This window comes from Gymnogyps californianus, chromosome 1 (genome assembly GCF_018139145.2).
Source record: "Gymnogyps californianus isolate 813 chromosome 1, ASM1813914v2, whole genome shotgun sequence".
NCBI classification, from domain to species: domain Eukaryota; kingdom Metazoa; phylum Chordata; class Aves; order Accipitriformes; family Cathartidae; genus Gymnogyps; species Gymnogyps californianus.
Genome location: NC_059471.1, coordinates 58410601 through 58474331, shown reverse-complemented (window position 1 = coordinate 58474331; position 63731 = coordinate 58410601). Strand labels below are relative to the sequence as shown.

Genomic DNA, 63731 nt, shown 5'->3' with positions numbered 1-63731 from the left:
AAAGAGGAAAATTAATTCAGTAGTGGCAAAGAGGCACAAACTTGTTATTGTACCTGTTAAGAGTATGTTAACAGTATGTTAGTCTGAGGCTAACGTAAATCAGAGAGAAATCTAACTAACTTGATGACAAAAGGAGATATCAATGGAGGTAGCTTACACCCTCCAGAAACAGGAGCATTTTCTAAATCACACCTTTGAATGGAGATTAAATAGCAGGTAATTTACCTGTTAATGTGAAACAGCTCGAGAGTTAGTGGAATCTCCCTGAGAGCTGACATGAGGAGGCAGCAGGGGGGCTGTCTGACTTTTACAGAAGGATTTATTTTTTTATTGGTTGATTCTAGGAGTAGGAGAATAGATTCCAGGAAATCAACGTGTTTCCGAGTAGTTGTATTATAGAACTACTGAGGCTATTCAGTGAGCCATTGAACTGCCAATAATAAACACCACCCCAAGAACCACCTGAGATACTAACAATTTCTCATCTATCAGCACCAACTCAGACGGTAGTCCCCTTTGGTCTCAAACACCTCCTTATGACAAAATATATCATCTAGCCACAACTGTTTTCCTTCACAGAATAGGGCTGCAGACAATTACTTATGTACAAGCTTTGTTAGAGATATCCAGTATCAGGTGAGATGAATCCCATGACTTCTATCCAGTACTGAGCCCATACCTCTCAAGTCTCAACAGATGTTAAGCTGTCCTGAGAGATGTTCTTTCTTGAAGCAACACAAACATCTTCATGATAATCAAAAAAGGGAAAGGACCTCTACTAGACAGAAGCTTAGATCCTGTTTACTGCTTCTTGGAAGACAACAAATGCATTTCTTAGAATTTAAGACACCATCAAGCCCCATACAAGTAAGCACAATTGGCTAAGTTAGCAAAATAAGAGTGACCTGAATGATTAAACAGCAAAGGCTAAGGCTGCTCCCCAAAGATGCACAGTAAAATACTTCAAAGTTGAAAAAAATATGGGGTGGTAAATACTTGACTTTTTTATTATTTTTAATACTACCCTCATCATATTTGGAAGACTTGGTGTATGTGTGCACCCCTATAGAGACCACTAAGGCAAAAATAAAGCTCCAGTTCAAGAGCCCAAGGCAGCTGCGTACCCAGTATATACATGCATACACAGAGTCATTAGGAAATTCACCTTCCTTAATTCTTTATTTCATCAAAAATTCCAGCTGTGCAACACATCTTACTCTCACGCATGTACTCCGTACATGAGACTGAAAGATCTAGATGTGTAGAGAACAACAGACAACATTTGGCATAATAACAACTGCTCTATGCTGGGGAACACCAGCCCTTGCACTCAGCATTACTTTGAAGTCTCTGCAGAGAAAAAGCAATGACAGAATGCCACAGCAGTACACAAACCCCGTGTTGAAAACATGACGTCTACGAGTCACTTTCTTACACAGATTTTGCACAGGATTCTCAGGGAGATCTTGTAGACAAAGCCAGGCAAAGGAGACTAGACATTCATCTGCATTAGTATCTTTCACAAACAACCTAGAGCTGCAAACAAAAAGCAAGTAGTTTCATCTTCAGAACAGTAAGAACAGATGAGAGGTTAGATGGGAACTCACCTAAGCTTCAGCAGATGAGCTACTTTTGAAAGCAATGCTCATCAGTGCTAGTTACTGTTATATGCTTAAATAAGCTAAGGAAACTACAATACTGGAACGCTGTGTCCGAAGCATGGGTAGTTTTCTAGTTGTTTTTTGTTGTGGCCGAGTACAACTTTGAACACTTTTGCGTGGATGTCTAGGGTGGATTCGGTACCTCTTTGTTCTGCCAAAGCAGCACTGCTATTGTTTGCAGTGCTCTTTATGCTACATTAGGTACATCTCTTACCAAATGCAATGGCTGGGCATTTTGATAAAGCATGATTGGAGTTATACTCAGGAAAAATGGTTGAAATGACCCTTCCCGTATCAGTACCACCACCGGTTCCTTCAAATCCTTCCTAAGGATGACTTTTTATTTTTTTGATAGCTGCAGATAAAGCTACTGTTCTACTGTTTGGGCAACAGTACTTCAGTGCTGTGGAAGATCAAGAACGGTTGATTGCTTAAAAATTCTGTACTGCAAGCATCAGTTAAGGAACCTGAAAAGCTAAGATTAGTGATTCAGACAGCTTTTAAATAGGTGGAAAGGGACTGTAGAGTTTTTAAAGCTTGCATGAGTTGAGAAAAATGCTACAGCAGCTTTTGGACTAACCCTGGCAAGTTCAGTGGGGACAGGCAAGACAAGACCTCCACGTACTCCCTGGAACCGACCTACCTGTCAGGCTGGCACAATGACTCACTCAGTGCCCTTTTCTGTGATAAAATGATTGTTAACAAGGTAGAAGCAATGGCACAAAGTTGCTCTATGGTGGCTCTGGCACACAGAGCAACTCCATCTCCTGGTTCTATTTGTTCTCACTTACTTGGACTGAAAGGAAGGAAAGAAGATTCAAGTTGGTCCATTAGGAGAGCAATTCAAATGCTGCTCTCTCTTACATTACAGAGAGCCAAAGTTGATGCTGTTTCAGGGAAATACCAAATGTGCTACTATTTTCTCCATATAGTGGTAGTCCAAAGAAGGGAAAAGAAAAAAAATTCTAAGCCTGAAGCTTTGAGAAAAAGTACAAAAACCAAGCTGCAGGGAAAAACTTAAATGACTGAGGGGAAAAAACTTTAGACTGAGAGGAAATTAAAATAAAGAATACTTAAAAAAACCAGCCCACAAACAAGAAAGATGATGGACATGATCTAGCCCAATTTTTGTAGTCAGGACCAGTGCTTGAGATAACTGACCTGGACTTACTAGTTCTCTCACAGTACTGGTATCTAATCCTTAAGAGTTCATTTTCCAGGTGTATGAATGCTTGAATTTCTGTAAATACAAGATTAACAATATTTAACACAGTGGAAACTAGACCAGTAGATACTTTGTTACACTGTTTCAGGGGCCTCTAAACTACAGTGTCAACCCGTATGGTTAAGGCAGTGTGTGTCACAAACATTTGGATATAATAGTCCTGGGTTTTTTTGGAAACATTTTCAAAGGCAAAACTAAGTTTATTCTTTAGTAAGAGAGGAATTTATTACATGTAAAGTTCTACCTTCTGTTATAAAGGAAGAAAACTTACACCCTCTTTGAAAAGATGTGTATGTTTTAAGAGACTATTGAGATTGACTTGAACAAACACTTCAGTAAACAACTGAAGTTCTTAAAGATCAATGCATATACTAACATCTTCAAAGTAACAGAGTGCAAAAACTTCACTCACCTTTGTTAGAAATCAGATACTCTATGCTTATTTTTTCTGCTATGTTAGCTGGTAAATGATGTATTGCTCTTGCAGTACCAAAAAGACCTGAAAAGTTTTTTGATTCTTTCAGGTCAGGCTATCAACTATAGGATCAGACTACTATAAGAGTATCGCTGGCTGCCAGATCATGTTGCACATTTGCAGCTGGAACACCACCACATTTTATAAGTTATGAAATGCAATTGCATCTGAACATGAAAAACATTTTTAAGTCGAGATATGTAAATTTACTGTCATAAAAGGAATACCATTAAGTTTCCATTCTACACGCTCAGGTGAAAAATTTGTTAAAAAGTCAAGAAACAAAAATGCATAAAATCTGTAATAGGCAACAATATACAAAGTTTCAAATATAAAGTCATGACTTGTATAGTTTGTTACTTGCATCTTTTCACAAGAGGAAATTAAAAGAACCACACATCACTGAACTTCTACACAAGCTTCTTGTGTTTCAATGTCATTTATTGAGGAGTGAATGAGATACTGTCAGACATGCCAAAGACTTCACATTCAAGGGCTGGAAGCTGAACAGCTTTCCTCATTGAGTCACTGTACAAGTTGGTTTTGGGAATCTGAAAGTGCGATCAATGAGGTCTTCATGCTCGATGTTTGTCTTCAGTTTTTCATCTTTTGATCTACTACCTTGTTGGGCAGAAGGACACTTTCTACCCTACAAAGACTCACACTCCGATTAATACAATTAACACTAGATGTAGAGAAACGTTTATCTGTTATAACGTACATCTACTGCTGAAGGTCTTAAAGCTGTTTCTTAATTCATTATGTCTAATGAGAAAATTCAACTTGTTTCCCTTTCACCATCGTATGGATGGCTTATACCGTTAGAAAAATACTCTTCAGTGCTATTGTAGGGTTTACAGGAAACTTCTTCCGTGTTGTGGGATAGAAACCGATTTAAACACCGTTCTGAAAGAATGCTTCTTCCTGCTGCCACTGTCTGTAGGTTGCAGAATGGCCTACACGCACTACAGCTCTGGTTTTACTCAAAAAAGAAACAAAAGAAACCTAAACAATAGGGTAAACGTTTATTTGGAGTTAGTTTTCTTGCAGATGATAATTAAGGCCCTTCAAGCAGAGTTCAGGAGCTCCTGTATGGCTGCCTGTTGATCTGCATTGAGGTGTGATATGCATTCTGTCCACAGTCCTCCAGATGTCTAGAAAACAAATGAGAAGTTGTCTTTATGCAGGCTGACAAGCTTCTAATGCACATGCTAAACTTTCATATGTGTACAAAGCTCAACATTCACTGGGCTTATTTCCTGTAATGTATATGCCAAAGAGAACAGACCGAAATCTTCAGTTATACACAGTCCTACATAGGTTCAACTAGAGATGCTCTAAAATGCTCAACAGAGGCAAGCTCTGGTTAAACAGCAGCAGAGTAATTGTTTTGAAACTCCTGGGAACTCCCACTAACTAACCGTCAAATGACAATTGACACTTAAGTTAACCATAGCCTAAACCATTTGCTCCGTTTTACACTGAAGTTAAAAGATCAACATTCAGGCAAAACTGAACCACGCCTAAATGCGAGAGCATCTTTTGGGCACTGATGCACCAGTAACGCATTCAGAGGAAGGGAGTACTGTGATTACAGCATGACGTGCTACATACACTATGGGTGTATGGCAGCAGAATTTTGCGCATACACATGGCATTACTCTTTAGTAAAAGAAATGGTAAATTACTTCCCAGAGAGAAGAGAAGAGAACGTACATAGCACCTATCTGGGTAAATGTAAACCCACACCTTCCTGCCCCTCAGTATACCTCATCTGTGTTACAACAGCCCTCAGCTGAGACATTAGCTTTTAAAGTCACCATCAGTAGGGACTGGTTCTAATGGTACCAGAAAATGCTGAAAATTAAAAAAGGTTGGAAAAAAAGTATTTATTCACTTATCAATAGAAGCTGGAAGCAACGGGCACTCCGCTTTCTTTAGAAGGACAATGATAGGAAAAAAAATTGCAGGTGACTGGCTGTAGGTCTTTAGATTGGCTTTTGCAATAGCAGTATACTTGAAGTAAATTTAAAAAATTGTTTTAATTTATATTTGGTATATTTTATGTTCGGCTCTATTATAATGCCCTTTTCTCACACACTTTTAAAAAAAACAAAATAGATTCACAGAATTTGAAAGAATTTGAAAACAAAGTCCTCAAGTTGAGTTTGGGTTTGTGTTTTTAGTCTTAAATAATATTAGGCATTTTAGACTCTCAGTGTTTAATGGAATATTGCAGAATTAAGTGTGCTCTTCCAGCATTTCTGACACACATTTAAATTGATACTCTACACTGAAATATTTCTGGCCTGAGAATACGAAAGCATGAGGAAAAAAGTTTATGTTTAATTCCAACTATGACCATAATGTTGCTCATGTCAGATGCTGGCAGTGGAACAGCTTACTGAGATCATAAACAAAACAAACCAAACCAACAAAAGTCTTTCTCCTGGAATCTGGGAAGCAGCAGCAGCAGGCAGACTGTTAGCAACTACACAGCCTTTAAAGCTCCTACCATGGTATAAAACATTTACAGTGCTTTACTAAAGTCAAAGTACTATGTGTGAAGAGAGAGAGGATTGGCAACAGTATGCTAAAATTGTATTTTTAAAAAAACATGACCGTTAAGAATTTTCCCCCACAGTCTGAAGGTAAATCATTTAACCAATGCAGAAGTCTTGTTTCCGTATTAATGTTCCTATCATTCCCGGCCAAAACAAGACTTTGCTATACACAACTAATCTATACGTGTATGTGCCATTGAATTGTTAAAACAAAACAAAACAAAACAAAAAAACCCCAACTAACCTTGAGCGTTTAAGGTAAAGTGAACAAATGCATTAGCATACCCTAATATAAAGTTTCATACCCAGACTTTAAGTACTAACAGCAAGGATCCGTATCTGTCAGCCAGAATCTAGAGCAGCCACTTATACCACTTTCACTTTGAAACTTTGCTTGATTTCATTCTTTTTATGCCTTCAGAGTTTTAACAAGTCATTTTCTACCAGACATAATGGATCTCACGGGCTGATACACTCATCCAAGTGAATCCTTTCCAAAATCAAGTATTCCTAAAATTCTTGAACCTGAGTTTTGCCAAAGCATGCCAGGTAGAATGGACAATAATTGAACAGCTGCTGCTCCAAATCCTCTACACATTTTTATAAGCTATATGCTTGCCAGGCACACTACTTTCTATCATTAGGTGCTGCAACTGTCAAGTACGTCCACCTGGTAACATTTGGCCCCGGATCAGATCTGCCCTGTGAGCACTATCACTTACAACACTGTCGAGAAGTGCAGCTTAAATACTTGGACATCCCCATCATCCAGCACCATAAGTACTCATTATGGCATAAAGGAAGTGAACCTTGAGGCAGTTCCCCAAAGGTAGGGGAAACATTGAACAGCCGCCTGTATTTGCACTGGATTAAAGAGGGCAGTAGTAAAATTACTTGCGGTTTGCACTTATTCTCTAGCAAAGATCCCAAGCCTCTGCTATATTAGTAAGTCACCACAGGGTGACCTTACAGGAACCACATGTTGGATCAAATCCTGCAATACAGTTCACTGATACAGAGATAGGCAGATTTCTCTCCAGATTTTAATTTCTGGCTCGGAAAAGACCCCAACACAAACCTGCAAACAACTGATACTGGCTAGCAGGTTAACCATCCAGCTGCATCTATCTTAAAACTTTTTTTTTTTTTTTTAAATTAATAAGCTTCTCAAGTTTATCAAAAGAGACAGACTTTATCGAAGTGCAAATGTTACCAAGTTTTATCATTAACGGTTCAAGGAATGTCCAAGGATCTCCAAGATCACTGGTTGAAGCATTATTCTCTAAGGATACAAGGCTCTCAAAACTGGTTTAACAGTTTGGTTACTTCTGAAAGTAGATTCTAAACGTTCCCTTTATACCTAAGCAAGCATTTATTTACCTGCACTTGGCGAACAACATTAGCCAACCGCTTGGTACATGGATCTTCATGTTTAATAGCTTCATGAATTTCACCATCCGCAATTATACCAAATATTCTGGGAAGGTTGGAGTTGTTGGGACCGAGGACAACTGGGTTGTTGCTGTTACAATCAAAATAGATATTACAAATAAATTAATGTTTAACTAAAAAAAAAATTAATGTAAGTATTTTACATGTAAGTTGAGTGATTTTGAAATATCTTACTCTAAAGCTGCTTATTTACATCTAAGTTTCACTCAGCTGAATAAGTATGCATAGCTTTGTTGCCTGCTGACAGAATGTTCCCTCTCCTGTTAATATTTAACCAGCTGATTCTTTAATCAGCCTACACTTTACCAGGAAGAAGTTCTGAACTTTACAGAACGGTTGAGCTCCATGCAGATGGAACTGTAAAACAGTGTGACAGAAATACCCTGCCTAAAAGGGCTTATTCCTCTCTCCCAGTGCTGTAAGGGGGAGGAGGTTGTGTTACTGGCGTCAGGAGCACCAGTGACTTCAGCTCTCCGCCAGCACTCTCACTGACACAGCAAGTAAGCAGTTCTGCTCCCTCTTTCCCAGCCGAGTGTTGGAATAGAGGAGTGCTGGCAACCAGGGATCTGGGTGGAAAACATGATCTACTTCCAGCCCTGCCACCTACCACTGCTGGAACGCAGAGGCAGTGAATGTAGGACTGACACAGCTCCAGAGAAGTGTGTAGCAAGGCTGAGCCACCTGCACAGAGCTGGGTACAAAAGTGTGCTAGTACTGTAATTCCTGATTTCTATATACATGTGTACATGCATATATGTCAGTATTATTATGGTGTCTCTACACAACTGTCCTATTATCAGTCTAGGGACCTCAGTTGCCACCACCCATTCTGAGACCTTGCCTTAATAAAACACCAAGAGATACAAGGTATTCACATAGTAGAAAAGACTGTAGGAAATCTAAGTTGTTTCCTTTCTATTTTTCTGCTAAGATGTAATACAGTGTCAGCCAGAACATGGCTACTACATAATGGTTCAGAAGTTGACATTCTTCCACTCAATTATGAAGTACAACTTGCACCGACACTAGAAGAATTATCTTTTTTTTCTCCATTGACCTATGGGAGGGAACACAAGTCTAAAGAACAAGCTGTGGGACAAGATGCTTTCAATAATAACTGAAATTATTATTACAAACTTATTAAGGGAGATAGCATTGTACCATGAATTTATCTGTATTATTTCTCCACTTTATACTTCGTTTTGTTGATACTCAAGCTTTTGGAAAGCAAAAAGGTGCAAAGCTACTTTAAAAGGTTATGAAAAGAGGGCTGGAAGGGCCTGTGTTCTGCTTTTAAGTGAAAAGACCTGATCAGTTATGAATGCTGATACGTAAACAGAGTATCAAAAATTTTCCTAAAATTTTCTGTAGAAGTTCCCAGCTGGTCCTTTCCCATCATGTACATATAAAGCAGCCACAAATTTTTTTGAAGCCATACAGACAGTAGTTAGGATGAGAACACTGACTGAAAAAACAGCAATAACATCATGGAAGGCTCAGTTCTGACATTCAAAATTATCTTCTCTAAAGCACATGCAGATTAACCTGGCAGTTTCTCAGTTTTGAAAAATGAACGCAAGGAAAGAACCTGCAAACAGGCTTACTTTCTGCATTAATGCCAAGACTTTGCCTTACCTCTCAATTAAGTCACACAGATAATTGAAAGTATGAACAGCTTCTTCCTTATCTTCATGAAGTGGAAGCCATGATAACCAGTGTGGCAGGACTTCTTCAACATTTACACAGTCAGGCTTGAACTTCATTATCTTTCCTACAGCTGAAATGCAGTTCTCTGTTGCATTGACATTCTCTTTGGTTTTGGCATCTGGTGACTGAATGACTCTCACCAGCAATGGAAGCGCCTCTAATTGTTAAACAACACAAGAATAAAGTTTAATGCACAATCAAGTTATATTTTATTAACATCACAAATTCTACATGAGACTACTGCACGTATTAAAAGTGGGATTTTTTGTGGCCCAAGCACCAAAATCCAGTCATCCCAATGTCCCACTACTTCCAGGTTCTTCCCGGCTCAATAATCTTCATATGAAAACCAAACAGATAAAGCTATGCAAGGAAACACAAGAAAACAGCTACTGTAAAGGTTTGGATTTGCTTTATAAGTTCAGAAGGGAAAAAAAAAAAAATCTTCCTGTGTCCCTCAACTGGAGTTATGCAACCTACAATATACAAGACATCGTAATTTATAGTAAAAACATAGATAACAAGCATTATCTTTCTAATCTAACAGGTTCTATAAACACAGGATGATGAAAAGCACCGATACAGTGACATTCACATTAATTTGGACTGTAGTGCACGTCTACAGTGTATGCCTGTGGTAGACCTATTTCTTGTGCACACACATATATCTATAAATATACATGTACGTACACATACCTCCCACCACTAAAAGGTGCACTAGGAAAAGCCCATACAAGTAATCTCATCTGGTCAATCCACCTGGCATGGTTTAGATCTTAAAAATCAAACATCAAGGAAAAATGCCAATTTTCTTGCTAGGTTAATAGCAATTATATTTAATAGTCATGTGGGTAACCACATGCACACTTCTAAATGAACAGTAATGTCACGTTTTTAGTTACTAGCGTCCATGCAGACTTCAGAGCACTCTACATGCATGCAGGAACAATTGTCCTTGTGTTCTTCTGCTAAAAATATAATGCTAAAGCTGTGAAATTCTGTATCAGCACAGAAAACAGGTTGTGGAATTGTGCAGAAAGCATACTTCAAAATAACTCCAATTACCGAGGAAGAGCGAGATCTCACACTACTTCATTTTGATGAGTAAGTAGCAGCTTTGCAGTTAAGGAATACACAATGACACTTGCTATATTAACTTCACTGAGTTAGATTTTTGAAGAATTTAGCAGCTATGGAAAAATGATTAACCCTAAGCTAGACAAGGATACTTTTATGCGGCTGATGAACGTTACAGCAACATTGATCATCAGATCCACTAGCTTGTGTACTGAACGCAGGATAACGATGCTGGACTTTTCTGCAAAGCAGAATTTGTTTCACAGAAGTCTACAATGTCCAGGCAAACTCAGTCTGCATTTTATACCTCAGGTTTTCATGACTGCTGAAGCTAAATCTCATCTGTGTTTTCTCATACTCCTTAATACTAATGGATGACTGTAGGTATGCAGGTCCTTGCAGCCGTAAGATTAGGAGGGCATCAAAATGAATCACCAGTCTCCTCCCTACAGCTTAGCAGACAAGTTTTCTTCTTGTCTAGAAAACAGATCTATTCTCATGTAGATGATGTAGTAGATAATCCCTAAAACCCCCGTTTTACTATAAAAGACCATATTCTATAATAATGATAGTTTTTTTCCAAGGACTGACTGCTCTGACATCTTGCACCGCCAAAAGTTTTGAGGCCACTGATGTGATTTAGGAAGAAACACATGCAGTTGATTAATACAATATTCACAGAGAATAGCTCATTATATTCTTCCACCAACATAAGAAATAGAAGCAACATTGACAGTCACATAAATTGTAACCTTGTAACCCCATTTAGAAAGTTACTTGATTTGCTGTAGTTTTTCCTTCAATCTTCTTTCGTTGCTCTTTACTAATGCTATTTTTAATTCTTTTGTTTCATCATAATGTAGCTCTTGTGCCATTTACAAGTTCTCCCTGTATTCCTGTATTTTTTCAACTGACTGCCAAAAGTGGTCATGTTAATACATCTGCTTTTTCTGAACAGTCTTGGGTCTTTACATATTGCTACAAACTTGCAATAGAACAATAAGCCAGTGCTATATATTAATCAGTAAAGAAATTAAATTATAAATAAAAGCTCACAAACATGATGTTTTCAGAGAAGATAGTAAAACCTATGGGGTAGAAAGCTTCTCATGCCATGGATTTACTTTGTTTCTAATCACAGCACATGTTCATCTATTAAAATAAATCACAAAGTTCTTTCATGTACATACAAAAGAATTTAAAAATACTTTTGAGGTGCCTGCTAATAAGCTGTATACTGTAAAGTAAAAAGGTTATTTTATCTAAACATCCAACTAAAGGAGAAGCCAAGTGTCTGGGTTTAATCAAGGATTATTTGTCCAAATACAAAGAAAAGGATCAAAGTTGTTACAAAGTTTAAGTGCGCCAAGGTAAAGTCTAATGAATGAAAAATAAAATTAGATTTCAACAGATGCTAAAAACCCCTAAAACTCCAAAATCAGAACTGTCTTGACCTCAGTCTCTACTCCTCTAGTCTTGCGACAAGACATAAAAACCTTATGGAAAAGTTCAGAAAAAAAAACCTTTTAGGAAGTATTTTTCTAGACAATTTCAAATTTTAATGCTCTTAATGTTTCACTGCAAGGTTACCCCCTGCTTTTTTCTTTTTTTTTTAAGACACCTCATCTTCATTGTCACCATGTGACAGTTACATTTACATTAACAGTGAAAATTACAACCTCTATTGATGTAGGTAAGATTTGTGTTAAAGCCCTAATTTATCCCTATCACATGGTTCTTATTCTACATCATTTAATTCAGCTTTTGTTTAAGATTCATGTGAAATACATATTTGAACCAGCTGACTAAGTATTTTCTTAAAAAAGAAAAAAAAACCCCTCTGACGAGAGATGCTATTTAGCGTGCAAAATTAACTTTGTTGTCTGGCAAGAAGAGTGCCAGCAGACAACCATTTCTTTAAATTCAAGACAAATTTGAAGTTTTAGAGAAACTAGAGACACTCAGAAAGAAAGCAGACAAAGTGTTTCTGATAGGCATTATCATACTCATTTCATTTCTTAGTCACAGAAATCAGGCTCCTTCTTTTTATATAACAGGAAAGCAGAGAGCCACATTAGTTATATTCTAGGCTTCTCCTTAATACAGGTCACTTTTATAATTCCAGACATCCAAAGGGTTTTGCATTAATATGTAACCATATTAGTATTAATAAAAAGCAACTATGAGACAGGTGTATACCAGAAAGCTATTTTTTATGCAATGAACATTTGCATGTCAGACCATATTTTTTAAAAAATGCATAAATCAAGTTTGCTAAGCAGTAAGTGCTGCAACAGAAATGCTACTAAGCAGAACATCGTTAAAAGCCCAAGGAATTCAGGTACTTTACTAATCATCACCAGTCTGCCACACAGGTTATACTGGCAATCTATTTCACTGCCAAAGGGAAGAGACCTCATTAACCAAAAGGCGAGCAATTTTTAATTTCCCTCCCCACCCCAGAATCACACATTCAAATAGTTTTATCAGATGCCTGTACGTACCTGTGCAAAAAGGACGATAGCTGTCCCCACCAAACTGTGCCATAACTCCAACACCGTAGGCAGCTGCTTGCCTAACCTCTGGGCTGTTGTCACATATTGACTGTAGCATTGGCCTCAGGAAGTATTCAGCGTACTTGAACGAGGAGGGGCTGCAGTGCTCTACAATATCGTCAAAAATGCACAGCCCCCACTGCCTGTCTGGCCATGGCCTATGTGGACACTGCAGCAAAACCAGGTAACATTTAAGCCACCTTAAAATTGGTAATTTTTGTACAGTCAATGATTATATCAACAGAATAATCATAGTAACAGTAGTCTAGTATTTTTGTTAAAATCTTCCTGGATTAAATTTAATCCTACAAACACATAATTTTCTGTAGTGATACTTGCAGCAATACCATAAACAAAACAAATCCAGGTGAATATCCGAGCTAATTAAAAGAATAATGATTTTAGGCTAAATCCTTTACCTCTATTTCACACTCTGTTACCTATTTCAGTCTCAATTTTCCCCACTAGTCTGCAACACTTTTTTGGCCCTCTTCTTGAAATCCATTTTAGAGAGTATCGGGCACTCCCAGGCAAATTAAATTTCTCAAAATAGTTGTGTGTCAATGATCCTGGGTCTTGCAACACAGAAATTAGAAGTAGCACAGCCGTGCAGCTGTTCAAAAAGCATAGGGTAACAACTTCATACTTGATCCAGAATAAACCTTCAACTGCCTCTATTTTGTAAAACAATAATTGCCACATTCTGTCTACCAAGTTCTCTAAGATTCCAGCATGGAAGGCCTATTAACACATCAGAAAAAAAATAATCAAAGGCAAATTAAAAGAAAACAAGGTACTTACAATTAGGTTGACAATTAGTGGAAGTAGCCTTTCAAACCACGGCAGTACCTTCTCCTTATAACTGCTGAATATTGAGTGCAAAATGTCCGATACTTTAGTCAAAATATAAACGTCACTGTCATCCTGATAGAAAAAGGATACAACTCACATTAAGACTAACGATCTTTAAAATAGTGGAAGTCACATGAAATGCTAAGGTCTCTAAACTAATATAATAAAGTTGTTTAATGATTTGGTTTTGTACAACCAATCTTTTTAAGTCCACTATTTTTCAACTCTTGGTCTAATCACAGAATGACAGAATCATAGAACGGTTTAGCGTTGGAAGGGATCTTGAAATACCACCTAGTCCAACCTCCCTGCCATGGGCAGGGACATCTTTCACTGGACCAGGTTGCTCAAAGCCCCATCCAACCTGACCTTGAAAACTTCCAGGGATGGGGCATCCACAACTTCTCTGGGCAACCTGTTCCAGTGCCTCACCACCCTCATCATAAAAAAATTCTTCCTTACGTTCAATCTAAACCTATCCTTTTCTAGTTTAAAACTGTTGCCCCTTGTCCTGTCACTACAGGCCCTGGTAAAAGGTCTCTCTCCATCTTTCGTGTAAGCCCTCTTTATATACTGAAAGGCCGCAATGAGGTCTCCCCAGAGCCTTCTCTTCTCCAGGCTGACCAATCTCAACTTTCTCAGCCTTTCTTCATAGGAGAGGTGTTCCAGCCCTCTGATCATTTTTGTGGCCTTCCTCTGGATCTGCTCCAACAGGTCCATGTCTTTCTTGTACTGGGGACCTCAGAGCTGGATGCTCTGGTGGGGTCTCACAAGAGCAGAGTAGAGAGAGAGAATCACCTCCCTCGACCTGCTGGCCACGCTTCTTTTGATGCAGCCCAGGATACAACTGGCTTTCTGGGCTGCAAGCACACATTGGTGGCTCACATCCATCTTTTCATCCACCAGTACCCCCAAGTCCTTCTCCAGAAGGCTGCTCTCAAACCATTCATCCCCCAGGCTGTATTGATATTGGGGACTGCCCCGACCCAAGTGCAGGACCTTGCACTTGGCCTTGTTGAACTTCACGAGGCTTGCATGGGATCTCCTCTCAAGCCTGTCCAGGTGGCTCTGGATGGCATCCCTTCCCTCAAGCGCATCACCTGCACCACTCAGCTTGGTGTCATCTGCGAACTTGCTGAGGGTGCACTCAATCCCACTACCTAAGTTGTTAATAAAGATATTGAACAGTACTGGTCCCAATACAGACCCCTGAGGGACACCCCTTGTTACTGATCTCCATTTGGACATTGAGCCACTGAATGCAATTCTTTGGAGATGGCCATCCAGCCAATTCCTTATCCACCAAATAGTCCAACCATCAATCCATACCTCTCCAATTTAGTGACAAGGATGTTGTCTGGGATCATGTCAAAAGCCTCACAGAAGTCAAGACAGATGACATCAGTTGCTCTTCCTTAATCCACCAATGCAGTCACTCCATCATAGAAGACACCAGATAAGTCGGGCATGATTTGCCCTTTGTGAAGCCATGTCAGCTGTCTCTAATCACCTCCCTGTCTTCCATGTGCTTGACATAGCTTCCAGGAAAATCTGTTCCATGATCTTACCGGGCACAGAGTGAGACTGACTGGTTGGTAGTTCCCAGGGTCCTTCTTTTTACCCTTCTTAAAAATATAAGTCGATCGCTAGTACTTAATTGCCTAGGACTCGGAAGTTTGTTTCAAGGACAGAAAAATTTTATCAAGACAAACACTGTCTTGTGCAAATTTACTGCTTCAATAGATTCCTTTTACAGAAGACAGAAGGCCCTTTTCCTCTTCTGTACCTTACAGATACTGCAACAAGTTTTTATTGAAAAGTAAATGGATAACTGCCTTTGTAACAGATAATTGTGGCAAAACCACAAGGAATGTTAATCCTCTCCTCTTATTGCTTAACTTCATTTTTCACCTTGCCCAATTAATGCATCAAACTGGTGAAGTAAAGATCCTTAGCTCAGATTCAGCTATCAATTCATGTTATATCTGCAAGTGAGCATTGTTCCCTGGACACACGTGTTGGGAAAACCCTTTAACTTTGTTTTAAAGTGAGTTCTGTTGTACTTAGTAGGGTTCCTTTAATCAGTTTATACTGTAACAGGCAGGGAAAACAGAATACAGCTGGTTTCTGGTCCCTAGTGAGAAACTAATAAGTATTTCTCATGCAACAGGCAGCTTCCCACAATTGGATATTTAAACCCTCCCTCGTTAGACAACTTCTGCACTGTCAAGGCATAATTCAAGCAATAACTCTGGAACATATGCACAAATGAAAGTAGAGGTAGAAAACTGCTGCAGCACACCACAAGGTCCACCTGGCCTGGTATTGCCTGTTTACCAATAGCTGATAACAGATGCTCAGGGGGAGAGCATAACACTTGCTTAGTGTTATGCCTTCTCTCACCCTCTATCAAAACAGCAGTTTAGTTACTGCCTAAGCTAGGACTGTATCTGGATATCTTACTGAAACTACTGTTTGAATATCTTTCATGACTTCTATACTTCCTTGTATTTCTGCTGCCTTGAGGTAACGGCTACATAAACATATTCTGGGACCAAAGGTGTATATCCAAATGTTACTCATCACCATACGTTAATTCTGTCCATATGGCAAGTGACATTCTGGTCCCACTCCTACTTTCACAGGGTAATGCAGACAAGTCTTCCTTGCAGTCTTAAAAAAAAAAAAATCAGCAAGGTCAAATATAAATTAAAGCATTTTTAAAAATGCCTTGCAAATCAGTTGCAGAGTATGGATTCAGCTTTTCTGAAACTGCTGCTTGCCAGCATTTTCTCTCATCATTGGTACAGAGTGACACATAAGAAAAAAGATAGCAAACCACCTAACTCACTGTCTACAAGAATGAACAGTAAACATTGCAAATAAGAAAGGGAGAAAAATCAGGAAAGGCTCTTGGCTCAGAACTTGAGTTTTGTTATTTTTTGATCCGAAGCAGTATGTAGGCGTGCAAAAATCTATCCTTTTGAATGGTGGCCTAATGTTCCCAAAGGAAAGGGGCTCAAGAACTGCATTGTTATTTAAGAAAGTATTTACGTAGGGGTGCTTGATCTGTTAAGATATATTTTGGAGTCTGCATAGAGGTTAAACTCATGTAAACAAGCTTTACAATTCAACTTCACAAGCTTCACACCTGCATTGTGTGGCAAAAAAATTTCCTAGTTCTTCGAGTATCCTTTATGTCTCATGTTATAAGCAGCAGTGACTTACTATTATTCTTTATTACTCTCTCCATACCAACAATGATTTAAGAGAACAATAGTATCTCTTCTACAGTCACCTCCACTTCAAACTAAAAAGTCAGTTCGGTATCTTAGCGTATAAGTAGTCACTCTGGTATTCTCTCATAAGTAAACACATTATGCCAGCTATTCAACCTGCTGTCCTCCTTTGATACTATTTTAGGTCTGTTCCTTTTGAGACAGGCTCCTGACCTGACACGTCAGAGGTCTAGGTGTCAGAGGTATGCTCAAGGTTAAGAGCCACCTAGGTCATAAGGCACAAAGAAAAAGCAAGTCAGCAGGGGTAGGCCTTAGATTATCACTGATACAGCATTTGACAGCAGACTATTTAAAGTCATCTAAGAATTGTTTGAGAGGATGAAGAAAATGAAGAGCTATATCCTGAACTTCTTCCTTCAGTATATCGGACAAGGAAACCTTTTGTATTTTCTAATTCACACATGTAGTGTGACCCATTTCTTACTGGAAGATATATATCTTCTTCTACTGGAAGACATATATCTTCTTCCAGGAAGAAATAATTCTGAGGATGCACTATGCTTTAACTGAGTAGCATAGCATATCCATGTGATGTATTTCCATCCTGGTGCTTTATGAGTGGAGAAACTCCCCAAACCAACTTACTTCATCTTGTAATGACTCTTCAACTTGTTCATCATAGTCTTCATCTTGTCTTTTCACTAAATTAGAAAACAAGTATTAAACGATTACATTTCTACAAGTGCATAAGAAGCCTGTGAAAGGGAAAAAATGATGCAGAAACAAATTTAGAAAATAGGAAACAGGAATTTTATGTCTTTAAGAAGCTTCAAAGAGCTTTCACAGAAAAACAAGAGGTATAATGAGACAGCTCAGTTTAAGAATGTGTAAAAGCCCATGAAATAGAAATAGACACACCAGCCTGTCCACAAGGACAAGTGCGCAGAAATAAGGAACTACCATTGCTTTAAGAAAACTGCAAAAACTTCAGATGAAAAAAGCCACAGAAATGACACCACCATAGACATGTGCACTGTCTTCAAGTAAATCCGTCCATCAACTTTTGGTTAAACTGCAGTATTTCTGCAAATAATGCCATCTTCATCCTCCCAGAACTTACAAATGTAACTCATGGATTCTGTTGTTTCAAAGCTCAATTGCCTTACATAAATATGCAAATTAAAGAAATCTGAACTAAGCTTTTTTGTGTTCAATTAGGAATTTTTGTGTCAGAAATTATTAGGAATTCTGTTTTAAAGAACAGTCATTATCACATGTTAACAGGAATTTGTGTTAACTTACCCTGTCTTAATTCTTGATTTTTAAAGTGCTCTTCTAGTTTTCCTTTCAATATTCCTCCAAGTTCTTCAAAGTGTTCGTTGTTAAGGCATCCATCTCCCATTACCTCAATGCACTAGTGAAATAAAATGATCAGTTTTTCAGCTTTAAGTTACATGAGCAGTCTCAATGAAATCTAAGCACACAGAGAATATTAATACATGCTTTGCTTTAAGTGATCATTAGCAGAAATAATACTAATAGAACACTCATACTGTAAATCAATGCTCAAATTATACAAGTAAGGCATAGTACCATTGTACATTTCATGCACATAACTTCAGTGGTTTGCAGTTAAAATGAACAAATCTGGTAACTTTTTTTTTTTTTTTTTTTGCAAAAAAAAAAAAAAAAAAAAAAAAAAAAAAAAAAAAAAAAAAAAAAAAAAAAAAAAACAACGGTAACGCCACAAAATTTGTAAGGAAGAAAGTTACCTTTGCAAAAGAATGCATTATTTCTGAGAGAACATCTGAATCTGGTTCTGTCCCAATGGCTTTGATGAGCGCATCACACATGAAGTGCCACATCTGTGTGAGGTACTCCGGCCCACGAACTCTAGCACATTCAAGAAGGAGGGGCATCGACTCTGCTGCTGCCACTCGAACACGTTTCATTATTAAGGAAATAAAACAATCAAGGCCAACATAAAGTACTTAGAATTTAAGCACCCACCACCATAATGAAGTTATTAGTTTTCTACCTGAAATTGATTTTTTTATTACAGTCCAGTGCATTTGATTTCTTAATTAGATACAGATTAAGATCGTAGGAAAATTAAATTGTTCGCTATTTAAAAGTTGTTTCAAGCCTGCTTCAGGCCATGACAGAAAAGCTATTCAAGTTCTCCTTCGCTTTGTTGGCACAAACATCACTTTCTCTACTGTCTGCTCTTAACATTATAGACATGCTTATTTAAAAAGAAACTAGGGGGAAAAGTAGGATACATTGCCTAAAATAGTGTGTAAACCAACGTTCTCAGGAAAAAATCCTGCTATAAAGTAACAGAATATTTTAACACTAACACTTTAAATTCATTTAGTAAAATAGTACACACAACTGATTCTTCCAAACTAAGTTTCCATTTTCACAGTAGAATTTGTTAATAGGATATCATCATGGAAATAGAACTTCAACAAAGGAACCATCAGCTTTACAACTTGCTCTGTGTATTCGACAAATCCTTCTTTTAGCTCTTTTGCATAGCAAACCTGAAAAACAAAGCATGGAAATGCCACCTTTGAGGGAAAATACTGTTACTAATATTTTTCAACTATGTAATGGTGAGAAAGATTGTGAAAAGTTCAAGTTTTTTTAATTTATTTAAAAAAACGTGCAATAATCCATTTACCTACCCCCTCCACTGTGGTATTTTAAGAAACCCTGATAGCAGCATGAGTTCTCACTCTTAGTACACACATGTATTTTTCAAACCGAATTGAGAAACATCAATATTTGCAAAAAGGAACTACTCTTTAACATCTCCAATTCCTTAAAAGTTTTGCTAACAAAGGAAAACTATCTGTTCATCTTAAAAATTGAAGTTCTAAACTAAAGAAACTGTTTTTAATCAAGCAAGCCACACGCAATGAAGTGTCTGAAATCCAAACTTAACACTATTACCTGAAGAAAAACAGAACTATTTAATTTGATACTATAAAGAATATTTTCATTACAGATTTTGGCTTCAGGCTCAGTTGTCCAGCAATACACAGATCACCAAAACTGCCCTATTACTCACCAGCATCTGGCATGCAGTTGCTTTTTCTTCAAGGCCTGCAGTTTTAATTCCAAAACTTTGCTGATCTCCTAGGTTTACAAATTCCCAACCATCATCATCACTCATATTCTCCATATCTTGTGCTGTTATACAGAGCGGGGGGAAAAAATAAAATCTAGAAGTGCTACAAAATCATTTATTTCAGTATTTTTTTCAAGCAAAACATTATCTTAAACCTACTGTCTAAAAGAGCTACTTCAGGTTTAATGGATGCAGTCTTCATTAAAGGTCCCATGACAACAGGAAGGTACTGCTGAAATTCCTTTCCAAGAATTTTACACATTCTGGCCCATGCTGAGATCATGTAAGAAATCTATAAAAGAGAAGAGAGTCAGAATTTTCATGTCCCACATTTTATTTTAATGCATACTTAAAAGGAAAGCATAAAGGAAAAACATTATACAATAGGACTTTTTAAAAGAATTTGTCAGCAGTGCATAAAACTTATTTCAGAAGAGAACAACTCATCCAATATGCAATCCATATAAAAATGCATCTTCAAAAGACCTGTCCCAAGTCTTTATTTGTAACAGCACATTGACAGTACCTCTGATCAAAGTTGCTATACATGTAAAAATGTGACAGTATAAGATGTAATGCAATCATGACTGTCTTGAGAAGTAAATTTCTTTCTGAAATGAATAATTTCGTGAATTTAAATGATACTACTGAGCCACATTCCTGAAAATAGCAAATAGAGCAAAAAAGAATGCAGTACTGTGTTTTCAGAAGAGTATTTGTTTTCAGATGCACAAGTCAAAATAGCTCTCCACTCATTAGAACAGCTGTCTAACAAGTCTTGTTGAACTATTTATAAGAAGGGTAGACAGCAAGGGAATAGGTCATACAATGCCAAAGTAGTTACTAATAGACAAGGAACAACTACCCACATGCTGAAATTTCTTCAGCAAATATAGGTCCTGGAAGTCTCATTTCCTGAACGCACTTCTGTGAAAGATTCTAAGGCCATCTTAGGGCAATCAATCTCAATTTTTGTAAGACATGCTGAACAATTAGTCTGAAGGTATAATTACATGGTGGGGCAGAAACGTCACATGTACAAAGAACTTTTTTAATACTAACCAATGAGCTATGCACTATAGACACAATTTTAACGTACCTGTGGATCATCATCTTCTAGATCACTGAAGTCTGTTTGCGTCTTCAATAACAGCTGCATTACGTCTGATGCATCCTGCATAAACTAGACAGAGGAAACAACTATATGTTTCTAAAGGCAAATTAAAAGGGTACTTTTCAGAGACTTAAATGCTTACTTAAATTGTTCGGTGTTAAGTCCAACACACTATAAAGACACAAGCTAAAGCTGGAAATAGACTGAAATACAGATAAAAGTGAAAATACAAGTTCCTTTTCTGGAAACATCACCAAGTCGTTCTTGTCTTAAGCTTCACTGTACCTCTGTTCATATACTTGATAGCAGAGGACTATTTAAATAAAACACTACATAAATAAATACTAATACTCATAAAAAATACCTGTCAATTCTAACTTCCCGAGATATCCTCCTTACTATTTTGACTCCTTTATGGAACTGGGATAAAAGCTGACAGCACGAGCTACTTACTCATGAGCTAGTAATATTTTAGGTCACATCAGATGCCCCAAGGATGTTACACCTACCCTTTTTTCACTCCCCATGTTCCCAGTAGTCCTCCAAGAATAATTTTTTAAACATTAGTTATGTTTAAAATCTGTTTAAAATTTAGTTGCATGAATGGTAAGTTTACTGGTAGTCCTTCTAAGTCACAGGAAAGGGCTGGAAATTTTGTAGGGGGCTATTAGTATTTTCATACTGCGTACATCACATTATTTTACTTTGAAGTGTGATTTTCTGTTTTCTTCACTCAATAAAATGAAAATCTGTAAATCATAACACGAACTTGCTATCAGAACATTACTTAGACTCTTATATAGTCCTTCACAGTTGTTTCTCGGTACTTTTACAGAGACAGGTTTTAACGAACTTATAAAAAAAAAAAACCAAAAAATTCTGCCAAATACATCAATGAATTCAATGTTAACATCGCAAAAAACAAAGGCATTTTAAAATATATTTAGACCATTAGATAAGATCTAAGCTTACCTTTTCTTTCCCAACAGCAAGACCAATTAGGCTGATGCATTCAATAGTCTTTCCTCGTAAAAGTCTTAATTCCTTCTGAACAGCATTCTCAACAATGTGTTTTAAAGAGGGCATAAATAAATCATAGTAGGGAACAAACTTCTCCTCTGCTGTATCTGCAACTGATGCAATTGAAGTCACAACTTGCTCCAAAACTAGCTTAGTGCCTTTCTGTATCAACTTGGAAAGAGGAAGAATAAAGTGTTATATTTCTAAAGCACATATTTTACTTAAAAGCATGCCAAATGTAAAAATCTGCTCTTGTGTGTATCCTAATTCTTGTCAGTTTAGACCAACAGCAGCAGATACGTATACTGGCTCATTTCAGATGTCTTAGTTCAGCTATACTTATTCCGCATATGTGACAAGGTTACCCTCCATGAAACAATTTGTTCAGTACATTATACCTCTTGTAATTTTATCACCATAGTGGAATGAAGATGTTTCACTAGATTATCCAAATATGGAATAAGCAGTGACTTGGGACAATCTTCAGTGAAGTTTATGAGTGCTGCAGCTGCATGGGCTTGAACACGCTGGTTGCCTTGATCCTCCATGGTTTGCAGAAGAGCTGCTATCACCTGAAAAAGAAATGTTTCTTTTCAGAAGAACAAGTTTCTGAAGGGGACATAGTTTTACCACTATATATATATATATTTTTTTTTTTTTTTACTATTCTACTACTTGCCTTCTCATGAAATTTCTTTTGAAAACCAGGTGCGAAGTCAGTTGCCATTTGTCCGATAGCATTACAAGCAGCGTATCTTACTCTTGGATGCTGAAAAAGTATTTCCCTCAAATAGTTAACAAGTAGTCATGAGAGCAGAAATGAAAACATTTTGAAATAATTAACAGAATTACACTCACAGGATCCTGAAGGAATAGCAAAACAAAATTAACTATCTCATTTAAAATTCCCTCCATCTGTTGGTGACAACCTTCTCCAATGGCTGAGAGTGCCATCAAGCCAGCATGTCTGTATTTCCAGTCAGCTACAGAAGAGTAAAAATGAAAATAAATATGTTATTCATTTTGGAAACTAAAAAGCACCACAAAGACAAATCACCTTTTTGGGGCAGACAGGAGGAGGAAGACAGAAGAATAGGAGAGGGAAGGGAAACCGATGCATCTACTTGATTTGTTAAATACTTTTTACTTTTCCTCATACATACTTCCAGAGATGCACAAAAATTTGAGTATCTAATCCAGGCCAAATCCAGACCTAGAAAAAAGAATTATTAACTGCTGATACAAGTATGTACATAGTACTAACAGCTGGGAACTGCATTTTAATTAAATGAGCTAACCAGGGAAACATCAGGACAGTATTTCTTTTTCCTCTCTCCCCCATTTTTATTTATTTTTTTGTTTTTAATAGTATCAGAACAGCCTATACCTTCCTTTTTAGGTCAGGAAGGGAAAAAGGTCTAGTGAATCAAATAATATCTAAATTTAAAACAAATAAATAACCAGTCCTAAACTTCTCAGCAGTCTCCCCAAGACTGTTTAAGAAGAGTAACATTCCATTTAGGAATGTAAAGCTTTCCCCACCTCCAAGTCCTATTAGCCTATTCTCAGGCTAGTGGGTATTGTTGAAATGGATCTTTCACGCCCCTCTCCTTTTTTTCTTTAGGCAAGGGAAACATATCAGAAACCCCAATTTCTTTTATTTATTTATTTACAAAACCTTTCTCTGTGCTAGAAACCATGGGGATTAAAGAAAAGAAGACCAGAAGACTTCTGTATTTTGGTCCATCAAATTACCGGGGGGGGGGGGGGGGGCGGGAGGGGGAGAACAAGGTTTCCTCTATGAACTCTACTGTATTAAAATTTCACTCAAATGCAGCACTTCTGAAGGAGCAAAAAACCTGAGCTACAGAATAACAGGTGGCAGTTTAGGCACACTTAACGTACTGTGAGGCACTGTATAGGGATTTAGAGAGGATATTCTAAAGTAAAATATAAATAAGGGAAGACTTTTTTTTTAATTCACAGACTGTGAGTTTTTAAAAAAATGTACTGTTTTGTTTTTGACATCTGTGTTCAGCTGTTCATGGTCCAGAAAAATGTTGTAATGCACTGTATATAAGTTTAATAAATCACAGTCTAAAAAAAGGTATAAACTTCCAAGTTCACAGCATTTACAGTTTTTGCTGCTGAAATCAAAAAAGAAAGTGTATAAAAATATATCAAGTAGCTAAACATGAAGATTTAAGAGGTATCACAGTTTCTGGAAAGGATAGAATTGTAAAAAAAAGAAAATGCAGTTACTTACGATTCTGAAGCATTTGCATAATATGTTCTTTAATCATAGGTAAAACAAGTTTTCCTCCAAGGCCACATGCCATCCTGTCCAGTGCACTCTCACCAGCAACTGCATTGCTAAATATCAGTTACAGAAATATCAGTGGTTTGATATCTACAATAAAACAAACAGTCCAACAGGGCACAGAAGTGCCCTTTCCTGCAGTTCTAGTCTTCAAACTTTGGCATCTGAATACACATGAGCCTCCATAAGTAAAGCATACCCAAACCTAAAAGCACACACGCCAGTCACAAAATAATTATTTACCCTCCACCTAAACATTTATTATCTGTAGCCCATTGATTAAGTCTAGTACCAAAGAAACTTGGGCCTTACTAGCACTGAAGGTATGTATAGACTGAATTTCGCAACAATTACATATAACTAGAAAGCTGAAACTAAATTTGCAATGAATTAAGCAATAATACTGGCCATCATCTTTTTGTCATGAGAACACAAACCAGTTCAGACTTGCTACGAATGAGGTGAACCAGCAGAATTCAAGCTTTGGCACATAAGAGACCTTTCTTGCGTGGCTGCAGTACCAGTACTCTAGTAGCATGTTCTCTTGCCAATGACTCACGCAGAAAACATCCAGTTCAGGTGAGGAATTTGTGACTCCCAGCCAGTTCCAGAACTGAGAATAGCCAAACATTATCTGTGTAAAATGTCTTGTTCCACCCAATAAGAATTATTCCCTACAGAAAAGCAAGAAAGTTTCCAGGACACAGATAACTGCTGCTACAGTCTGGGTATGGCTTGCACTGTAATAACTGAAGGTTATTACAGTCCATCCTAGACACCCATGCTGATAGAAAAGCTGAGTAATGGTTCAGAAAAGGATGAATCTCCCTCTTCTTTCAAGTGTCAGTCAGCTGGGTCAGAAATAGAGGTCTTCAAACTATTATGCTTGAATCCCTAAGTCTCATTACAAGCCATAAACAGTCTATAAACTCACATGCTGTGAACAAAGGTGCTGGCGCAAAGATATTGACAATATTGTATTTCTTCTTCAGATTAGTCATGTTCAAATAAACAGACACACCACCAGCAGGACAACAGAGCATGGGCACACAGGTTTAGATTGGAGCAAACTCACTAAAGTTAATGGCAGCTTTCGTCTGAAATTACGTTCTTTAAGCTCTTTCCTCCCACCATTAATTCATACATTCAGTCTGAGGAAAAAAAAGATATTCTATCTTTGAAAAATGATCACACACCTCCCTGCAATGTTCGCAATGCTTTTGCCAGGAAAAGTGGAAGCTGGATTAACCTTTTCCTCCTTTAGAATTTCACTGCTCTATGAAGTCAGAGCAACAAAAAAAACCTGGAAATGCTAAAATATTCCCTGCTGCTTTTGTGTAGGCTGACTCACATCCCCCTTAGTCAGACCCGAACACACCCTAACTAGGCTACAGCCTGATGATCATAAGCCTGTTTCTTGGACTGCACAGAAATTCCAGTCTTCTTATGAAGCTACAAAGACTCAAGCACCAGAAGAGGTTAGCACGCACATCAGCTAATCAACAACTCTCCACAAAGGTGAACTTCAGTGGTGGGAAACACAGTAACATGAATGAACCTGCTGAAAGGAAAAAACTAACACCACACACACAATCACCAGAGACTAGCTGATGTCCAGTATTTTGTGTCTAAGCCTCAAGCTCTCCTATTACTTTGAAGGCCAAAGGAGCTACGTTTCTCCTTTAGGCTAAGGTTGCCGAGCATAACTTGTTTTCTGATCTTTGCTGATCTTTGCTCGCTCTACTTGCAACTTGTAACAAAAAAAGGAAAATTTTCACTCTAAAATCCATAGGCAGCTAACGTGTTTAGAAGAACAAAGTTACTCTGCTGACAACAAAGAGAAATTGGCATGCCTCAAGTGGATGATTCAGAGTACTAACTAAGCTGCCTAAAGCAGGCCATCTGAATAAACTTCCACACCCTGAAAGGCTTGATGAGGATTTGAACTTTAATATTCTATTTCCCCTTGAAATTTAGCTGAATGAAAAGATTCAAATACTTGACAAACCTGAACTAAGTGGTGTCTGACAGCTCTACCTGTATGGCAAAATTTCAAAGTTGAGGAAACGAAACAGGTTAAAAGGGTCTGGTTTACCATCTGAGGGGGGAAGAAAGGACAGCTTACTTTCAATTCCATAATCAAGGGGAACAAAAAAAAGTATTCCAAGTCAAGCAGAGATTAAACAAGTTCTTCCATAAATTCCTACACATCGGTTTTGCAAGTGTCTTCACATGCCTGATATCTAGTAGAAGTCGCTATACAGTTCGGTGGTAAAGCAACACCTCTTCTACTGCCTGTCTTCCCATGAAGATCTCAGTGTTCTGTGACAAATTGTTTCAAAACACTAATTACATGTGAGTCTTGAAGGAGATGCCAGATGTGGCAAAAAGTGTCTAGACTGGTAAATGAACATCCGTGTCTTTTCAGAAGTGTGGCCATAGTTATCTCCTACACATATTTCTGCTTTCTTCTACTCCATTCTAACTGTATTTGGACAAGAGCAGATGTAACAGGATGCTGTAGACAAACCACTGTCATTCTAGTGAAAAGTTGGAGCAAGCTACAAAGCATGCAGGAATAAGCAAATCAGAAAGACTGGACATCTTTAATAGAACTTTCTCGCCTAAGACACAACAAGATAAGCTACTGCTAGCCATACCAAGGGATTTAAAATAATAGCAAAATCATAATATTTTTGAGCATCCAATCCAGCAAGGAATTCCACTATGCATTCTGATGTTCTTTCAAAGGTAGGCAAGCTTTTTTCTTTAACACCACCTTTTCAAGGGCATAGATACAGAAAAATATGAAGAGATTGTTTGTAGATGATTACAGGTCAGTATCCTTCAGCTTTGGTTCCAGCTAACTTCAGGATAAGCCCTCAATTTAAAGGGTTAGGAAGCACTGACTTCTGAACTGAGTAACATAAATGACAGAAGAAACAAAAGTTTGAAAAGTTAGAACAGTGCAAAACAGCAGACAAGAGGACATGCAACTTGTAGAAGTAAATTACAGCAATACACAAATACTGAAAGAGTTTACTTACCTGCTGAACAGTACCTAAATAACCTACATATAAACTGTCTGAAAACATACTACTCAGGACCTGTCATATATACTACTCGGGACCGAGGGAACAAAATTAGAAGAGTTACCCGAGTAAAGAAAAAGTAATGCACTGCAGTCATTTCCATCCTGCACTTAAAATCTGCCTTTAGCCACACAGTCCTGATAATATATTGAAACAACTAGTTTCATAATTACCTGTCAAAATCATCATCTTCAAGCTCATCTGCATTTGCCCAATCTTCATCTTCTTCCAAGTCAACCATCATTGCTAACATTTGAGGAACTGAAAAAAATAAGTTTTAAACTCAGGTTGCTTTCTTAAAATAGACTCTCAAATAACAAGCATAAATTTTAAGTTTTCTCCTTTCAAAAAATCATTAAAGCAAAATAACTCTTCTTCCAGTAGCAGATAGCCAAGCCTGTCAAACTGCATCAGCCAATAATTCAGAATAGATTTTCAGAAAAGTATTTTCAGAACATTCAAATCAACAGTAAAAAAAAGTTGAGTGTATTTCTTACCAAGACTCATAGCGCAATGCAAGATTTTTTTAAATCATGAAGACTGTAAAAAGTAAATTCCTTAATAAAGTCTAAGTTCCTTGAAAGAGTTAAAAATAGTATTATATGCTTTAAGAACTCAGACATACTTTATTCATTTTGCTGAAACTCTGACATCATGCTTTGAACATTTACTGATGAAAGAGACTATATTCATTATGGAATAATAATACTCAACCCTTAGTTTTACTAACATGATAAATTTTGTTAACTATATGTACAGTGGTCACTCAGCATAAAGCTTTACTTTTACAATAAGGTAATGGTTCAGAACTTGAGATTTTTCCCTACTTAATGTAAATTTTTGGTTTGTATCATGAAAATATCTTGCACATAATAATCCACCAGTTTTCTACTTCTACCTCTGTGGATTGATTGTGTCTGCTCTTCTCAGTAAGTCTTTATAGAGGCTATTACACGATCTTTATCATAACGTTCAACTACTATGCAATAAGCAACACCTATTCTTCTGAGTTGTTCTCACAGGAGGAAGGAATGCAGTGATTTGTCTATTGTAAGCTTGCCTGTTTCTGTGCACTTCAGAAGCCCAAGGGGTGAAAAGTATACCTTGCACTTTCAGAGCAAAGCGAAGTGCTCTTAAGTATTCTTTACTTCGCATTACGCTAATGGCTCAGAGCAGTTGTTTGAATTCAACATCATTTATGCAAAAAAGCCTCACTTTGCCCTGGAAACAAAAGTTTTCAGTCAAATACTCAACCTTTAAGCTTTAAGAATTTTTTTAGGACAGTCTACCACACATCTTGAAGACAGGCATCATAGTTAACTGTCCTTTACAGCAACCTACCTCAAAAACTAGCAGGCATACAGTAGTCCATGCTGCTGCTGAGATTTACTGCAACCAATTAGGTATACTGCAACTGGTGAATTTCATAATATACTTATACTACTGTAATCTACAATAGAGGCACAACCCTAAGCAAACTCACCTCACCATACATCTGGACAGATGAGAAACTTGTCATCAGTTGATGACAGAAGAAAATATTGCTTACTGACAGCATTGTGGGGCAAGTATCAAGAAAAGATCAAATTATGGATTGATTCGCTTGATATGGCTATGTATCTTCAGCCAGAGATTATACCATGGCTGCAAAAACCTTCAGAGAGCTTTTATATACATATCAAGATAACTTAATGGACACTATGAACTCTAGCATGATGTCCACGTCAGAATTCTATATACTTACTAGTCACTGAAAAGAATTTCCTCAAAAAAATAAAAAAAAGTATTATAGCCCAGAAGCTTTTCAGACACAGACACTCATAAGCACACACGTGAAAACAATGTATTGTCACACCTCTGAAATATGGAAGTCAACCATCATCTGCCACAAATGCTATGCGGTTCAAAAAACTGATGTCATAGTGTTCATTGCTACTAACAAGCAAGGCTGAGAACAAACTGTCATCCAAAGCTCTCTGGCCATCATTATATCTAGAACCTGCAAAAGCTTGTAAACACGTTGTTTCTTCTTGATGTTTAATATGAATGCGGTTCCTAGTAAGTATAGTTTCACATAGAATTTTTTTTAAACGTAGAGTTGTACATTAAAGTTTCACCATTGTCCCAACAAGCCCTCAAAATTTAATATATAGACTGTTTACAAACAAGTTAAGGATGAGCCCACTAAGCCTGCTTCTTGTCAGAGCATGCCATGACTCTCCATTTTCCAGAGACTGAGCAAAACTACAGCCAAAGATAGGCTGCAGCTCTAATTTCTAGGGAAAGAGCAATGAAACACTCTGCTATCTTGAATACTGAGCTCAAGGAGGAAGTCTGAACCCAAATGGAATTCCTGAGCAGATAACTGGTACACAGGACACAGACTTACTCCTAAATCACCATCATGTTCAGTAAAACCAGCATAAGATGACAGTTTTGCCTAAGAGCTAGTTCTAGTTGTGAGGATCAAGTGATCTGGCAACTTTTTAGTTGAATGAAAACAGAAAGCCTTTTAAACTAAGGCACAAAACCAAGAGAAAAACAATCCTTTTTGGCTACCTTTTTATCATTCTCTGAACATAACTGCTATACTAGCTCTGCAAAATAAATGTCTTTCACCTTAGTGATTCATTAATATTAACAGCAATTTTACAATGGGTTTCAAACCAAAGGCGTTTCATTCTCACATGGTGCCTTATCTTAATACAACATCTTAATACAAATACTTCATTCCTAAACAGCAACTAGCAACTCAATATAAAAGTAATACATTCTAAAGAGATATGAGGTACTTCTCCACTATGCTGCCTGACCAGATAAGAAGCTTGTAATGATTTGGAGGACAGCAAGTGTCAAGCGTTAATATTCCCAACAAGCTACAGGATAGAATGAAAACACAGCATTCTAAACATTTTCAAATTTCAAAATATATTCTAAAAGAATCTGTTCTTTAGAAAACTATTCTACAAGTAAACAAAACTTCTAGTCAATAAACACTTAAGCCAAGCAGATCCAGTTTACAACATTTTCCAGAAGTTTTATGATTATTTTAGTGACATGTATATATGCAACTTTCCCCAGCCTGAGCACACAAGTAAAAAGAGTTGCCTTTTAACAGACTGTCTTTATGCAAGGTTCAGAAAACAAGCAAGAATCTAGACAAATACAAGTGTGACAGGCAAGGAAAAGAATCCTTCCAAAAAGCAGGCTACACTGCTGTGTCAGTGCCCTGACCTACTCACAAAAGGGTTTAAAAGGCAGAGAAATACCAGCGCGCAGAGCATTGCTGCTGGGGCTGTCCAGAAGACAGTTATTTTTAGTATCTCAAATAATAATGCATGATTAAAAAAGTGCCTCTCCAAAGAATTTACAACCCGCATGTTAAATAGACTAATTAGACTATCTCTAAGTATTTGTATAAGCATCTGATTTTTAATTCATAGCTTTAACTCAACATTGAAGCTCAACATGCATGCTGAATTCCTTCAGTCTTCAGTTGCCAGCACCACAGAGTATCTGGCCTACATACCAAACTTCAAACGTAGAACTTCAGAACTAAATGCATCAACCTTTTTTTTTTTTTTTTTACAGTACAAATTTCCAAAGCCAGCAGAAAAGCATGAAAGTAGTATTTTCCTTGGAAACACCTAATGAAGAGTCTACTGTATTTTTATTCAAATTGTTGGTGGCTGCATAAGCACAGATTAATTTATGAAGAGTCATAATAAGAAGTGGTTTTCTACGTAAGAAAACTCAATTCAGTGTCACCTAAAGTTATCAGCACCAGCAAACTCTGAGTTAGACATGGTTTTACCACTGACCACCTGCAAAGTCAGTTTAACACTAAAGGAAGACAAACTGTTTCAACAAAGAAAATGAGTCAAATACTTACTGGCTTGTGCAACAATGTTTGTATGCCTCCTCAGCATAGCAGCAGCAGTTTCTGACAAGGTCACAATTACTTCAAGCGCCAACTGACGCTGCATGTTACTGAGACTGGCATCTGCACACAACTACAATCCAGAAGATTAGAGCAAATGGTTAGAACAGAAGTTTTGGGGCAGAAAGAGTGATTTTTTTTTAAAAACTTCCTAGCTTTACCTTTAGACTTAGTTGCAACGTAGGTTCTAAATGTGGTCGTAAATACTTGGGAACAGAATCTGCAATTTCTACAAGGGATTTCAGGACAGAATCATCGTTTTGGTAGCAGGAATCATTTACAGCCTACAAAGAGATAAGATGAAGATAAGATTAAATAAAACCAAACAATACTATGAATAGGACCACTGTTATAGAAGATTAACTGTATTCTTGTCTCGCTGAATAGTCTCGTTTAGCATTAGTGGCTTACCATTACTAGCTAAAGTAGTTGAAGACTTAGGCCACAAGAACTGAGGAAAGAACTAAACTTAAAGAACTAAAAAGCCTTAAACTTAAGGAACTAAACTTTTTGATAAAACTAATGCTGCTAACAAAGAACTAGCTGAATTCAGCAGATAGGAACAGAATGAAGAAGATAAGGACCAAGGAGACAATTCCAAGAGAAAGAAGTAACTTCCGAAGAGGACCAGCCCAGCAACAGTGAAACCCAGTAAGAAATCAAGAGACCACCAACCAGAATTAAGTGATTGGACTTGGGGATCGGGTGATGGGTGGCACAGGTGTAACTGAGAGGCATGAATTGGGGTAGAGGTCCCTCTCTGGAGACACCCAGCTCGAGCTGTAACCTGAGAACTAATAAAAGACTAATTGGAAGCCTTCACTCGGACTTTGCATTTTCAGCGGGATTCTAGGATCGGATCCTGCTACGGTGGCTGGCGTGCGTAAATCGATAACAACTACAAAGAGATAATACGCAGGGTCCAAAACTACAAGTAAGTTATGGCTCACAATGTTATATGCCATCAGTTTTGACCATTATTAGTTTAAATCTAACACAGTAGACACTCAGAAAGAATTAAGGTCACACATCAGAGGCGCCAACATGCAAAAACACACACTATGTTTTGACAAGTGCAACTTCAAAATCCATTTTAAATAAAGAAAAAACTCCTCAAAGTAACTCTGCCCAAAAGAAGGAAAATGAGCCTAACTCCTTTTTTCCCTGTTATGCGACAACAGCTTTGAATAGCTTACGCTTACAAACATCAGGAATCTCAAGATTAAATAATTTATTTTTTTTCCAGACAACTCTGGAGAGCCGCTGAATTAAAGCAGACCTTTCAGCCTTCAGTCACAGGACACAGGAAAGAGAAAAAGAAATCAAGTTTTTTGCAAGTATCTTTCCTAACCCATAGCTACATTCTGAGAAGTAATTTAGAACTTACTTTTAACTGATCAGGTTGATACTCTAGTACCAAAACAGCACACAGTTATTCAATGGTGTTAAAACTCTTCTAGAATTAGGACACAGAAACCCAAACCTCCAAAGAAAAAACAGTCTTTGAACACACTTTCGGGGTTTTGAAAGGAATTTTCATTAGCAAAGTATCTGATGTCTTCCTAATGTAGAAACATTTTTTTTAAAGTGAATACTTAGGTGTTTTTTAATAAGTCTAGAATCCAACACTTTTGATAATGCCACTCAAATAGCCCACACTTTCAACACAGAAGCAGCATCTTCTAGTATCAGAAATGTTCTGGGGGCGGGGGGGGGGGGGGCGCGCGGGGAATCTATCTCAGTTAAGGCCTTTTGGACTAATAGTTACCACTCGTCCTCTGATTCTGGCAAAGGATAATGTAATATTTACTGGAAATTTCTGTAAAACTCTGTATTTTATACCCTTTGCAACTTTGATCATTTTTTAAAGCAAGACTAGGTTCCTGAAGAAAGAAGTTCAAAGTGCACGGTGAGCCCTAAAAAGGCAGAGGCACTTTTCTGTAGTATTGAACACCAACAACCACAGAAGTCAGCTGGAGTTCCAGCTGCTTTTACCTCCACTGCAAGATAAATCTCTTGGATACAAGTTTCAACTATTAGTTCTGGAAGCTCAACTTCCAGCATAACCATTACAGATATTGTACTGAAAGGACTGAATTGCTAAGTCAGAATTTTATTTTTAGCTTTTTTACCATGCCAATATTTCAACAAAATGAACTTCAACAGCAACAAAAAAAGCATCCAACTGTCTCCAAAGGTCACTCACGACTATTCTAACACATCCCATCTCCTATTTATAAACTCAGACCTTCATATCCATCTTGTGTTACCACAGCCAGAAAATCTAGTCCTTCTCACAATAAGTACTTTAAAGACAGATTTCGTAGCATAGTTCTGTGCTCTATATTTGCAAAATAAAGCTTGAAAATGCAAGCCAAGTGCATGTGTCTTTACAGCCTAAAATAGTAGCACTGAAACTTATATCACACAAAGTGGGCTATTAGTCTGAAGTCTAAAAACAGCATACTATTTAATTGCCAAACATCAAGACGAATGGCATGCCCACCCCAAATCCTGCCTCACTCCCACTCATACAGTACTCAGTAGCCAAGGTCCTCTCAGCCAGTTACAATTTTTGAACAATACAATTGTTATTGCCAAAGTCACAGACAGGGATTAACCACCAAATAGTGACCTCAATATCAAAATACTTATCTTGTACACACTAGAGCCCATTTTCAAGTTCAGTTGATTTTAATAAATTCCTCTCAGCTTCCATTTAAGATCAAGCAGAATTCCATCAGTTGCAGAAGCCAGTGAACTTGGCACAATTTTTCTTCAGCTTGCCACAAAGCACACACAGACAAGGTTTATAGCTTACACCGTCAACAGAAACTTGCTTTACTGACTGCAGCAAGAAGTCAGTCTTTAACCTAAATATAGCCTAATTTAAAATCACCAAAAGTTCACTACGACTTATCACAGGTACTTAGTTATTTCCACTTTTTCTTGATATAGAAAGGGAACTGTACTGTGAAATTGTTGTCCTTCAGAGCTCAAACCATTTCTGTCTCTGGTTTGGTTTACAATAGGCTTCCCCCCAAAAGTAAACCACCTTATATTAGAATTCCAACTTTTGCTCAAATTAATCCATCCTAAAAGAGATCTAATCCAGCCTCAGAATTACATGAATCTTAAAAAGGCATTTTGTTTGCAAGTTCCTAATTTATCAAACAATAAAGATCATCTGTCCAGGCTGTTGTTCTTACTCTGAGAATCTTTGTCAGAAATAATTCTACACTTTCCTATAAACTGAAGGGATATCATGGGTCAATGAATTTCCGAATTACTGATTACTTGAAATCTCAGGGTAGCCCATATTTAAAGTATATGTCAATATCATGGTTAATTTAAAAGCTATATGATTTTGAGTTAAATACCTTATGAAGAATTTTAACTCATTGATCTAGGTAACAGTGTATAAATTAATCAGCATTGAACTATTTTCCTTAAAACTCTATCAATTAGCTTGTGTTCACAAAGTTCCTTATCAGTTTCCACTGTATCTTGCTGGTGACTGATGTCAGACTAACTAAGATATAGTTAATCCAGGTCTCAGCAAAAATTCGTAAGCTACGCAGATTTGCAGACCAATAATTTATGTTCAGATACAGTCAATACAGACAGTAATGGCACATTAAGTGTTACTTGTGTGGTTTCTTACCTGCAAGATTCCAGGTAGCAAGTCTGCAAAATGTTTAAGAAGAGGAAGATTGTGCTCATTAGCAAGCACAAATGCAGCTGCAGCTCTAGCAGACAGAGTCTTGATCTAGAAGACAGGCAGGATTGGAGAAAGAAACATGAAGAACTGGTAATGAAACATGCCTTTGTTTTCTTGTAACATTAGGCCTATTATGGGACTACATTTTGCATTATCATTTCCCTTTTACATTTTCCTAATAGATACAGCAATTAGTTTTTAACATGGGATTGTACATCTTACTTTAAATTAAGGTAAAGCAATAAATAAGATCTTCAGCATCTACGTCCTCCATGATACAAAAAACGTTTATCATATTACGAGGTGGCAAGTATTCCCTAGTTTTGTTTTTGTTTGTTTTTTGGTTTGGTGTTTTGGGTTGTTCTTTTTTTAACGAAAGAAAAAAGAAAAAACCTATTGTTTTCAACTTCTATCCCAATTTCAAATGTGTATGCAAGTGTCAGTCCCATTTTTCAAAAAGTGTGATCTAAGTGTTTAAAACATGCTTCTTTAAAGACATGACTTGTGGTACTTTAGAAAATGTTACTCGGTTGACTTTCAAAGGTCAGAAAAAGTAATCCATGGGGGAGCAGCAAACTGAACCCATATACCACAGCAGGGTTTCCTATCCTTGCCCAGCATTTTCCACAACAAGAGAAACATTTTCAAAGTACAATTCTCTGCACAAATCAATAAATCTGAAGCCTTCCAGAAAAGCAAGGCTTGCTAACATGCCCTTACAGCAAAGCATACACAAACAGTTGAAGGAGCTGTCATGTATTTGGAGTTTTGAGACATACCGTGTAGGGATACTACGTATCTATACCGTTAAACACAAGGGCCAGAAAGAGAGCTTCCCAAGGAGTTTCTGACCCCTCATGCTGCTGGCTAAAACCCCTGGCTCTGCTTTGGGCCACTACAACTAGGTTTCTCCAAGCATAACTACTAGGGCAGAGTCTGGGCCCAAGCAGTGCAGATACAAGCCAGCCAGTCAGCTTTAGGACCATGAAAAGGTTTGACGCTTTTGTTTTGCAGTAGGCATAGTCAAAACTCCAGATGTACATCAGTTTCAGGTAATGCAATTCTCTGGTTAGAATCCATGGTTTAACCTTTATGTTTGCGACCACTACACTAAGTTTCTATGCTCAGGATATATTTAAAAAAAAAAAAAAAAAAAAGAACATAAAGGTCTTACTGATGGATGCTCTTGATCTTGCATACACTGAACCAGCATTCTCTTAATGACCTCCAAATAGTGTTGCTGCTGATTCCCAAAAATCCCAGGAAAATTCCTAAGGATAAGAAAAGACAAAACATTAACAAAAATCCACGGTTTAACCTTAACTATTATTTTAAACTTATCCATTGTTTAAGCTACAGATTGTAACTACATGTAAGAGTTAAGCAAACCACAATACAACAGAATAAATGAAATATATATGACTGCTTGTTAATTAAGTTGTGACAGTTTTTCTCACATTTTTACAGACATGATTTGGCTAACCTGCAAAAGTGTAGCAAAGTCTGAAAGCTTACCAGAAAATATGTAGAGCAGCCTCACGCAGTCCCACGTTCTGAGAGCTGACAGAGTCAAATAAGAACTTCAGAACTTCTGGCCACTGGTTGTTGCCATCTTCATCTAGATTAAACACAACAAAGTTTTAGGATAAGCAAACTTAAGAGTGGTTAGATCTCAATTGTGCAGGGCACCCAGTCATCACTACTGAAATTAATTTCAAAAAAACTGATTTGAAGATGTGTCGAAGTCACAGTGTAAAATATGGCTGAAATGTTAAATCTAAAGGCGCTCAGGAATAGATGATGATCTCTATTTACTGTTATATAACAGCACTCAAAAAAGAAACTGATGCAGATGTTCAGCATAACATTCATGAGAATTTAAACAAAATTGGATTTCTAAACCTTAATACAATCTCACCTAAACTCAAGCAATTTAAAAAGCAGAGTTAAGGAATCTTATTTTTATCTGATCAAGGATAACGTAAACACGTATTAAGTTTTATTTTAAACCATGAAATCAGTTAGTACATCATGTGCAAACGTCTACACAAGACTAGAGAACAAGAGATAAAAATACAACTACTATCAATACATAAAAATTTTACCACAATATCAGCTTATATAAAGTACCTATTAAGTTCCTGGCCAATTCAGCAACGATGTCACAGATTTTTTTCCTCATACTGGACTGCGTTTCCAACTGAATAATCAACAGCAATCCACTTTTGATAGAGGTCTGATCATCAGGTGAAAGAGCTGGATAAACTTCTTCAAAAGCAGAAGACAAAAGACGTCGTAGAAGGACAGCTGCCATTTGTCTAGCCTATTGGATAAGAAAGTATGTATGTTAAAGTGTTTTGATATGACAACCATGCTCTTATGAGGAAAGATGACTGACATCATGCTTCCAAATGATCAGTTTTCACTGTGTAGACTTGTTTGGTGAATGGAATACCTCTCAAGCAACAGGATGACCATTACGATCGTAAGTAAAAACATAGTAAAGAAACATCAGCTTACAACCATGTTTCTGACAATTACAGCTCTTCAAAGAAATAATCATGAAATCCACTGAGGTATTAGGTTTTTTTCTAGAGCCGAACCTTGGACATATTTTGTGGCAAGTTAAGGACTTAGCTGCATTATTGAAAGATGTTTAAAGCATGTCTTCTTTCTATTTTAAATGGCCTGCTGAGACAATTATAATCCAGATGGGGTTTTTTGGATTAACAAATGACTTAACGGGACAACTTTGTCAGACAATTAACCTGTAAACCCTCCTTCACTTTCTCAAACAACCAAACTTCACACTAAAGGTTCAGGAACCTAGGGTTAGATTTTGTCAAATAAAACCCTACTCTGAACAAAAAAAACCAAACCCAAGCTTTCAGCCTGTTGCAGACCTATGATGAAACATTTTTCTTTAAACTTGAATTTGAGCATAGGAACCTCAATACCACGTATTACAATCTTCTATGCTTCCTGCTTGCATACAGCAATTGTACAACAGTATCATTTACATATCTGTATTTATTTACAATTATACAAGAACTAGAAGCAAAAATCATGGCTGAGTAATTCAAAATGGATACAGCAACACATGCAGTAAAGGCAAAAAGACACATGAAGCAGTCTGAATAACTTAAATAGGATGTTCATTAACCAGTGTTTCTAGAAGGACAGACAGTAATTAAAAAACCACCCCCCAAACTTCTGAAGTTTAACACATGTAACAAAACCTTATACATGTTAAATCCTCACAAAAAAATAATCCAATGCAACATGCACTCAATTTTTTTTTCCCCTAAGATATTCTTATTTAATGTGTACTTGAATGAAAAACAGTTTCATTTATAACAGCCTTTGGAATTAAAAAATGTTCAATGAGCAGCAGAACCAACGAAGTCTGACTTCCAAAAGATCTCTCAACTATATTGCTACAGCATAACCTATAGATGAGAAACACAAACTGCTGTGAAGTCTCAACTTCTAACGTACCCTGTAAAAATCCGGTATTGCTAGAACATCACCCAAGATACTATTCTTGTTACGTTCTGCAGTCTCCAGACTCACTGTGCCTTTTTCCAACCTACCCAGCTTCTTCAATACAACTAAAGAGTAGTACACACAAAGTGACTCTATACTAGCAGAAGGGAAGGACTAGAATTGGACCTTACTCTAGATCATTCCTTATCTCCTCCTCCTAAACAGCTCCAGTGTGGACCAAAGCCACCACCTACGTAGGATTAGTAGCTCTTCCCTAGTGGATCTAAGGAAGACGGCAGGAGAACAAAGACAGTCACAGCGCCCAGCTGTGCTGTAGCTCCCATCATAAACCAAGGTTCTCTAGCAATAGGTAGTCACACGGGGAACATGAGTTAGGAAGCAAAGAGTCTTTCCCCACTGCCTCTGGGAATCCCACTAACAACATTTCCAAAAACTTGAATGGTACCACAATATAATGGTAACTTTCCTTCTGCCATCCCTAGAAGCACCAATATTGTGAAAGATTAAATTTCTCCTCATTAGTATGGTGAACCTACATAGGGGAAGCCTTGACTGGGGAGCAAGTTTGCTGGGACCAAATAAGGCACAAACTCTGATGCAATGTCTTCCTTTACACAGGGCATCGTGTTTCTGTGCATATTCTCTGACATCTGATAATGACTGAATTGTCAGTCATGACTGAAATGTCATCATAATGACTGAACTCACATTATATTCGCTCCTTTCCTGAAGTAATAATAGGTGGCCAGATAGGGAATAGAGCTTGTTTTCATAAAGCACATAGTCTCAAAAATAAGAATTTCCACCACTGAAGAATTTAATTTAAAATATTAGAAGAATGACAAACACAGACTGATTGCAAAGTAAAAACACAAGTAACAAGGCATACAGAAAGACACAAGATCAGCACTACATGAATTAGCTCCTGGTTATTGTTACTAGCTTAGAAAAAAATTCCCAAATTCCCTAAAGCAAATTCAGATGTTTGAAGGAATGACAAAGAAGCAATTGACTTCTAATAATAAATGGCATATTTTCCTCAGCAGATATGCACCTATATATGAAAATTACCATTGTCAATTTCATTATGACAAACATGGCTGGATTAATGGCAGCTCTGGGGCTGTTTCTTCTGCTTTAAGGAAGAAAGTACGTATTTTTCACACACACCAAAGGCTCTTTTATATTTAAGTATTACAAGATATGTACACAAACAAGCATTTTAAAATCCTGCAACTCAGTGGCCATAGCTTTTAATGAGAACAGGAACAATACAAAGTGTACATCCCCAAAGAACTTCCATCTACCAATGAAGCATAAAAAAGCAGAATTCTCTCCTAGCATTGGATTCTTCTGCATGTCTAAATTACTGAGGTGTTCACATACAATTGGAATGTCAAAGGTACTAATACATAAAGTAGTCATAATACTCAAATTTCAACATACCGCTTCTTATTAATAGAATTTACAGTGCTTTAAAAATGTTCTAGGATTTTAGGGATGATGGAACAAAGGCACAAGAAGAAAACCAACTTGCTGAGCAGGGCAGCAGAAGAATTATGAACAGAAATCTGGGATACCATGTTCTCCACTAGTATTCAAAGTGTCCAGGTAACCCTACATATTTTGTAAGAAAAAGACTGACCATCTTGTGGAGCACAGTCACAGTGATTTTTACTTTTGTTTTACTGTTCCTTTCAAGTCCTCAAGGAGGAAAACATGTATGAATGGAAGCAAGCAATATTTAGGACACAGTCCAAAGATGGACTTGCACAACCTCATTCGGGGATCCAGCCTCATGTGGAATTCAAAGTGCGCAGTGCCTAAGGTCCACATACAACTCAAAGGCAGAACTGTGGTGCATCAGAAGTACATGGGCTACCTTCCTTCCCCTCCAAATGCTGCACAGAAGCTGCCCACAGCAGTAGTTTTCAGATTAAGAAATGCAACCCCTTCATGTGACAACATGAAGAAGGGGAAGGGAAAGGTCAGAGCCCTCTGAGAGGGCTGTGAGTACAGCAGAAACAGTTTTACACAGCATTTGTTACTGTATTTCACAGGGCTTGAAATTAGTCAACTGTAAATTAGGACACAATTGAAAACTGCCAATCTAGAGTTAACCAGGAAGAAAACAAATGCAGGAGAAAATGCGGAACTTCTGTTCCTCTCTAAGATTTAGGTGGTAAATCAAAACTGCAAAGGAACAGCTTCTAACACCCGAGACACATCCTGAGAATAAAAATCATCAAATAAACTGTGAATATATACCACCTTTCTGTTCAACCCTTTAAAATGCAGTTGCATAAGAAGAAACAGAGTCCAAACTTCGTAATAGTGAGACTACACGTTCAGGAAGTTGGGAGACCTGAGTTCAAGCCCCTCCTCAGCCTAAGGTGTACAAACTCGCATATCATCTGGCACTGAAGTGTTCTAACTGCTAAGTCAGACACTTCCCTCCACTTCTGCGAACAGTGTTACTCTGCTATCAGGAAAGTATGAAATGAGAACAGAGTGAAAAGGTGATTATTTCCACAGTTTAGGCATTTGGTTAGGAGAAAACCTGTTATACAGTTAGTTTTTAAAATAGTTATTTCTGATCTAGCTTAACGGTTTCTTCCATGTCAAATGCAAGGGGTCCTGGGAGCAGGATCTGAATCCCTGTTTCTCCATTTAAATGCCAAAACTACTAGGTTGCAGAGTCAGGATTCTCCCAACTGCTGTCCAAATAGTCCTACGTATCTTGTATTCTCTACAACACAACAGGCCAGCTCCTGCAAACAGGATGGAGTATTTTCTTCAGCCTAGTTTTCCTGGGAGGGGGTAAAGCAATACAGAGGCTTCAGGATGAAGAGGGATCTGAACCCAGCCTTCCCATAGCCTGGGCAAGGGATCTTTAAAGTCCTAAGGCTTCTTCCAGCAGCCTGTGTTCAGTGGTGCCGGTATATTCAATGTGCTCAGAGGACAGATCCCAGGCCCAAAGCCCTGTCCACTCGTGACATACCCACTATTCTGCCCAACATTTGGATCTACATAAAACATATGCAGACACAAAATGCCTAGCTGTCTACACCAGCACCATACTGAACACACACAGAATGTTTATAAACACTTCCCTGCATGTTTATATGTAATGTTTGGATCAAGCATGGGGATGACTTCACTTAGGCTCTAATTACGCTACTATGTATTTGGATTTACAGGGAGGAGGTTGTTCGCAGGTTTTATTCATCAGGATTTTTTGAGTCCAGCACCTAATGTCTACTGAAGTTATGAGCTAACATTTAAACCTTTCTTTGATTTATCCATTGGTGGAGTTAAATGTCAAGTTATTCTACAAATGTTAACCTCTGATGTCTTTGGTAAGAGTAACTTCTACAGGTGAAAAGTTTCTTTGCACTTGACCAAGTTGGAAGCCAAGATGTTGGCAAGATTCTGAACAAGTTTTAGACTGGGCTATTTCTTTAGCTGATGTAAAGGGAATAAAATCAGTAAATACATGGAGCAAGTATTTATTTACACAAGCATGACTTTGTAGTTGTCAACTCAGACTTATCAAATGTATTCAAAACACAAGCATGTGCAATGCAGCTACGACTTCTAGGGCACAGTACTATCTGATTATTCTGATTATTAGATATGATATATTCTGATGAAAAAGGGGCAGCGGTAGATCTTATTTTTCATGGCAAATTTAAATACAGGAGAGACTGCTCTACAGCTTTCTATCATTTGAAATATCTCAGAGGGGCAGGAGGGAAAACTACACAGCTCTTATGCAACCAGTTGCTAGTATAATATTGAAGGATTCTGTCAGAACACTGCTCTGTAGGTAGATATGCATCAGTATCAGTAAGCTGATACTTACTGAGCATTAAAAAACACAAATATCATCTACCTCTAAATTGAATACAATCTACCAGAAGAGATCATTATCCAGAGGAAAACAGCACATTTATACTCTCTCATAATATTGTTCAGAAATTCTACAGGCTACATCCTTCCTTTGTTCAGTAAAACTCTAGATTTAAAAAAAAAAAAAGTCAAACATTTTTACTTTTAAGTGACTCTGAAGTTTGTAATACCTTGAAAGCTTAGTAGTTCTTCACTCTGCATATCCAAGTGAATAAGTTTTACCAATACTGATTGCTGAAGTGTGTGAACCTTTACAAAACTAAGGAATAACTAAAAGGCACACTTACTGTATGCCCACAGAAAAATTTTATATAGTGCTTAGACTGCTCTCCATTCATTCTATAACACTGCTAGATGACTTAATGAGCATATCCTCCCCAAATAGGACAAATTACAAAAGCCAGCTGAATAAAACATGCAAAACAACTGCTACCTTATCTCCCTCCAATTCCGATTTGAGAAGCACAAGAAGTTTCAGATGATACATAAGTTTAACATATTTAGGCACAGGACCCCAAAATGGAAAGCATTTCTCAACCGTAACTTGAAGGAACATCACAGTTAACAGTCATATATTAGTTACACATTTTAAGGAAAGAACCCATTCATTAAGCAAAACACACAACCAGAAAACAATGGAGATCTCAGCAGTCACTTATGAAAGACTACTTTTCAAACTAAATGTCCTACATCAAAAAGTCTCAGCTAGTGAACTTGACATGGAACAAACTACATGAGTAGTCTCTCTATAAAAGTGCAGTAAATTAAGATGATTCAGTTAATGCCTGACTTGTTCATTTATCCCAAAATGACCAGCACTGATTTCTTCCCCCCTTCTCCAAGTTCCCTTGAAAATCTGCAGAATTCAAAGATTATTAAGACATACCTCCTCAGCAGCAGCAGTATTCCTGATTGCTTGTAGGAGGAACGTGATCTTAGATTGACCTGGAATATTCTCATACGTCTCCTGCATAAAAAGGGATGCAGCTTATTGTAAACAATTACTAGAAAGCACGTGTTAAGCATTAATATGAATTGACTTCCCTTTTATTTATTTTATTTATTACTGGCCACTTACGATATGAGTTAAGAAATACAACAGAAACAGAACACATACCCTCCTGGAAATACAACATACACAGAACACGTATCCTCCTGGGAATCCACTGTAGCTTCTATCACATCAAATGATTAAGAACTTTGGAAGCCTGACACTGAACTATAACCAACAGGTTAATAACCACTGACAAATGTATAGTCCAAAAATTTGTCCAGTTCTTTTTTTGAACCTTTTTATGGCCTTTATCATGTCATGTGGCAGTCACACATCTCAACTACATGTTTTGAATAAGAACTTTTCATTTTTAAACTCCTGCCTGAATTTCAGAAAGAGAGACTATTTAGTCTCCCCCTTAGGGAAACCCTCTTAATAAAATGGACAGTTTAATGAGAAGTTCAGTTACATTGTCTTTCACACTTCTGGCGTGCAGTTCATTCACTATGGCTTTTAAAATTAGATTGTTACTTAGAAGCTAGAGTGAGCACAGAGCAAAAAACCTTTTGCTATCCAAAACATAGTATACGTGAGCATTTTAAAACTATAAATGCTTGTTTCTAATACACTAAACCTATGTAGGTAAGAGCAGAGGAATTACAAGCTGAAGAGCAACCACTTAAAACATTCAGAAATAGTTCTATACTTACTAACTCTGAAAGAGTTATTTTTTGCAGACACGATCTTGAAGATAAATTACTCCACCCTTTCCAAATATTCACTATCCCATCCTGAACTCAAGGAACAAGCCTACTACACAAAGCCCCGGTTCATTTCAATCAGTTCCCTGCCTGCCTACTTCCCATTCTTACCATTGCAGCAGCTCTTTCTATTACTCTAGCAAATTCACACACCTTGACAATATACCTGCTATTTTCAATAAAGTAGTTTCCCCATCACACATTTAATATTAGACATCATCTTCCTCCACTTTCTGCACCTGCTTCCTAGTAGGCCTCCTTCATGGAGTCAATTCTTACTTCATATTCTCTCTAGTTGCTAATAAACGCTCACAGTCAATGAGACTCTGAATCCCCAATGAATCCCTGCATTTAATCGAATCATTTCACGGAAACTGCAAAATTAAATGAGGTTTAGGGTCAGAATAGGAAGTCTTCTCAGATTAACCACTTCCATGAATGTATATCTTTATATTGCACTATTATCTACAAATATAAAGACAAATATAGAAACAAGAAGGTTCCCTAAACACAGGCCCAGCATGGACCTGAAGATATGCTTTCATAGGCAGCTGAAGCACTGTAAAAGGTGGCTTCCCTCATGCCAATTCTGATAATAATGAAATTCTATTTTGAGTTGTTAAAACACATTAGAAATGGCAACAACCTATGCAGTTGCTCACTGGCATAATTCTGTCCATTCAGTAAACTGGATTCAGAGGATGCTAAAGAGCACCAGGGCAAGGTAGGCAAGAGGAACATATGGCCAAAACCAGAACCTTCCCCCTGCGCTGGTGGAGGACTACTTTGCTGGCTCCACCCATCTTATTACCAGCCTTGGCTATGCCCTAACTATGTACCTGGATCCTGCTACATCTTCACTGTATTCTTTTAGTTCACGATTAATGCCCCAGCTACCTTATCCAGAGGTACAAATTTCTCACACAGCATAACTAACTTTCAAACTACATACAAGCAAATATCTATTATCCACACTTAGTATTCACGTTCTTTGAAAGCTGAGAAATATATTTTAAAAAAGAGCATAAAATCACCAAAACAAAGTAAATAAAAGTTTCTCTATCAGAAGACAGACACACAAATAAGAGAAAGACAAGCTTTTATAGTCAACAGACAATATTCCAGTAATTTTTAATGGGAGATAAAATGAATGAACCAGGTTTCAGCAAACTGGTCAAAATAAGTTATGAGTGTGCTAGCACATACACAGATCCATATACATGAATACTTAAATAAAAACAGCGTTTAGGTGATTAGACTTTCCTCCCCCCCTTCTGTTTTTCACAGCTTTCACTACACCCCCACCCAAACAGGGTATGACTCTACATCTCCATCAAGTCTAGTCTTCAACATAACACCCCTCATCCTAATTTCAATGACCAGGCCTATTAGAAATAACCCAAGTCTGTCTCCTTCGGTTCCCTGTCTATCCATTTTTCATTCTCACTCATTTTCATTGGACACAAATGAAAACCTGCTATTCAATTTACCTGCAGTTGTTTGAATCCCTATAGTATTCAATATTGTCTTCCAACAGTAAGCACACTTTAAAAAACTGATTGGACTATGCAGATGTTTAAGATCAAATATGAGTCCTGCATGATTTTAGTAAGCAGACATTCTAAAGGCTATGCAATACTTTCATCCAAAGAAATCTTACTTGAAGAAACAAACAACTTAAAAAAAAAAAAGTCAATCCAGCTACACCGTAGAGAGACAGATTTGTGTTTCTAGGTACAAGTTCATTAACCCATCATGAAGAAGACTGAGCTGGGCTCTTCACAGCCGTGCACAGTGGAAGAATGAGACACAACAGGCATAAGTTGAAAAAACAAGGTTCAGATTGGATAGAGGTTCAGACCTCTTTGCCCTAATGAGGACAGTCAAGCAGGAGCGGGATGCTCAGAGAGCTTGTGCAGTCTCCATTCTTGGAGGTTTTCAAGACTCAATGGGACAAAGCCCAAGTGACCTGGTCTGACCTGATAGCTGACACTGCTTTGAGTGGGAGATTGCACTACAGACCTCCTGAGGACCCTTCCACTCTGAATGATCCTAAACCATAAAAATACTTGCAATACACCTTAGAAATATGCAGAAACCTATGCCAGATTCAGTGCAGTTAAGTAAGTAAGAGTTATACTACTCACTTGTATTTGTATATGAAACTAATGGACTTGAAAATCTTGGTAATCTATCATGACAATTAAGGTTTCTTATTCTGATTGACCATAATGCATATGTATCTATGAAGATTAAAAAAACTCCAACTCAGTTCCAAGCAAGTTTCTGACAGAATATGCCACTTGTAAGAATCTAAGTTTTAGACTTCTTTTCCAAGAATGTTTTATTTCATAGGCATTATGACACAGCTGTCCAATAAATTTGTTTTGTTACAATTTTAATAAAGTTCAAAAAGTTGTGATAAATGTTCTTATGCTACATGCAGGCAGTTGAGAAGAGAAAGAAATTCAGCTCCCAGCGAATGGCCTCCATTCCTGTTCTATGTTCAGGAATGTGGGAATAATTCTTGCTGCTTCTCTCAAAAGTGTTTGCGGTAATCAATACTGAACTTCGCTAGCTTTCTAAAAATGTATGTCTCCTCTCCTTCTCATTCCCAAATTATATTTTAGGAATTTTTACTACAGAATCAGGAACAATAATACTTTTTATTCTTCACCAAACAATGCGCTGAACTCTGCTGACCGCTGAAGTGATGAGAGCGATAAAAGACCCGATGCAGCCATGCAGTGGGAATTCATGCTAAACCTAGACACTAGTGTTTAATTCAATGGGCGAGATTCCCCACTAGGCTTGACAATGGAGTCTTAAGCATGACAGAGAGAAAGAATTAACGTGGCTTAGCCATCACAAAGAATTTTAGCTGAAATAACACATCTGAAAAGTTTTTGCTGATAACAGAGAAACTCAGTATATTGAAAATGCTTCTTTTAGTAAAATATTTCTTAGCTGACGAAACACTTGAATACACGGGCCATTCCGAAGTTAGAAACCAAACTACTGTGTGGCAACAGAAGAGGACCTCGGCTGGCCGGGGAAGCGGCTGCGGCCGCAGCACGGGCGGCACGCCCGGGGGACACGGACCCCCTGCGACGGCCGCTTCGGGAGCGCACAAACGAGGCTACAAGTGCAGCCGCCGCCCGGCGCAGCGCTTCAATCACGCCCCCCCGAGCTCCGCACCCACGGAGGGCAGACACCCGCCCTGACCTCGTTTGGGGCTCCCCTTCCCCGCTCCCGAGCCACCGAGGACCGGCCCCCACCACCCACCGCCGGCTTGGCCTCCCCCTCCCCGGCGGAGCCGGGGCCGCGCTCCGTCACGCCGGCCAGCCCGGGCGGAGCCACCCCAGGCCCCGTCTCGACATGGGCAACGGGGGGAAACAGCCCCGGGGAGGGGGGGGGGGGGGGGGAGGCTTCGCACGGGCCCCGCGGGGCGCGGCAGGGGGAGCGGACACGAGGCGGCCGAGGGCCGAGCGGTGCCAGACACGGACGGCCGCTGGGGGGGTGGGGGGGAGCGAGACCCCTCGCGCCCGCACTCGCACGGGCGCGCGCCAGCGGCCGGAGCCCTCGCCCTCGCCAACGGCCCGCCGGGGAGAACCGGCGCAACCTCCCGGTTCCCCCGCGGAGGGCCGGCGCCGGCGGGGGGGAAAGGCCCGGGCCGCCCCGGCAGCAGCTGGTGCCGCTGCTCACACGTGGGGCTCGGCCGGCCCCGCCGCCTCCCTGCCCCCCCCCACCCCCCCGCTCCCTCCGGCAAGGTCTGGGAGGTCTGACAGGCCGGCTTGGCGCCCAGGGCCGGGGCGAGGCGGACCCGTTACCTCGGCCTGCTTGCGGACCGCATTGTCTGGGCTGAGCAGGTTGCCCAGCAGAAGGTAGAACTGCTGCTGCTCCTGCTCCGCCGTCGCCGCCATTGCTGCGAAAGGGAAAGAGAGCGAGGCCGGCCGGGCGGGGACAGGGAGGCGGGGAGGGGGAAAGCCAGCCTCGCCGCCAGCCGACGGAGAGAGAGGGGGCGGAGCCGCCGCCGCCGCGCTCAGCTCCCGGCTCCCCCCTGGGGCCGGCCGCGCCAGCCGCGCTCTCGAACGCTCCCATTGGCTGCGACGCACGGGGCCTCGCTCCCGATTGGCCTGCCCTCTCTATGACGTCGTGGGGCGAGGGGAAGAGCGACTGAACAACCGTCCCTCAATGGGAGTTTGCCTCCTCTTGTCTCATTGGTGCGCTTCCGGGCCGGAGGTGGGAGGCAGAGGCGGGGAAGGCACTCTCATTGGCGGACGGCTCTGGCAATCTCGGCGGGATTGGTCAGAGGCGCGGTCGGGCGGTGCGGGAAGGGAGGGGTCGTGCCGGGACGCCGAGCTGGGGCAGGGCGGTGGGGGAGGGGAGGGAAAGCGCGGGAGATTGCAAGGGGTCTCCTCGCGGGGTGCCGCCGTCAAACTCTCCTGCTCGGTGACGTCATGCTGCTGCTCCGCCCCTTACCCGCTCCTCCCCGCTGAGGGCGGCTGGGGGAGAGGTGTGTGTGAGCCCCAAGCGCCGGAGCCCTGCTGGGGGGAGCCTGTGTGTTACCTCACAGGGCGGGTAAAGACACCGAGGGCAGTGACTCAACCAGGTCTCGGCTGCTGAGCGGCAGTTTGCTGCGGGGGGGGGGGGGGGGTGTGGGTGTGTGGGGTGGGGGGTAACAGTGATCGTGGGTTCATACAACGAGGGAGAAACCATTCAGCACATGGCACACTGGCGGAATAGATGCACGTTTTCACGTGCATAGATGGTTTTCACCCATACGTTTGCATGGCAGGTGCATATACGGGTCTAAGGCATAAAAGTGTAGGATCCAACACGTTAGCCTGCTTTGTATACGTTTATGTGGGTCCTCATCGAGCTCTGCTTCAAATGACTCCGGTATCCCTCATGTACCCCCACGTGTATTTTCATGTTCAGATGATTTGGTTAAAGCTATGTCAGTTCTCAAACCACGGTCAGTAGTACGCTACCTTCACGAATCCCAAGTACGTGATTGAAGAAAAGGTAATTAGTGTTCCCTGTGCTCACATGGAATGTAAGGTTCATAACGTGCATAATGAGAGGCTTTGAACATTTCCCCGCTCGCTGGTGGAGGGCTTTCTGCCTCGGGGTGCACTAATGAGCTGTTTGGGGTTCAGCCATGAGGCAGTGGCTGGCCAAATCTGGTACTGTCTGGGTAGGCATTGCAGCTGGGCTGTGCCCAGGGGATGCGAGCGCTTTAAAAGCAAGAGGGAGCAGCAGGCAAGCTGGTGGGGAAAAGATAGAAACGTCTTCTTGACTGAATTAAGAAAGGATTGCAGGCAGAGCTAGAGAATGATTTTAAGCTGACTGAAAGCTCAGAAGGACCGAAAGTGAAGATGAATTACAAAAGCAAGCATGGTATCTAATCTGAAGTGCTCTTCTGCAAATGTCCTCAGACCCCAACTATATGGATTAGGTGTTTACAGCTTGTCACAGGTTCTGGAGGGCCTTTTAGACGTGATCTTGAAATAAGCACGATTTTCCTGCCTTTCTATCACCTGTGGTTTGTATGAACTTTAGTAACTTTTCTATCTGCTTTCCATGTGTAAATAAATGTATTTGCTTTCATCTTAACTTGTCTTAATGGTGATTTCACCATAAATCTATGGTAGGATTGTTAGCTAAAGAATGTGGTATCTGACAGGGGTTGGGGAGAGAATGTAAACCGCAGGATATGGAAGATTGTTTTCTTGCCCGTGCTGTTTTTTCCATCTGTAGATGTGGGGAGTGGGTTGTTACATAAAAAACTGTCTAGTTGTCTTTGAGAAACAGCTAGGCAAATGAAATCAGTAGTTTGCCTAAGACCTAAAAGACAGTTGCCAAGTCATCTTTGGAGTACCAGTGTTGAAAGTCAGAGTCAGTTAGAGCTCCCTTGGAAGGGGAAGGCAGGAACAACCTGGTGCAATTTGTTAGAGCAAGCCTAGGGAGAGACTCCCTCTATATGTGTGTGCGGTGTGTGTGTGTGTGTGTTTCCATTCCTGTGTGTATAACGATCATTAAACTCAGGTAGTATAATGCTCTAGGAATGCATTTGAATATGTTTCACCCTGCTATTCAAAGCGTAGAAGCGAGCATCTGCACTGGGTTGAGAAGACCCTACTTGTAAACCCAGCAGATCAATGCTGTTCCGCTTCAAATCCTAACAGAGTTTGGTGAAAGCAGATTAAAAACTTGACTTAGGTAGAAAATAGTTAAGATATTGGAAAGAGTCCCAAGGAATTCAAAATGTCACTAATGCAAGGTGATCAGAGCCTGCCACATCAGGTGCTCATTCTCACCTGGGACAAGTTTGAAGCCGAAGTGTGGGAAGCAGTCAGAAACTATGCTGAAGGAGCAGGTATCAGCCCCAAAGATGGTTTGAACAAGTACCTGAGGAGAGCTCAAATAGATACAGCCGCAAAGCAGTCAGCAGCAATGTTGGTGTTGCTGGATATTGCCTAACTTCTGCAGTCTGTCTCAATTAAAAAAAAGGATAGTACAAAGTACTGAAAACTATTCCACATGTTTTGAAAGAAAGGAAGATGTTCATTAAATAGCAGAAATCAAAAGGACTACCTTGACCTCTTCTAACAGTCTAGACCCAAGAAGTGTGTTGAACTGTAGTTTATCCAAAGAAACTTTATTGACATTTTAAAACTCAGACAGACTGAGAAATTGAAAATTCAAGTCTTCAAAAAGCAGAAGCTTTATTGAAGTATCTATTAAACCTCACAACTCTGCTAACGAATGGATTATAAAGAAAGGGAGAGCTGGGAAATGATTTTATTATACCTGAGGAATGCTATAAGGTTTCTGCCAGAGTAATAGGAGATGTGGGATAACAAAGTGAAGAAAGGTGTCTCAGGCTCTTATAAAATACTTTCTGATGCTGACTTACAGGTGAAGGGTTTGACATGTATGTATTACAACCTTCAGAAGCAAAGAATGAGATGAAGGGAGAATAGAGAAAAGAAAGATAAAGAAAAGAAGATAAAGCAAAATAAATCCGAACCTAGTTACTAAGCGTAGTAACAGACCAACTGTGTCCAGAGTCCTTAAGATGTCAGCTCTACCGTATGAAGAGATCTACCATACATTTAAAGCGCCTGTTGATGATCCATATGGATTCCATATCCTCTACATATCACAAAAATGCAGCCATGATAGCCTGAGGGGCCAGAGAAGAGTTTAAAAAGTGCATGAAGGCAGATTTCCAGCAAAAGTCAACAAAATGGAGTAAGTTGATGTCAGTGGCAAGCTATGCTCTAGCGGGGGCTGGCCGAAGCTATCTTGGCAGAGCAAGCTATCTGCTTGCAGCGTCTGAGAATTGTTCTGGCCAAAATGTGGGGTGAGGCAAAGAATTACAAGCCTGTCGGTAAGGAGCATCAGTAGTGGACTACAGTTTCCACAAATCCTTCGGTCATCTCTTTCTTGTAGTCAGAGCTCAGGAAGGGCATAACAGTTGGTTCCGATGCCCAAAGCACGGGGTGTGGGATGCCTGTAACTAAAAAGGGTGCTGACAGAGATGCTGCTCTTTCAGTTCTACTCCAAGAAGCCCTGACCTGTGGCTTCCTGCTGGTTTTCTGTATTGGGAAGGCACAGCTGGGCTTGATGGACGTGATACAACCGTGCCTAACCATGAGCTGAGAGGAGTACTAGGGTGGTGAACATGCTGGGAGTCTGGAGGATTGCCATCAACCACTAATGAGACCCAAAATTCTTGGGCGGGAACTTTCTGAAGTCATTGGAATGGTTAATGAGCTTAATGACAAGACAGGGAAGCTTCACACGCAGGTTATACAGCAGACCCTACACACTACAGATTTGAAAAGCTACTCTATCTGTGAAGAAGCTTTGAACTTTATGTAGAGCTGGGAAGAGGCATCCCTGACTTCCCTGCTGCCAGGTTTACTCACTGAAAGTCAAATTTCCCTTAGAGGACATCAGACTGAGGGAATTTTGCTCTGCCCAGAAAGCAGAACTCATAGGGACTTCTATATATGTCTGGGAGTATTTTCTGACAGACCAGATATACCTGATAAAAGAGTTAACGCTAACCTTACCAGAGACCACCAGACAGCACAGAATGAAGTGTACTGGGCTGGGATAACCTGTGGAGGTAACTAACTACTCGAACAGGGCTCTTCCCACTGGTCATTTTACTGAAGAGTGATAAAGTGGAAGAAGTAGGAGTCAAGGTTTTTGTGTGGATTACAGATAATACTACACTGAGGCTGTGCCTGCTGTGTCATAAGACAAGGTGGATAATTTACTGAACAGCCTGAGCAGTACCAAGTGCTACAACCTGCTGAACTTCACTAAGCTGCACATGCAAATCCCACTGGAAAAATAGTTGTTTCTATTCATCATGAATGTAGGCCTTTCAGTTCAAGACAAGACCATGTGATTTTGTTAATTTAGGAGGCACCTTTCCGACACTTATGAACCAAGTGTTTGTAGGGCTGCATCATGTATTGACAACACAGAGGTTGGAAAGAATGCAAAACACATGGGGTTTGTATTGAAAAAACTGGGTAAAGTATTAAAATATAAATCAGTTTTAGTCAATAACAGCAAGGGGTAGTAAGGAGAGATGTAACTGCTCTCTAAGAGACGAAGATGAAGACACAGGGGATTAGCTTGTACCAAAAACCAAACAAAAAATTGGTCATTCATAGAATTCCTTTCTTAGAATTGAATTCAATATTATAGAATTCAATTATTATTGAAGATTTATAGGTGGCTTCAGTGGTATTGTTGCTTTTATTAGGGCAGTTTGTCAAAAGCATCCGTCTGACAAGTTGGTCAGAACAAAGCCTTGTCACAGAGGCTTTGAGCAGGGTAAAGAAACTTCCTGACCCTCCCTGTGTTAGCCGAGACTACAGTAAAATACTTGAACGACCTGCTAGTGCTTCGAATGCAGGTCTACAGATGACGCTTTTCTTGGCATGGAAAGGGAGCATTGCTTTTAAAAGCAAGATATGAACATGAACAGAATTACTCCAAAATGAGTACATTGCCATTGTGTGGGCTATTAGATGAAATACCATTTCCTCCATCACAAATTCAGGGTCCTCAGGGAATGAGTAGCAGTGAGATTTTTGTCAACGTGTCATAATATCCACAGTAAATGTCCTTTATTCCTAGAGGGCAAAACTTGACAACCTTAAAATTAATTCAATATGAAAGAATGTAGTTTTGAATGAGTGAATGTTGGCAGGTGTGATTACATATTTATTTCTTTGGCAAGCCTCTGTGCTCAAAGCATCTTGCCAGGCTGCACAGGAATAGGCAGATTCACAACCATTTTCATATGTTTCTATTAGTTACTCACTATCCTTTTTATTGTATAGCATATTTTGTAAGTACACAGAATGAAAGTAAAGCGATATTTTTTCTGAGGCAATGAACAAGATACTGTGGAACACCTGCTGAGCTCCTGCTAAAAATTTTGCTTTTCCTACTGAAAAAGTTGAAAGCTGCCTGCTGTATCAAGATGGTAACTTAACAGCCTCCTTGCTGTCAGCTGTACTTTAGGTTTGACATTTCATCAGGTATTATTCAGAAATAAGGTAAAATCATGAAAACCATTGTGGAAATGCACTACTACTATATCTAGGTCAGCTTGCCAGAATTCAAGATTCAGCTGTAGTTCCTGCTGTCTCCAGAACTGATTCTGCATTACTGTTGCACAACTTCATTTCTCCTTCCAGCTTCCCTATGCATGGGAGAAAAGAGATTGCTAAATAGTCAAAGTTCAGCCCATTTTGCTATATTGATAGAAAAATAGACCTTTCAGCAGGAATCAAATTTGCAATTGTTTGTGCATTACACAGAGCATTAATTGGTTGAGCATATTAGTTGGCTTCTAATTGGGAAATCTATTGGAAGGAAGCATATTCTGTAAGCGCATAATTATAACACAGTGCGTTTCCAAATTACTAAGATTTGCGTGCCCAAAACATGTGTTGAATGTCAAATTTAATTTATTCTATGGTTTATCTCATAAATCACTTGCTAATTTTTTGCATATAACATATTGCGTTTGTCACACCTTTATAAAAGTTTAGCTACTGTTAACCTGTTTCAGCACACCTCTGAAAGAACATTTTCAGATCTTCAGATTAAAGAAAATGTTAATTGCAAATTTAAAAGGGCCAGTATTAATAAAAGATTAAGAAAAACATGAAAAGGTGACTCATTGTAAAGAAACTATTAAATAATCCATATAGAAAAAAAAAAGACCTGAAATTCAATCAGTTATTCATAATCTTTGGTAAGCAGATGGAAGGGCATGTGGACACAAGACAGGCAGAAAATTAGGTATGATTTGGTCAAGTGATAGAGTGGTGAAACCACCAATGTACTTTTGCGTTGCTCTAACAGAAGCATGGCTTCCTGGAGTGGAGAGATGATCGTTGCTGTGGAAGCATCACCTTGTGTGATCAGAGGAAAGTGGCAAACACAAGTGCAGATTACAAGTTGTGTATGTGGCATTTCCATTTCCTCTGATGAAAATTGAATGTGCTTATCACAGGAAAGACTCTAACCCAGAATTAGGGGACTGGGAGGATGCATTTAAAAGGAAAAGCTAGAAGAGATAATCAGCAATTACTGTGATAGACATTACAAACACAAATTACACTGTTGAGAGTTATATGAAGTATTACATATCTTTACACATGGGCTAAATTAGAGGAAAAAAATCCTTTGGCTATATTTTCGGAAAATTTCCCTTGAACTTCCTTGATCTGTTGAGGTTGCATATATAAGTAACTGTGCTGTGATGTTGATAAAAGGTCTAAAATATGTTTGCACAGGAAACTTTCATTTCAGTATTTTCCAAATCCTGAGTGCTTAGCTTTGTGTACTTCAATATTTTCTAGACTATTCTTAAAAAAAAGTAAAAAATCTATCACATGAAATTCAGACAGAACATCGTAAAGGTATGGTCTTCCCTCTAGCCTGGCTTTCCAGTGAGTGAGTATTTGAACCTGTCTCTCTATATTCTTCAGCTACTACAGATTGGTTCCAGCTGTTAACCTGGGCAAAGTTGGCTCAGATGTGCTGTTGCAGAGTAAAAATGCAGTTCCACAGTGGCCTATAGGATTCTCACTCTAATCAACATTTTTGAGAAATTTTCTTGAAAGAGTCAAAACAAGTCTCTATTCAGCATGTATGAATTGTGACATTTGCTGAAGATTGAGCAATATTTTGAAAGTGTACTAAGTTAAAATGGCTTTTTCCAGAGGCAGTTTATGTCATATAATTGCATTTAAAAAATTCCCCAGCGCAAATTTGAAGGCCTTCCAAGCAGACATTTCTCAAAGAAAAACTTGTAAGAATTTGTTAATGTGGGCAAACCAAAATACTGTCCTTTAGTCCCATTCTTGGAAATGCCTAGCTGTTCTGCATGAAATCAAAATAAAAGTGGTTGATACAAACATGAAAACTTTTAGTACAGGTTGTAGAGTTCAATAAAATTAAAAAAGTAGTGAGGTACCAGCTGAGTTTGTATCATGCTTTAATTACCTTCTCATTTATAAGATAAGTAGTTGTTTCATCTCATATAATTCTGACATCTTCCAGCCATTAAATTCCATTCTTGCCTGTGGCTCCTGGGGTCTGTTAGACATAGAGCATGAAGTGGCATTGGTTCCACTCACTTGTTTTTCATTATCCCTTAGAAACTGAAAGTTGTTCCTGAAGAAGAATGAAGGTCAAATTGTTTAATTAAAAGAAGATTTAATTTTTTTTTTTAAATAGGGATGGAGACCGAGAACAGTCTGCAAGACATATTGAGCTCCAAAGAGTTTCACTTTAATCTAGTTTAGATTTAATTTAGTTTTAATTGCCCTGAATACCAAACTTATCTTAGAAGTCTAGAAAGTACTTTATTTTTCTTCTTGTCTCTTTTAGCTTCCTAACGTTACATTTCCCTAGCTCTCTTTCATCAACTAAATCTCATATAAGCTATCTGTAGTTCAGGTATCTGTATTCTTCATGCTCTCATTGAATTTATTTGTTCGGAGTCTGTGATCCTTTTTTATGCCAAAGATAGGGCACAGTATTTGTCACTTCAGTCAAACTGAAAAGATAATATCAGAATTTGAACAATATGTTGTTGGATCACGCATGCTATTTGGGAAGAAATGTACAGTATCTCTTCTCTCTATGCTAATGGTTGTTTCTGTCCTTTGTAGTTTATAACAACTTCTCCTCCTCCAGCTCTACCTGAAAACATTTTTTATTGTATTTTTTTAAGAAAAGCATTTCAAATATCTCTTTGTTGTGTCTTACACCTTAATTAGCCTAAAATGTCAAGGTGCCAAGATGTTAGTTTGCATGTCAATTGCTTCTTACTAGTGTAGCAGAAAAAATCAAGCTCAGTTTCTACAGCAACAGGAATATGTTTTTAGTAGTATTCTCTTGTTATAGGGTTCTAACATTTACATATTTTAATATAATATGTAAATAAGTGTAAATAGTACAAAGACTTTTTTTTTTAACCAATGTGTTGAAGGGCTGGGTGCCTGGAAATACTTGTTGGACTTTTTTTCATATGGTTCAGTAAAACATACTGTCTTTTGCTTGCCTTCTTTCTGTGGGGGAGATTGAAAAGGATAATGCAAACCGTAAAAAACTTGCACAATATCATCCATTGCAAGGGGTGATGTGTCAATGGTAGTTTGCTGTGGAGGTTTTTTTGTAAGAAGAAGATGAAAGACAGACAGATGTTTGATGAAACAGTTAATGAAAAAGAATGATGCTTGGAACAGTTGATAAAACAACTGCCAAAGGGGCATGTCCTATTGATGGATGGTTTATCTCGTTCAAGTAAACTATATTGCAGGTAATAAATACTGGCAAACAGTAATGGCCATCTAAACAAAAGGTTTAGAAATTACGATACCTCTGGTTAACCTTAACAGAGGAACATTTGCTTGATTTTGACAGAATCTCATTATGGGTAAATAAAGATCTTTCAGGGAAGATCAAATTTATCTAATGAAAGTTTTTTGTGGGACAAGGTATTTAAATTCTGATAGTTTTGGTAAATAAAGTCCAATTAATTTTTTTCCCAGCATTGCTATTGTTTCTGAAATCCAGCCATGGCAATGGCCAAATAAAATGATTGGAAAAAATTGGATGAACATGTTTTTTCTTTAAGATTAATGTAGGAAAAGGGAATAAAAATTATCTGCAGGAAAGCATGATAAAAAGTCTCCTGCGGGGTTTTTCCTTGTTTTTCTTTTTCCCCAGATTACCTTTTTTTTTTTTTTAAACTTGCTGATACAAATACTTCAAAAATATAGGGACAGACACATTCTGTTGTTCTTAAAAATTCTCGAAGGAAATCAATGACACCCTGGACCAGCAAAAAACTCTGCCCCAGATTTTTCCCCTTAGGCATATAATGCAATATAAAGTGAAAATCTATGGAAAAAGTGGATGTCTGATGTTTTACCTCTGTGTTTTCTGTGCTTGTTATTTGGATGCTGGGCATGTTTCAGTCACTGTTTTTGTCTGCTACGGTCCAAGTTTCAGGTCCTGGATGTGTTGCAATTGTAGAAATCTTCCTAGGCAACCCATGCTTAGCTTGGAAAGTAGGTTGTTTGGAAAAAGGGACAGAAAGAGAACCATTTTCATGACTCTTGCTATATATGGCCTTCTTTGGCACCATATTCATAAATAAATGTGCTTTCCTTGGGAGGATACAATTCTGTTTTGGAAAATAACAACAAAGATCCAGAAGAAAAAAAGTAATGATGAAGTACCCCTGGGAAAATTCAGTGATGGAGGTGGCAGGTGAAAACTTAGAATTGTATTAGGGTTCCTCCTGTGAGTCCGAAGGTCCTTACTCCTGCCTTCTCCCCTGCATGCTTTGCTCCTATGTGGTAAGGCATGTCTCCTTACACTGGGTGCATCATCCTCTAATACCAAGCATCCTCCACATACCCATCTGGAATATCTATCAATGGGTAATGAAAAGCATCTGAGATATTAAACTGGAGGCATTAGGGCAGATGCCTTTCTTCAGCCATTAAAAATAGAAGTTTGAGAGTTCCTTCCAACCTTCTGATTTCTCATGAAATGTCTGGGTTTGCTTCCCATTACAGAGAGGGTGCCAGGTTAGAAGGATTTTAAGCTGGACTCAATATGGCAATTTTTGTTCTTAATGGGAAAATTTTTAACATAATGAGTTGGTTGTTTATCAGTTACAGAAAATATCACCTGGAGGGTATCCTGAAGTTATTTCCCAGAAGGAAACACTCTTTCCCCAAAATAGATTATGAGTTCAGACAGACCTCTGCTTATCCTGGGTAATGTTAGGCAAGAAACCAACATGCTGACACAACAGCATCCTGCTTAGTATGTAACATTCTCCAGGCAACCAGCAGCTCTGCCTTGGTTATACTGAGTAGTGCTCCCACATGTCTCAGAAGTCATTTACATGCCGCAGTGCAAGTGAGGTGTCCGATGAAAGCATCTGCTTGTGAAGTGTGTGTTTCAAGAACTTTTTAAATGGTTAGATCTAGACAAGTGTGAGGATCCAGCGAGGAGAAAATTATTTTCCTGCTAAATCAAGGACTGCAAGATTTTTGTGGCAGATAATAGTTCAATTTCCCAGGTAAAACAGGGTCTAATTTCTGTGATAGCAGCAAGCAGCTTTGAAGACATGACAGGCAAGGTGTGGTTGCTTTGACTAAGAGCACAGGTCTTGATGTTTTAGGTGAGAAAATGCTTGGCCGTGATTCATCTTGGGTATTAGCTCATTTTAAGAAACATGCACAGCCTCTGGGACTACCAACCATCTGGATTCAGATGATCAGGCTCTGAGGGCCATCAAAGTTGCCTCTCGCACACATACAGTGTACGCAGCAGGAGCAGCTTCCACGCTATGGCTTGGTTCATCTCTGCTTCTAGACATCTTATGCTGTATGAGATTTATTTCCATGCCAAAGCCACTCAGAGCCTGTACAGCCAGCTCACTCTTCCCTCCAGCAATGTCACCACCTTCCTTGAAGTGCCTGTGATTGTCGGCAATCTGCCCACTTGTTTGTAGTGCATGGCTGGTCTGATGACAACTGACCTCCTTCAGGGTTGGCAGCAGGCTTTGGGAGCTCACACAGAGAAGTTCTGCATCGTCCTGGAAGTGTCTATGCCTGCAGAGGGTCCGTGCTATCATGTTATCTGGGGGGGGATGCTATACCTTGCAGAGCTAGAGCTGCAGGCACAAGTTGCTATTGCCTGAGGGCCTTCATGATGGGGAGGAACAACTTTCCCGCTAAGAGGAGAAAGATGCAACATCAAGGCTTTGGAAAAAGGGGCCTTCAGTGAAGAGGCCTTGTGCAGGATGAACAGAGCCACAGGTGGATTGGACCACTCGCACGTCGTGGCCTTTAAGTCGTGCAGCAGAGCGGAGGCATTGTGAGTGGAGCAGCTGAAGATCGTCCAGGAGCGCTGGGCTCAGTGGATGCTCAGGATGCTCAGGCAATGTCCACTTCTTCACCTAAGTGGGGAATGCCGGAGCAATCCCAGGAGAGAAGTAGCACAAATAGGTTTGGAGAAGAATCAGAAAAAGGATTTTCTTACAAAAGTGAGACAGATTATGGGGTTGCTTAATTGGGCTTCTACATTATGAATAAAAGTGGCTAAATAATTTTCTCTCATAATGATTCCCTGCTGAAAAAGAGCCTTTACCTCAAGAACTGCTTTTGAGATTAGCCAGATTTTCCAAGGAAACCTCTCTGAAGCCAGGGGTTATTTTTTTTTCCTATGGAATGAACCCCAAATAATGATTTTGCACAACTGGAAAGTCTTCCAGTAAAACACTGTAGTCTGTGCACATATCCATGCCACACGCAAAGATTGCACTGAGCAATTACCAGTGTATGTGCTGCTTTAAGATTAACAAAACAGCATGAAATATGTGTGTGGGTCTCTTGGGGGGTGGTGGTGGCTAACTGATGATGTACCAAGTGTTTAAAACTCCTGGGGTGAGGACTGATTGCTCTGCACAAATATTCCCTGCCAGATTCACTTTATGTATTGCATTAACTGATGGTTGATTTATTTGCCAAATGAAGTATCAGTTTTATTTACCAAATATAATATGTAAATCTCTCTGGTAGCATCAGTTTATTGGGCATGGTTTTACTGACTTGTGCGGGTTGCTTGCTGCTTCATTATGCTTGAAGAAAACTTTTGAGTATGGCTACTACTTCTTATTTCTTCACAATTAAGTGGACAATAACTAGTGGTTAAATAAACAGTGTCATTAAACCCATGCATTTACACTAACACAAATTTAATACCAATGAACTGGAGATTGCTGGTTCTTTACAAAAAGGAAATTAGCTGTCTTAACCATCAAAATGCTATCTGAAAAATGAAAGTAAAAACAAATGCAGGCAGCTGTAATGGTAGAAACAGAACAGAACAGAATAGAATAGAATATTTTCAGTTGGAAGGGACCTACAATGATCATCTAGTCCAACTGCCTGACCACTTCAGGGCTGACCAAAAGTTAAAGCATGGTGTTAAGGGCATTGTCGAAAGGTCTCTTAAACACTGACAGGCTTGGGGCATCGACCGCCTCCCTAGGAAGCCTGTTCCAGTGTTTGACCACCCTCTCAGTAAAGAAGTGCTTCCTAATGTCCAGTCTAAACCTCCCCTGGCGCAGCTTTGAACCGTTCCCACCTGTTCTATCACTGGGTACCAGGGAGAAGAGATCAGCACCTCCCTCTCCACTTCCCCTCCTCAGGAAGCTGCAGAGAGCAATGAGGTCGCCCCTCAGCCTCCTGTTCTCCAAACTAGGCAAACCCAAAGTCCTCAGCTGCTCCTCACAGGACATGCCTTCCAGCCCTTTCACCAGCTTTGTTGCCCTCCTCTGGACGCATTCAAGGACCTTCACATACCTGCTGCCTGCAGTGCCTGTATTGTTTCCCTTCCTTTTTAATCCCTTTCTGTACTTACCGTGGCAGATCTCCCCATGAGGCATCTGTTTGGTGTTTAGTTACTGCAGTCTCCCTATTTATTCAAAGAAGAGCAGTAGCTGCCGCCCAAGGGCAGTTGAGATCACCTGGCTCTGGGATCATCTCAGGGAGTTCCTCTCTTCATCTTTCTGTCGACGAGGCCCAGGATGATGGGATTTCCAGCGTAGGCATGCCATTTAGGTGGGATGGGTCTAGATCCTCTGTCACATTGCATGGGAGCTGAGAGAAGGAAGGCTGCTTTCCTCCCTGCTTGCTGGCGCTACTGACAGCTCCATGTCTTGAAGAGTTGGTGGACTGGGAAACCCTAAGGGCGAGGGATTTGACAAGGTCCTTACTCTGGCTGGGCAGTTGGAGGAGTTGCCGACTGAAGTCATGTACACTTGTCTCTGTGCTAGAAATTACAGAAATCCCACAGAGGGGTGCAGTGCTGCAGAAATCAATGTGTAGACTTCACATGGAGCACGCAGAGTCCATTGCTGGTGCTTGTCTCTGTATGAAATGCCGCAGAGGAGCCTGTTTGGACATCAGTTTGAGAAGTAGTCTGGTAAAGTTAGCTCTGTTGAAATAACCAGATTAAATGCTAAGAACTCTGTCTACGTGACAATAGTTTTCGGTGTCACTTCCCAGAAAGAGAGAAAGACATCCTGCTGAACAGGCTCTTCTGTGTTCTCTGTGGACTGAGATGCAGTAATTGTGGTTGCATGCTAAGGACCTTTTGCAAAAGTCTCCTCTCCCTCCTTCTTTCAGTGAAGCTGGTCTTCTTCCTGTGAAGCAGGTCTCCTGTAAGAAGCACATCATGGAAGCAAATGAATTTAGTGTCTAGTGCATGACTGGCAAAGGACAAGAGGAAGAGAAGTTATTAATAAATCAACTCTGTCCCTACCCTTTCTATATATCTGCATGAAATGAAAGGCTTTGAGTCATAAAGATACTTCCCTCTCTGGCATCTAAGCCATGAAAAGGGGGAAAAGATGCTTTCCCAGTTTTCAGGGATCATAGGACCCTTTTCAGTGGTGGAAAAAACACTGCCATCTTGAAAAGCTTTCTTAAATCCTGTGAGAAAGAAGCAGCAACCCAGAGGACATCGCATGAGGTACCAACCTGCTGCTGTACCAGCAACAGCTAACCAGAATAGAGAGTTCTCTGCCAGCAAGTAAGGCTTGTTCATGGTGGGGTGTGCTTACCTTTGCCATTTACTCTGTGCAGGCAGATCCCACAGAAGAATGAATAGGGCCAGACAGACATTTATTTCTGACAGAAAGGTATGTATCTTTTACATACATCAGCCATGCCAAGCTGTCTTGTTCTGCCAATGTGTTATTATTGTACGAGCTGAACTGAGAGGTAGATTTCCCTCTTCTTTCTTTTGCCTTCACCTAGCTCCGCCTGTAACCCTGCAGGTGTGTACATCCATTCTTTCAGGTCTCTCATTTGTGAGAATTTCTCTTCTCTATTTAGAAGAATAGTACTAACTCAAGACTGCCTTCTCTTTGGCAACTTTGAAAAATACCTGGTTATAAGACTTTTTTGGCCCGTGCAGAAAGTAGCAAGAAGAGGTGTTACTCTGTCTATGAAATACACTATATCCCATCGTATTCCATATAATTTTATAACTATTCTCAAATACCAAATTCTAAATAAAATGTTTTTTCTTTAGTGTCACTTTGCCATGTTGCATAAGTGTAAAAGTTTGTGAAAGAAAACCAGTAAAGTTTCTCACAAACTGTGATACTGAATTATACTTTCCAAAGAATTCCTAGTAGGAATATTAGGAAGTTTTACCTTCACAAAAGTTTGTATTGGATTTGTGTGGCAAGGTTTTGGTAGCAGGGGGGCTGCAGGGGTGGTTTCTGTGAGAAGCTGCTAGAAACTTCCCCCATGTCCAATAGAGCCAGTGCCAGCCGACTGCAAGACAGACTCACCGCTGGCCGAGGCTGAGCCCATCAGCAACAGTGGTAGTGCCTCTGTTAAGAAGGGGGGAAAAAAACCTGCATGGCGGCAGCTGGAGGAGAGGAGTGAGAAGATGAGAGAAACAACCCTGCAGACACCAAGGTCAGTGAAGAAGGAAGGGGAGGAGGTGCTCCAGGCGCCAGAGCAGAGATTCCCCTGCAGCCCATGGTGAAGACCATGGTGAGGCAGGCTGTCCCCCTGCAGCCCATGGAGGTCCATGGTGGAGCAGATATCCACCTGCAGCCCGTGGAGGACCCCACGCCGGAGCAGGTGGATGCCTGAAGGATGCTGTGACCCCGTGGGAAGCCTGTGCTGGAGCAGGCTCCTGGCAGGACCTGTGGCCCCGTGGAGAGAGGAGCCCATGCTGGAGCAGGTTTGCTGGCAGGACTTGTGACCCCATGGGGGACCCACGCTGGAGCAGTCTGTTCCTGAA

General features: G+C 39.4%; 1 protein-coding gene across 1 annotated transcript; it reads right to left on the bottom strand.

The window, feature by feature from the left end:
- Window positions 1-4369: 4369 nt before the first annotated feature.
- IPO5 (importin 5) lies at window positions 4370-48247 on the bottom strand. The gene is made up of 26 exons (XM_050896039.1): window positions 48155-48247; window positions 43456-43536; window positions 37281-37473; window positions 36666-36768; window positions 36325-36421; window positions 35094-35198; window positions 31591-31713; window positions 31382-31502; window positions 27663-27750; window positions 24344-24450; window positions 22936-23060; window positions 22757-22846; window positions 22476-22649; window positions 22030-22248; window positions 21043-21126; window positions 20103-20235; window positions 19884-20005; window positions 19257-19353; window positions 18580-18752; window positions 18110-18221; window positions 17453-17508; window positions 13518-13640; window positions 12666-12885; window positions 9013-9241; window positions 7306-7447; window positions 4370-4515 (listed from the first exon to the last, which is right to left on the bottom strand). Exons 1-26 carry the CDS (start codon window positions 48245-48247, stop codon window positions 4429-4431), a joined length of 3297 nt encoding a protein of 1098 aa, XP_050751996.1. The 3' UTR covers window positions 4370-4428.
- Between the last annotated feature and the right edge of the window lie 15484 nt (window positions 48248-63731).

What these genes read in the sequence shown, in the direction of transcription:
- IPO5 (XM_050896039.1), bottom strand. Translation starts at nt 48,247, where the DNA reads ATGGCGGCGACGGCGGAGCAGGAGCAGCAGCAGTTCTACCTTCTGCTG. An exon ending in TATGCAAATGCTTCAGAATC is followed by an intron (nt 23,061 to 24,343) that starts GTAAGTAACTGC and finishes ACTCTTCTGTAG; the next exon opens with CTGACTGGAAATACAGACAT. An exon ending in TAATGCATTCTTTTGCAAAG is followed by an intron (nt 18,222 to 18,579) that starts GTAACTTTCTTC and finishes TTATTTCACTAG; the next exon opens with TGCATTGAGGTAATGGGAGA.